The 72089-nt window shown below is 40.0% G+C and overlaps 1 pseudogene; it reads left to right on the top strand.

Moving 5' to 3' along the window:
* The first annotated feature begins 33966 nt into the window (after window positions 1–33966).
* LOC103719801 lies at window positions 33967–64751 on the top strand (annotated as a pseudogene).
* The last annotated feature ends 7338 nt before the right edge of the window (window positions 64752–72089 follow it).

Raw genomic sequence — 72089 nt, 5'->3', positions numbered from 1 at the left:
CTTAATAACACTTTTAAAAGATATAAAATCAACAATGTTTATACTTTTAAATATACGTCATATATATATATATATATATATATATATATATATATATATATATATATATATATATATATATATATATATATATGTATGTATGTATATATGTATGTATGTATGTATGCATGCATGTATATGTATATGTATATGTATATGTATATATGTTTGATGCATATCACTATGCAAGTGACCTTTGAAGGGCCTATGGTGCTGGATTAGGGTATTGACAATATGGACATTTCTTTTTCCTTAATAAAGTAACAAAAATGGGGTCCTTACAACTTGTGATTTGGATTTATGAACTATATATTCAATAATATAATTGTTATTGTTCCTTTGGTAATTGATCAATGCACGATCAAGAGACCTTCAAAACAAATGATTTGGTCTCTAGATATTTATACATCATAAAACATAATCAATAATGCAAATTTTAGTCTTGAGATGACCATCATTGATTCCATTGGGAAACATTTAGGCTAATGCATTCAAAAGCTTTCTAGCCTAATAAATAATAAAACTTATTGAAATCTATCTAAATCTAGTCGCAAGTGTTATCCTTTCTTAAGTGTTGAGTGTTAGCTTCCCTTTAAATACTCTAGTTATCGAGAGAGGTTATTTTTCCTTCAAATCTTTCACCTAATACAACTAGTAGCAACCCCAACTAGGGTTGGAATTGAGTCGAGCCAAACTAGACCACATGCTTGCCGAAGCTTAGCCTAAAAATTCTTTTTGAACATCAGAATGGGCTTAAGCCTAAAATTTCTTTTCAAATCCGAGCCCGACATAAGCCTAGCTTAAGCTTGAGCCGAAGCCCAACTCGAATAAGCTTGCTTGGCTGAAAAGGTTGGACTTACTAAATTTGTCTCGATTGACCTAAAACTCTTGGCCCAATTGGTATAAGCATACATGTACATAGCATGGCATACATGAGGCTCCCTATTGCTGATGCATAGGGGATCTTGCTCATGCGTTGAATCTCTTCAGATGTGTTGGGTCACATCTTCTTGGAGAGATTAATTCCATGCCTTAGGGGTAAGAGATTCTTTTAGAGTTTTCCATGCTGAACCTTTTCAGCACTTCCTCTATGTACATCTTCTGTGATAGGCCAAGCATCCTTTTAGATCTATCTCTATAGACCTTTATTCCCAAAATATAGGATGCTTCCCCAAGGTCTTTCATGAAGAACCTTTTTGACAACCTGACCTTTACCGAGGTTAGCATGGAAATATCATTCCCTATCAGGAGGATGTCATCTACGTACAGTACGAGAAAAACGACAGTACTCCCACTAACCCTTTTGTAAACACACGGTTCCTCTTCGTTTTTGATGAAATCAAACGTTTTGATTGCGTCATCGAAACGAGTGTTCCAACTTCGAGATGCTTGCTTTAGTCCATAGATGGACCTTTGCAGCTTGCAGACCTTGTGATCTCCATCACTGAAAGTGAAACCCAAAGGCTGTTCCATATAGATGTCTTCATCAAGATATCCATTCAGGAAAGTTGTTTTCACATCCATCTGCCAGATTTCATAATCATGAAATACTGCAATGGCAAGCAATGTTCGGATGGATTTCAGCATGGCTACAGGTGAAAAGGTCTCCTGATAGTCAATGCCCTCGCGCTGACTATACCCTTTCGCCACAAGCTTTGCCTTATAGGTCTCTACCTCTCCATCCGAACCTATCTTCCTTTTGTAGATCCATTTGCATCTAATAGGTACAATACCTTCTGGTGGATCTACTAAGGTCCAGACTTGGTTGGAATGCATGGAGTCTAACTCTGATTTAATAGCTTCCAACCATTTCTTGGAATCGATATCAGATATTGCCTCGTCGTAGGTTTTGGGATCCTGCGTGTGATCCCTATCTTCCACTAGGAACATTTTCTCGGTATCCTCTTCTAGTATACCTAAGTATCTATCGGGAGGATGGGAGACCCTACTTGATCTGCAAGGTGGTTGAGGGACATCGTGTACTGGCTCTGTATTAATGGGTTCGATAGGATCCATGACTCGTTGCTTTTCAGAGACTTTTTCTTCAAGCTCAATTTTCCTCCCATTGCCTCTATCAAGGATAAATTGTTTTTCCAAGAAGATGGCGTGACGGCTCCCAAACACATTGTGATCCTCTGAGACGTAAAAATTGTATCCTAATGACTCTTTAGGATATACTATAAAACGAGCACTTATGGTCCTAGCCTCTAACTTGTCTGCCTGTAGTCTCTTGACGTGGGCCGGACATCCCCAAATCTTGAGATGACCAAGACTTGGTTTCTTACCATGTCATATCTCATATGGTGCGGTAGGAATGGACTTTAGAGGGAACTCTATTCAACAAGTAAATAGCTGAAAATAGGGCATCTATCTAAAGAAACAAGGGTAAATCAGTAAAGCTCATCATGGACTGGACCATATCAATAGAGTCCGATTCCTCCTCTCTGACACTTCATTGAGCTGAGGTGTACCAGGAGGAGTCCATTATGAAACTATACCATTCTCCTTGAAATAATTACGGAACTCTCCATTAAGGTATTCACTTCCTCAATCTGATCGAAGAACCTTAATGAGTTTTTGTGCTTATTTTTCTACTTCATATCTAAGCTTTTTGAACCTTTCAAAAGTTTCATATTTGTGTCTCATACACATATCCATACCGTGAGTAATCATCGGTAAAATGAAGTAAAAAATTACAACCCCTAGCCTGCACATCGAATGGGCCACACACATCAGTGTGTACTAGGGTAAGTATTTCAGTGGACCTCCCTGTGTCCTACAAAGGATAATTTGGCCATCTTTCCTTGAAGGCAGAATTCACAAATCAAATATGACTCGAAAGTCAATGAGCCCAAAAGCTCATGTTTCTCCAATTTGTTTATTTTGTCTTCTCCTATATGGCCAAGCCTGAGGTGCCATAAATACTTTAGATTTATCTCATTTTTGGATCTATTAGATCCTATGGTATTCACTGTTTGCTCAAATATATTCACAGATACATCCATATGTATGTGATAGAGACTGTCAATCATAAAACCATTTTGAATCAATTTAATTTAAAAATCTTTCTGTGTTAAATAAAATACAGAAATTAAATTTCTGCTAGCAATAGGTAACAATCCCTAAGTATCCTGAGCATATCTGACAAACTTTCTGAAGGTCTGTCACCCTTCATGTTCTTTATGCTTCCCATCTATGTAGGACAGTTCCTCTTCCAATGGCCGCCCATTATGCAATGGAAACACTTTTTCTTGCAATTGGCATTTTTCTTGGAACTTCCTTACTTGGTGTTTCTTAGTCTTCTACTTCTTCGCAGGCTTCTTCTTCTTCCAAATAGACTCTCTCTTGAAAGTAGAAACCAACTTGACAGCGAAAACGATGCCCCTTGAACTTCTTCAAGGTCCCTAAGGTAGTTGCCAATTTATTTAATAATTCTATTTTAGTGCATACAACCTTGTTCATATGGTAGTTTACTATAAACTATTCATATGAAGCTGGAAGGGATTGCGGGATCAAATCCGTTTGCAATTCCTTGTGCATGGTCATGCCAAGCTTCTCAAGCTTCTCTAAGTCCTTTATCATGGTCAAACCATGATCATGGACAGACTGCCCATCGTGCATCTTGGCTTTGAAGAGCCTCTTGGACACTTCAAACCAAGCTGCGTGACTCTGATCACCATACAACTCTTGCAGGTGATTTAATATGTCCCAGGCAGTCTTCATGTTCTCATGCTGGCATTGTAATGCATTGGACATGGATGCCATTGTGCAGCACCTAACTTTATTATCATTGTTCGTCCACTTAACAAGCGTCTTACGCTGATCAGTGATCGGACGGATTGGTAACATGGGGATTCCATGGTCTAGCATATACCCGAATTTCTCACAATTCAAAATTATTTTTTGAAATTTGCTGAGCCAATCTTTATAATTGGGTTTGGTCAAATGGTTGTTCTATAGGATATGAGTTAAGAGTCTAGAAGCTGACTTTATAATCCTTAGAGAGTAAAGATTCTAGTTAGACTTTTGTACTTGATCTAATCTGTTCTAAGGTCTTTTAGAACAAATGTAACTCCCACTATTTTCTCGAATTCCTCACACTCTCCTGGTAGGAAAATGGAAATCCCACACGACTAGGATTTCTAGTGGGTACTGCGATCTCACCGATTTACATGCCACCTCACCTAACAGTTATTGGTGACACATAGATTGATGAATGTACAACTCTTGTACAATGCTTCTCAAGCATGTTGCAGTGTAACTTGGTCTCTAAGCCATGAAAACCTCACCTAACAGTTATTGGTCCCATTTCTTAGTTAAGTCAGACCCACCGTATAACCGTAGAAATAAAGTCGTCATTGGGTCCTCACCTAACAGTTATTGGTGCCCAACCCCACCTTTATCCTACAACATCTCATGTCTATAGAGAGGTCCAGCCCCCCGATGCAACTTGACCACTGTATCCAGCCGAGACAAATCAACATCAGAAAGGCCTTAGCAGCTCTACTACAGTGGAAGACCTATTGACTTAATATTGGTTAATCAGGTCTTAGTGTTTGCAACTTGAGCTCTTCATAAGAGGTAATCGAACAATTGGCCAGGTAAGCAGGTGGGAGGCTCCCCTTACTCAGAGAGTAAGGTCCTAATTAAGTAACCACCTTTCATGCTTTCCTAGACACCAATTAGATCAATTAATCTAATATGACTTGCTCATGTTGGTTCACTCTCGACTTGATTGAGGAGGTTTTAATTTAGGTCTCAATTGGGTTTGCTACATCACATGTAAACCTATCTATCCGACTCTTATTCACATCACATGCAAACGGCACATTGCAGGCAGTTATAATCGCAGCAATAATTAAAGCTAAATTTTAAATGGGTGATGATCTTGGATTCTAATTAGGTCGTGTTACAAGCACATGCACGTCAATCGATCAATTGGTCTTCAACTCTTGAATTGGTTCCAAGCCTCCTTGATTCGATCCTTGACCAACTCTTGATCCAATCGCCATCAACCGCTTAGACCCCTGTTCATCTCATGCCTTGTTTTCAACTTGATCGTTGACGTACATCACATCACAGAAATACAACCAGATGTAAAATAAAAATAATAATAAATTACATCTTCTTTTAGGAGGCACGCAGGCCTCTCAAAACATCAAATAAGATGCATGTAAGCATCTGAAAAATTACATGACATTACAGATCACATCGCAGGTCATTACATTTGATACCAAAAGGGTTTGAATCCTATGATCATCACCATATGCAGCAATTATAATTTTCAGATCTGAAAACTAACTGATTATCTCATGACATAGGTTGCTGATCATGCTAATCATGATTCTAAACTTTGTAATCCCATTAACAATGCAATTAGAATCATCTTTTTATCACATAAAAATCAGCATGTAAAAATCAGCACCCTAGAAAAAATCTGCATGCAGAAAATTTTCAGCATGCATGATCATTCAATTTTGAGATCTATTAAGCCTATTAATAATTAATCCTTACCTTAATCTACGAAGCCTAGGCTCTGATACCACTGTTAGAAACCCGCCCATGCCGCTGATATTTCAAAACAAAAATCAGATGGCAGCGGAAGGGGCATGCGCGGGATCGACGTTCATCGCATGAACGTCGTTTGATAACCATTCGTAGATAGATAAGGATTAAAAAGTTTTAAAAACTTTTAGAAGATCAGATCTTCACCTTGTGCGGGTAGATGATCACCGCAAACTGAAGTTCGTGGTTTAGGATGAAGGTTCGCTTGAAGCCGTTCAAGTTTCCGGCCTCTACAGGTATCCACATGAAGCAGAAACCGATCAAAGCTTCCTTGTCTCCCCGGGGTGCTAGCTCCCTTACAGAGACAACTTTGGATGGCTGATTTCCTCTCTTTCAATCAACCCTTGATTGTGTTTGAGAGGAGGAAGAAGAAGGATGAAGAAGAGGAAGAAGCAAAGCCCCTGCAGCCTACTTTCTTTTCCCTGCGTTGGAAGGAGGAAAAGAGGAAGAGGAGGACGCCATGGCTTCTTCTTTTCTTCTTCTTGCTGGCGGCTGAACCAAGGGAGGGAGAGGGTGGCCACGGCTCCAAGGGAAGAGGAAAAGCTCTCTCTAGGGCGCCGGCCCTAGCTCCCTTTTAATAAGTATGAAGGGCTCCTAACAATTAGGAGCCCTTGAGTTATTTCCAAGAGGGGGCGCCGGCCCCCTCTCTTCATGTCGCCCTAACAAAGTGGAGAGGGGCTGATGCCCCTCTACTTGGTTAACCTAATCCTCTTCAAAAGAGGATTAGGTGCCCCTCTCATGGTTTAGTCCTAATCTAATTAGGGTTTAACCAAATCATGAATCAATCGGGTTCAATCTATGCTAGTTCTAATCCAATTAGAACTTGAATGAACCATGACTCAATTGAACTCTTCAATCCTAACCCAATTAGGAGTCATGTTGATTCATGAGATTAATAATTAATTAGGACTTAAGAAACCCTAATCCAATTAGGACTTATTTAATTTTAGTCCTAATCCAATTAGGACTCTAATTTGAATCCGAAGTCCTAATCCGATTAGGACTCTAGGAATCCTACTCCAAGTAGGAATCCAATTTTAATTCAAAACTCCTAATCTAATTAGGATTGTAGGAATCCTACTCCAAGTAGGAATTCTAGTCCTACTCCAACTAGGATTTCCAGTCCTAATCCAATTAGGACTCTAGGAATCCTACTCGAAGTAGGATTTGTGTTTAAGTCCAATTAATTAATTCCATTGTTCCTTCTTCAACTGAATATCAATCGAATTGATTACTTGTGATTCCTAATCACGATTCAACCATCGGATCGGTCAATACTTCTAGTGTGTGTGACCCCATAGGTTCTACTCTGACTGGTAGTGAGATATATTATGATCTCTATCACAATATCATTGAAAACTCCTTTCAATGGATTGGAACGATTCCAACTCTACTCATTAGGATTTATCGATCATCGAGATAATCCCTGTGAGTCCCACCATCCACCAGTGACACCTAGCAGCATATAGTGGCTACCCAGTAGAATAGAATGATGAACCTCTAGGTGCAGTTATCATGTGATACAGTCCTACTATTGTGGATCCCTACAGGACGGAGGTCATGGATAACTCGTCAAACCCCTTCGTCTATCATATGTCAAGATTTATTCGACTCGAGTTCGTTAGTGGAAAACTCTTTCTCCACTTTATATTACTGCCCTGGCCAAGGTCTTAGAACTCAGTCTAACAAATCACATAGGATCACTCCTCTTCTATTAAGGTCGATAGATTCCATGTAAGTGCATACCCTACTCCTACAGTGAACTTAATGCAGCCAATCTACACTACAAGGACCCATATGACTAGAGACCATGTATACGTATAGTCAAACTACAATAACCTCACTGTAAGTAGCTGAAGCACCGCAGGTCAAAGGACCAGTCATACTACTGCAACATCAAGCAAGTCACTGACAAGTGGATAGACATCCAAGTGACTTCTTGTCTTGGTCACGCTCAGTACCCTTGTTCTCTAACAAGCACCTGCACTATTACTTCAGTGTCCCTACACTGTGGACTCAAGTCTCGTCCATCCAAAAGGAAAGTGATCTGTGCACTGATCGGATCGATCACCGTTCCCGTGATGATCCATTGATCAGGAGCATTTAGAAATTAATCACCAATGATACATGACTCAAATTCTCAACTCTTGAGAATATGCATCATCATCTTATTAATTTCTCGGACGATTCATAGACACATAAACAATATGAATGAAAAGAATGCCCATTTATTAATCAATAATAATAAAGTCAAGTACCAAATTATGTCCTAGAATTAATAATGTGTCAGCCAGATTGGCTTCTAGGGCATACTTCTAACACCTTCGTGGTCCCCTTTAACAACTAACCCACTATTCTGGCTTTTACGGCGGTTGTCACGTTCGATGGTATGGAATCGGACGCCATTACAAAAGCACCCTGAATATATGTTGACTATCGAACGAGGACTGTTGGCCAATGACCATAATTCATCAGTAGCTTCCGGTGATCGCTGGTTTCGAAGTTGAGTCATCTATAACAAAAAAGTAACATAATATGTTACTTCACTTTCAAATACAAGGATAACTCAAGGTGCCTACATGTTAATTAATTTTGCTTACGCGATCTTTGAACCACTTGGAAAATTCTTTGCATTGTCTGTTTGTGATGTCAACTTCACTCTCACCTTGCATGTAGTTCTTGTGTTCCCTATTTGACATTCCGTAATGTATAAGTAACATATAAGTCTAAAACAACTAAATATGCAATAGCTGAACCTTAATAAGCAAGTTAAAAAAATATACTCTCGATATTGATTCACTTCTGAACTATTGTATAAGACAAACCATCAGCCATCTCGAGTTCATTGACCGGCACATCAGGTCCCCTTCGGATTAACCCAAATGATCGGGCACTTTGAGTGAAGACTGCTAACCCCGTGCCACGATCACCACCGTCATCATTCCTTTCTTCTCTGTTAAACACTTTTTCGATTCCATCGAGGTACATTGAGCAAAATGTTGTACTCTCTTTAAAAATATAAGCCTCAGCGATAGAACCTTCTGGGTGAGCTCGATTGGCAACAAATCCTTTTAGAACTCCGAGTAACCTATGATAAATAATTGCTCAAAGCTAATAGAAAAATTCTTACATGTACAATAATATACGTGATTACTAATCCTACTATACGATTGCAAACAATTACCTTTCAATTGGATATATCCATCGATATTGCACTGGCCCTCCAAGAATAGCTTCGCGAGGCAAGTGAATAGCTAGATGAACCATGACATCAAACAAGGCAGGAGAGAAAATCTTCTCAAGCTTGTAAAGAATAAGAACAATTTGGCCCTCTAATTTTTTCAAATCAGCTATTTTTAATGCCTTGGAGCACAATTGCTTAAAGAAATTGCCTAACTGAAATAATGTAGTATTAAGTTCTTTGTTGAGGTACCCACGCATTCCAACTGGAAGAAGGCGTTGCAAAAGAATATGATAGTCATGACTTTTCAGACCCGATAATTTACCACCTTGAGTACTTACACAGCTAGAGATGTTTGCCGCATAGCCATCTGGAAACTTAATCGATTTCAAAAAATCACAAAACCCTTATCTCTCTTGCGGGGACAATTTGTACAATGCTGGAGGCTTCTCATAAGATCCGTTCGTCCGCTTTTTTAGGTGTAACTCCTTCCGTATACCCATATCTGCCAAATCCATGCGTGCTTTTTCTGTATCCTTGCATTTTCCATCTATGTCCAGTAATGTCCCAACAATATTTTCTGCAATGTTCTTTTCTATGAGCATGACATCCAAGTTGCGACGCAGCTTGAGTGTTTTCCAATAAGGGAGATCGAACAAAATACTTTTCTTGGCCCAAATCGTGTCATCATCTTTGCCCCTTTTTCTTTTCTTATTAATGCTTGGATGCTTGCCCAACGGCTTGTATGTTCCTGAATTAATTTGCTCCAAGATCTCTTCTTCCCTGAACTCTCGTGGCCTTGACCTGTCCTCACTTTTACCATTAAAGAGCTTGCTCTTTCGCCATATGTGATTCTCAGGCAAGAAACGCCTCGCACCCATATAGCCAATCTTACTCCTCAAACGTTATGATGAAGCATCTTCGTTACAAATGGGACAAGCCAAATAACCTTTTGTTGGCCATCCAGACATGTTACCATATGCAGAAAAGTCATTAATGGTCCACATGAGAGCAGCACTCATTCTAAATATACTTCCACTAGAGGCATCATAAGTTTGTACGCCATCCTTCCAAAGCTCTTTCAACTCATCAATTAATGGCCTCAAGTACAAAATTCAGTGAATGAGACCTTTTCTTTTTTTTATTATAATAATAATAATAAATTTTAATAAGTACAAAATAGTTTAAAAAAATGATATGAAAATAGATAGCTGTCAAGTAATACTATTTCAACAAAGATGCATGAATCTAACAAAGATAGACAAGAAGCCTCTTCAGTTTAATATAATCCTTAAATAGAAGCATGGAAAAATATTTATTTTAAAAGAAGTCCCATCCCACCATCTCCCATCTCCCCTTCGATACCCAAGCTACATCACAGCACGACAACCATTCAACCCAAACAGAAAGGAGAAGAAAAAATTAAAAGAATCTCCACCCTCTAAGAAGTCCATCTCCAATCCCCCTATCTTTCTTCCCGATGGCCCAGCTGGATCCAGAGTAACATGAGGGAAGGAAAACCAAGACCAAAACCAAAAAAGTGAAGTCCATCTCCAATACCCCTATCTTTCTCCCCTCTGTTTTTCTCCACCCAAAACAAAGCTACTGTCCCCAAATCCCTCCTCGCTCTCTCTCCCTATCGGCCCAAGAAAAGGCCCTCACCCCAAATCCCCTTTGCCTCCTCGCTCTCTCCCCTTCACCTCCTCGCTCTCTCTCCCTGCTGCCCTGACAAGAAGCCCTCCACGGTGGCTGCGGCGGCGGCGAAGGAGGAGAAACCCTCCGGTGGCTGCGGCGGCGGCGAAGGAGGAGAAGCCCTCCTAGGTTTCTTCTTCTCCCGCCTTGCCTCCAAATTTTCCGACAACCCCCGATGACCCCCGGCCACCTCTCCCTCTCCCTTCCGGCCTCTACTAAATTCCTGGGTTTCTTCTTCTCCCGCCTCGCCTCCAAATTTTCCGACAACCCCCGACGACCCCCGGCCACCTCTCCCTCTCCCTCTCCCTCTCTCTCCCAGCCTCTGCTAAATCAAATTCCAAAGGATGCATACGTACCTTGGGACGCCGACGCCGAAGAGATGAGCGAATGGGCGAACGGGCGAAGGCGACGTGCGGGTGAAGGCAAGGAGTTAAAGCCGAATAGAGGAATAGAAAATTAAGGTTTGTTTGGTTTCTCACACGTCCCCTACATGCATACTTTTCTCGACTAAATTTTTTTTAGTCTTTGGAGGTGAACCTTTAGGGACCAAAATTTAGTCGCCAAAAATTTTACCTCCAGCCCGCGCGAAATACTAGACTCGTGCCAACTTGGTTTTGATTTTTCGCGATCAAATATGCATTTAGTTGGTGTAGGACAATCATTTAATAACTAACAAGGATGTGTGCAAATTTATTTTTAAGCGGATTTTCGATCCTGCCCGTAGGATGTCCAAGAATTTTATATATTTCTAAGCGGATTTCCATTCCGACGTCCACATGCCACGTATCCTGTCGATCCGTATATTTATTTGACAAGGAGTCAAGCACCGAGCTTGAGATTTTAAAATTATATTATAATAATAAAAATAAAAAAGAAATTAAGTATGAAGAAAAGTTGTGGGATTGAGATTCAGTCGAAGAGACGAGGATATGCCTAAGTGAATTAAGGTGTTAAATGGCACTATTTGAAAATAAGCAGTTTTTTTTTTTTTTTTGAACTTAGAAATTAGCATCTTACAGGGGCTAGTACAACATCGTTTGGTTTTACGGGAACCTTCCACTACCAAAAGTTTGGTCACTAAAAAACTCAAACTTTCTGCCCAATTTTTTCATCGAAAAAAGGCGCCATTCGTAAAAGTTTTCCTGGACTAAATTTTTTTTAGTCGCTGGAGGTGAACCTTTAAGGGCCAAAATTTAGTCGCCAAAAGTTTTACCTCCAGCCAGCGCGAAATATTGGACTCGTTCCAACTTGATATTGTTTTCCGCGACCAAATATGCATTTAGTCGGTGTAGGACAATTATTCAGTAACTAACAAGAATGTTGGTCGCAGATGGCCTTATTTGCAGCGACCAAACTTTAGTCGCCAAATGTTTTACCTCCACCCCGCCAACTTGGTTTTAATTTTCCACGACCAAATATGCATTTAGTCGGTGTAGGATAATCATTCAGTAACTAACAAGGATGTTGGTCGCAAATAGCCTTATTTGCAGCGACCACTATTCATTTAGTCACCGAAAATGGTCGTTGAAAGTGTATTTTCTTGCTGTGCAGTTATACTTCGCTCGGGCGGTGATGGCGGATGCCTGGCAGGCTACTTATATAACCTTGGTCCCGAAGCGTCAGGATGCGGCGGAGCCGGGTCATTACAGGCCCATTAGTTTGTGCACCTCTTTGTACAAGGTAGTAGCGAAGATCATGGTTGGGAGAATGAGGGCCTTGTTGCCTAGCTTGATTAGTATGGAGCAGGGGGCGTTTGTGGGGGGGAGGAGCATTTCCGATAATATATTGCTAGCCCAGGAGATGATGGGAGATCTACAGCGCGCATCGAGGAGGCGTTGTTTGATGGCTGTGAAACTGGATATGGAGCGTGCTTACGACCGGATTCGTTGGGACTTCCTCAGGTGTGCTTTGGAGAGCTTTGGTTTCCATCAGATCTGGATTGACTGGGTCCTGGGCTGTGTGCAAGGGCCTAGTTTCTCCATCTTGGTCAATGGTACGCCATCTCCCTTCTTCAGAGCTACTATGGGGCTTCGCCAGGGATGTCCTCTTTTCCCATACTTATTCATTATTTGCTCTGATGTTCTCTCTCGTTGGCTACATGCTGCTTGTGAGGACCAGGGGCTGGCCGCCTATAGTCCAGCCCCTGGCGCCCGGCCCATTTCTCATTTGTTGTTTGCAGACGATTGCCTTCTGCTTGCTAGGGCGAGACCTAGTGAGGCCTGCACCTTCCAGAGAGTGCTGTCGGAGTACTGTGAGGCGTCAGGCCAGAGGATTAATCTCCAAAAGTCAGCCATATTCTTCAGTCCGAGCACGGAGCGGAGGGTGCGACGGGAGATCAGGGTGATTTTGGGGATGCAGGAGCAGGAGGGGGCACTAGATTACCTGGGAGTTCCCATTACTGGGAGGAGGTTGCGGGTGGCGGAGTGCTCCACACTGGTGCAGAGAGTACAGAGTAGGCTTGAGGGTTGGAGGGCCTCATCCCTCTCTATGATGGGCAGGCTGACGCTGGTCAGGTCAGTGCTATGCTCCATGCCGGTTTACATTATGGCCCACACAGTTGTGCCGAAGACAGTGCTGGTAGGGATTGAGCGGCTGATGCGGAGCTTCCTGTGGGGCTCTTTGGGGAGGGGCCATGGAGTTCATCTAGTGGCCTGGGAGAGAGTCTGCACGCCTTTGAGTGAGGGTGGCCTAGAGGTACAGTCTCTCCTGGCTAGGCGTGAGGCACTGTTGGCGAGGCGTGCTGTGCAGCTTGTTCTGGAGCCACATGGACTATGGAGTCAGGTCATGTCAGCGAGATATGGTCCAGCAGGCTTAGTGGGCCAGGTGAGGGGTAGCCGGAGGAGTTCCTTTATGTGGTGGGAGATTGGGAGGTATCTGCCTATGGCTCAGGCACACTCCAGGTGGTTGACTGGCGATGGCAGGTCCATTGATGTTATGGAGGACCCATGGGTGGATGCTCTCCCGCTGAGCTTGTGGCCGACGATGATTGGAGTTGAGTTAGCTGTGGGACTCCGGGTATGTGACCTCCTCGTGCCAGGCGAGAGGGAGTGGGATGAGGACAGACTGGGTCAGTTATTTGGGGAGCACCTAGTGGAGCGCGTTCGGGCTCTTCCCATCCCGGGGTCAGCTGGTCCGGATGTCAGGGTCTGGAGTACCACTTGTAGGACCAGAGTCAGTGTTGGTGATGTTTCTCGGGTTCTTCAGCAGGGTCTGAGCTGAGTAGGGACTGTGGTTGGGTATGGAGGTTTGGCCTACACCAGAGGGTGGCACTGTTTCTCTGGAAGGTGGCCTGGGATCGCCTGCCGACTAGTTCAGAGTTGAGTCGACGGGGGGTCGGCATTTCCCCCTTGTGCACGCTCTGCGAGGTGGACGAGTCAGTGGATCATGTACTCTTCCAGTGTGGCTGGGCGAGGAGGACTTGGAGGCTGTCTGGGTTCTCGGAGGGTGTCTGGAGCCGGAGGGACAGCTTCCTGGAGGAGGTTCGGGGCTGGTCTAGATCCCCACCGATGCGATGTTTGGCCGTTAGAGCGGCATGTACAGCTTACCAGATTTGGTTGGCCAGAAATGGCCGTATTTTTGGTGATATCAGTCTGTCCCCGTGGTTTGTGATGGAGCGGGCTCGGGCGCAGGCAGCGGAGTTCCTCCATGTTGACTCAGACCTTGGACCTATGATAGCTCGGGACATCTGAGGCCCCCACTCTGCTTCGGCAGCTCCTCATGTGGTGTTTTTCACCTGGGAGCCCCCACCCCCGAGCTTCCTCAAGGTCAATTTTGATGCCTCAATCCAGGATGGCGGCAGGAGGGGAGGTGCTGGGTTTGTCATCAGGGGCCCGGATTCCCGCTTGGTGGCAGCAGGAGGCTGTCAGATCTTCGACATCTCAGTTCCAGGGGCAGAGCTGCGGGCAGCTTGGATGGGGTTGCGATATGCGCGATCCGTTTTGCGGGCGAGCTCCATCATCCTGGAGAGAGACTCGGCCACTGTGATCAGTTGGGTCCGGAAGGGCCCGTATAGCGATAGGGCAGTTCACCCACTGCTCCGGGATATATGGTTGATGGTGAGGGGGGGTGCTCTTTCGAGCAGGGCATGTATATCGGGAGGCCAATGGTGCGGCAGACTGGGTGGCGGCGTTTGTTGCGTGCCACTCAGGCGGCTCACTATGGGTCGGTGAGGGTGATTTACCTGGTGCTATCCGGGAGATTTTGTATGCTGACTCTTCTAGGTGCATTCGTACCCGAATAGTATGAATCATCGGTTTTAGCAAAAAAAAAGAAAGAGGAAAAGGTGATGAACACTCACCTCGGTTCGACGAGACGATCCGATGGCTTCTTCGGTGAAGATCCAAAGCAAGAAATCTAGACAAAAACTTGAATCTGGCGTCGATTCTCGAGGTTTTTGATTGGTTTAATAGAGGAGGAGAAGATTAAATAGGTAGAAGTCCTATCTATTGAGGTCTTTGGATTACCCTAAAACACTAGGGTTCCACTGCAATCGGGGGAGGTTGGAATCTCCTTGTCTACCATCCCACATTTGGTCGACCACGATCGGTCAACTCTTTTCGACAGGGTAGATGGGCGTTGTCTCTTCAGGCCGGCCCATTAGCCTAGAGAATTAGGCCACTACAACAATCCTCTCAGGATTTCAGCAAGTTTGAAGAATAATCAGGTAGACTTCAGTTATTAACTTTGTCACTTTCAGCAAACAGTTGTTATTTTTATCATCGGTGTTCGAAGCATAGAATGGTTATTTTAAAATATTTAAGAAAAATTTTGATTTTATTTTATCAGAAAACAAAAAATTAGATTATAATGATCCATATTTATCACCAAACTTCCATTTGGATGATACGATCGCTGCTAGCAGCCACCAGAGAGCAAAATTATATCCTGTGCCGCATGCACCTTGTGGTCGTGCACTATGCCAATCACTAAAACGTATTCCTATGGGTCTCATTCATCATGCACTCATCTCGGTGATTGGCCTATAGGATTGCATCTTGGAGATTGTTATGGCACACGATCATGTTGATGCATGCAATGTAGGATATAATTTCTCTTGGAGTGGGAGCTGAATTAGAAGAGTCTCCACTATTGACTTAGCTTTTATTATGTAGTTCTACTAGTCTGCCCAGGAATCTAGGCTTTGAAGCCAGGTGGAGAGGGGTGGGTGAGTATAGGATAAGGGGTGGGTTTAGAACTGCTCCCCAATCTTCAATTTTTTTTAAAAAAATAGGGAGCATTTTAGAAGTTAACAAAAAAATTGAAAAAGGACATCTGTCTCACGAGGAATCCAGCCGGAGGGAAGGGCAACCAGGCGAGGAAGGAGAATGCATACATTAGCATCGACAAATTCTTTTGACTTTCAAATTCGAGATCCCAGCCAAAAGAAGGAGCATTATTTGATTAGGAATAAAAATTGTGGATAAAATGTAATTGCCGCATGAATCACACGCTCTAGGAAGAATAAGATTGCTTCTGCAGGTTTTATTTTGCAATAGAAAGACGGCAAAATTTCCAATGTTCCAGTTATATTATACTCCAACCAAAAAAGAGCAATAGTTCATGATTTATAGATATGATTTGTGTTAACAAAGGAAAAACTTTCTGAAACTCATTAGATGAACAGTAAGAGATTCCCTGCTCTAATCATCTCATCTCAGATATAAAATACTGGCTGCTACAGAACAGCCAGCACAGTAAAGCAATCAGAGAATCAATAAACAATGATCATAAGCTGCCTATTTCGTTCTAAACTATAGTACCACAATAATTTTCATAATATATAATTACTGAGAGATTCTCCCCCAATGGTTGTAATCAGATCCTTCTTAATATAGAAAGGAGATGGAAGGTCATGGGAACATGGTGCCTGGGAATTTAATAAAAGGTGAGCATACCCAGAGCATCTCTTAGCAAGCAATGCTCCTTTCCAGTAGTGTATGTCGCCTCGCAATATTTTAGAAGGATTCAATTATGCAAATATAATAGAAAAAAGTTACCTTGCATCCTCATCCTCCCCCCATCCCCAATGCAAAAGGGAAAAACAATTGCAATATTGATTTGCATTAAATAAAACCAATCATGCACAATAAGCCTCGTATTCCAATGTATGTGAACATTATATCTAAGCAAACCACATTGTTCTGGACAAAGAATTTTGTTAGGAACTCAGTAATAACCTGTTAGTGCTAAATAATGCTAATGATAACATCAGCAGTAACTTATCATCTACGCTAGAGATACTTCTGTATCAGACCTCAGCGCGACAACAATGGTAGGGGTATCAATGTACCAGAAAGCTCTATGTCTATTATCTTTGTTTCTTGATTTATAAAGCTGTCTGCAACTCTCTAGTTGTCATCAAACTGGTCCCAGTTATACATGCATTATATACAAATATTGGCTTCTTAATAACTTCAACCTCATAAGCCACTTAGATAATGGTGAAGAAGGAAAGGTTACATAGCATGAACTTGTCATCCAGAACCAGTGTAACAACCATAAGCTATAGCAATTCCTAATAGCTTGGTACCTGTAAGAATTGAACAGTTCAGGTATCACCTGTCGCTGTTCAAAACCTGGCAAGATTTAGAACAACTCCTTGAATAGATACTCCATGGCTGCCGTTATCCAGAAAAGCTGATGTTCACATCAGCTCTGCAGTGGCATGTCCATGAGCCCAGTCCTTGGAGAGAGATTAGCTGCTTCCAGTAAGGGGATGAATCTGAACCGAAATTAGTTGAACTTGGGCTAGGGGTGTCATTTTCTGCTTGGACCTCACACGAACACACTTCACGAGCACTAATTTCCTGTCCATACCAATAGATGAAGCAACGTATACCAGTGGTCTACAACTACCTGGAAGAAAAGGCCGCCATCACATCGCTCTAAATCATCATACGAGACCCCTTTATCCGTATTCCAAGTTATCTACTAGAGATCTCCATGACGCAAGGCCAAAACTCCATGCGACCTTTTTCTACTCCCCGTCGCTTCTTGTTCCTTGCTGCAAGCTTCTCCAAGTAATTCCTTAGTCCACTACAATTATTGCTATTACCATTTCTTTCATCACTAACACAAGATGTTCCCAACCGTTGTTAAGCATCATGGCCGGGGGAAATCAACGAAGCATCGGCATAGCGTCCGTTGCCGCTGATACTTTTTAAAAGCATTGGCAAATAAAATTTTTACGCTCACATTGCCGACACTTTTGCAATGCTTTAGAATTTATTGCCAACGCTTATAAGCGTCGATATATGTTTTAAAAAGCATCGAAAAAGACAAGTTTTTTTGTAGTGATGCAGTTGATAACAACTTTTATAGACCACATTTAATATTGCATCCTTCGGATCACCAAATCTAAGGCATACCTTCATGCAATGTGCAGATGCTTATGGAACCAATATAGGCTTCAAGCAAATGCCAGCCAGAATTAATTGTTGATTATGGGTCACGTTCCACAATGACATCTGGCAACAGATTTAAAGTAGATAAGCTGATATCCATGCGCTGGGTAGTGCTCGTCATGTTTTCTTGTCCCAGGAAGCTTTAATGGTCACAAAAGCTCCACCTAGATGCGGCCATACCGTCCTGTTTCCTGGGGAAATTGTCATGCCTTCTACTACCTCTGCCGACAAAACATAAGCATATTTAAGTTAAGTTACTTGGTTTAAGTTCCAGAGTAATTTAACTACATTAGATCTATAGAAACTACTGAAAGAAGACAAGGCTGGAAGAAGGCATTGTAGGAACCATCCTTATCATCATTATGACATGATGGTATTTCATTGTTTATATATTTGATGAAGATTAGACAATCCCGTGATCCACCACAAACAGTCCAAAATTGGACTGCCAAGATTTATGAATATGAAAATGTAAGAAATGCTACTACTGTGGGGAAGAAAAAATCTAACATTACATGATTAGTCTCCTCAATCCTCGGATTTCATGAGTGGACAAGAGTTGAAATAGTTTAGAAGAAAGCAACTGCGTAAGTTGACAGGGATTGAATTTTATCTCTCAATCGTTAGTCTGATTTCTTTGTGGCAGGAATTGTTTGTCTAATAAATGGTTGTTCAGGTTTTTAACAGAGACTGACAATTTTCCTCAATTTGGAGAACAACCACATCTAGAAGTATTTTGATTCGACAATAAAATATATAGAGAGAAGCTACATTACACAAATTAGAAATGCATGTAAATACGTATTTGTCTATCAGGTTGCACCCTTTTTTATTTTTTATTTTTTTACTTAATGATTCAACAAGTTATGCAAATACCTCCCAGTCTCTAGATACATAGTTCAGTTCTAACTGTTATGAAAACCTGGGGATCAAAGGCACTTACAGAACAACTACTATGTAACATTAACTTCAGTTCTTATCAGAAGCAAATCGAAACTCTTCAGAAGTTCGAAGGAAACTATAAGTTCTAATGATAGATGGACTCAAACCTAGATAGACCAAATTAAATACAGAAAAAATTAGGACATGCTTAGCAAACATTATAGTTCCCTATTCATGATTCAAGGATTTTAGGTTTAAACATGAAATAAATTTTTTGTTGTAACATACGCTGAGGTCACAAGTGACAACAAGCTGAAAATGTTCAACAGAAGAATCAGCAAACACTTTAGATTATAGGTATAATGTCACTACTTCCTTTCAAAGGCCAAATACTGAAAAGATAGAAAGTATTTTCATGCGATCTCTTTATTCTGACCATCTTTGTGACATACAGAGATAAATGAGGATCAAGAGGAAAAAAAAAAAACAAGCATGAGTTACAGTTGCAGAAATGAAACAAACATAAGAAGAAAGACACAGATCTGACAAACATGCAGTGACTAATGTCAATTAGATAAGAAGATTGTGTCCTACATCCAAGATCTGAACCATAACAGATATAGCCTCACATGTTGTGACACTTACTCTATCAATAATCCAGACAACCTATCCTAATGGAATTAATGGATTCTTCTTTGTATCACTAGCTCTCAATTTTCGATTTATGAGTCTGTATTCTGAGCTGATTAGTCCACAAGGAATTCCAACATTACCAATTGACACCCCCGACACAGAATTGCGAGTCAAGGGCGTCACAGCCCACATACTCACAGGGGCCGGCCTTATAAGCATGCAAGGAATTCCTTCTCTCAATGAATTCAATATAATCTGAAAATTATACAATTCATTTACCATCAATAGTAAATATCAGAACAACTAAACTATTGAACCAAAATATCATATATATCATATGCGTGACCACAAGCCATAACATAGAGTTCTTCTAAATTTTACAATCCACAACTTCTAGTGTTTAAATTATTTACACATAATCCAGAAAACACAATATTATACATACACTGGTCAACTAGATCAAAATGGCCTTGCCTCTAGTACTTCCCCAATATGCCAATACCAGACTAGCCTTTATAGAACTGGATCAAGCTATATCGGGTAACTTAGCTCAATAAAATTATACCAAACATGATACATTAATACAAGTAAACTTTATAACATTTTCTTTCAATAATATCCACACACTAAAACAAGGTATTTCATTTCCAAAAAGAATCAACAAAATGAAATGATACATATAATTAGAGTAAAGTATCCAATCTTATAATCAACTACACTTACACTTATATACTTGTACGCAATTATACCTGGCTATCCAGTTTCCAGTTTTTGCTTTACAGTTAATGACTATAGTCGCACTTAATCCTTGCGGCTTAGGTCACTCCACATATAACCCCTATAGTCTGGGTCAAATGGCCGCATCTAATTCTTATGGTCTAGATCACGTAATCATATCCCAGATCCATACATCATGCTAAGAGCCAGGTGATACACACATATATAAAAATAAATAAATCTTCTTTTCATTTTCAATACCTCTCTTACGTCTTAGAATTGAACCTACGACGGTTTTAATTTTACATGTTTGATCCTATAACGATGTTTCAATTGTGCAGTTAACTAACAAAATTTTTGTTGATAAATCAAACTTCATATAATTGCAAAATTTCATATATAATTTTATTTCGGAATCATGGTATCAATTTGCATAATTATTCTTAAATAAATATTATAAAGTGTAAATGCTATTTATCTCGCAAATGTCACACCTAGGTAATCTAGTCAACTCTCTACGGTTTCTCGAGACCTAATAATTCAAAACCACATGTGTGTGTTAAATCAGTGTTGCAATAATATTTTTATATTGATTTCTAAAAAGTTCTAAAATTCCAAAAATTTCCTTCTAAAATTTTCAAAAATTCTAAAATCCTATTTTTTACACTAATTATTGTTATAATGGGGGAGGCAAGAGGTGGCTTGGTAAAAATCTCTCTGGGCTAGCCCAGAGATATAAAGAGACAAAAAGAAAGAAAAGAAGGGGAAGAAGAGATAAGAGAGGAAGAGCATGAGAGAGACGTAGGAGAGCTTTTGGGGAGGGAGAGCGTTGGAAATGAGAGAGAGAGAGAGAGAGCGTGTGAGAGTGAGAGAGAGTGCGTGTGACCGGGGCAAAGGAGAGTCCGCTGCCCCTCTCGCGCCCTCGTTCTCATCCGAGCGACCGCTAAGGCGGTTCCTAAAGTGAACAGGGCTTGGGCCATGGTCCAGTGAATCTGGGCCATGGTCCAGATATTACAACCAACATGTCTTTTTGCTGACAATTACCTCCAATTTGAACCAACCATTTATATATTTTCTTTCCTATCACCAAGACTCCACAAGTGATTAAACCCTCAACATTAAGCTTCTTGAAACAATGCCTGAGCAAATCCCTAACTGATGGCCCATTGAAGCTGACAGTTAAACCATAATAAGCTTAAAGCATGAGGGTATATATATTATCAAATTAATTCCAACAGTTCAATCTCCACAGCTCCCCTATATTAATGTTTTCCTCCATCAAACTTTGTTTAGTTACCTTAGGAAGGAAAACTTTGTAGACTATAGTCACCTACTCCAGTTCGGGTTATCATGTTATAGGCTGGCTTATTAAAGTCAATTCCACGAAGACAATGCGTTCTCATACTATAAAAGTTTAACAGGTCCCTGGAAGAATTATAGTTTCGGCATCTTCTTAGCATTCTCAAACAAGTACTCTAATCTATTCAAGCCACTTGTTCAGCTTTTGCTCGGGGAGGAATTTCAATAAATGCTAGATAGTTTAATGGATTTTAATGACACTGCTTTCCCAAATCCCAATCTCGTTTCATCTTCTACTATAGTGACACAACCAATTAAGTTTCTGGCATAATGCTTGTTGTAGCTAGCTTAGCTCTTTCTTCTAACTTTCTGTAGGACTCTATAATGTTTAAATTTCTTTTTATCAACTTAATGAATTCTTCAAATGATAGAAAAAGAGGTACCTTTTAATAACAAAACATTTTCCATAGAAAGCCATCACAACTTTCATAATGCACATCAGTTCTCTCAGACATGGATCTAAAGTTTACGTGTCTACTGGCTTCTGATTCAACAACCCTTCTCGCAACCGTACTTTTCTGGAAAAGAAAAGTGGATTTCATTACACCAGTCAGAATGCATCAGCAGCAATTGGTTAGATCATGGGGCTGCAGGTGTCATCTTTGGTTGGATATCACATGAACACATCCCAATGCACTGGCAAGATTGAAACAAACCAATATAAGAAAAGGGCATCATGGCCTCATGAACAGGACAAGTCATTACATGCACGTCCCTTGCCCAGATTCATGCTGGCCACACATGATGTGAGATTCGGGCTGAAGTCGGCAGCCCCAGCCGACTTCAGCCCCGTCTTCCTCTTTTGGAAGGGGCGTAGCAGGGGATCGCAGACGCGATCCCCTCCATCTTCTTCGGGCACAGAGGGGCATCCCGCGGCTGCACCGCGGTCATCCCGCGTCCACCTCGCGGCCGCACGCACGGCCGCTGATTTCGCCTCCTCCGCAATTCCCGCGGCGGAGAGCCGTTACAATGAGGCTATAAAACCCCGTTCCTCCTCCTTCGGAGATCACCCGAGCCCTCCTCCCTCTCCTCCGTCTCCTCCTCTTCCTCTCCTCCCTCTCCTCCCCCGGCTCTTGCCTCTCGAGTGGTCGGTGCCGCCCGATCGCCGTCCGAATCCCCTCCGCAAGCCTTCCCCTGTTTTGGAGATTTGCTTCCTCTCGGTTCCAAGTGCCGCCGCCGCCGCTTGACTGCCGGATCGAGCCACCGGCAGCCGAGATCTTCCTCCCACCGCCTCTGCCACCGTCGGTAAGCCCTCTCTTGCCTTGATTCCATGCCAAATAGCATGTTTTCCTCCTTTGCATCGGCCCACACCGAGACCATTCTCGGTTCTTCTTCAACGCCGGCCGTCGCAGCAGCCACCGGCTGCCACCGTGGCCGGCTGACCGTCGACTGGACGACGGCCTCCGACCACCCAGGCCGGCCACCCCGCCGATCCTCTCTCTCCTCCATCTCTCCTTCTTCCCCTGTTCGTGGAGGGGGGTTTGGGGAAGGAAGAAAGCCCATTGTGGGCCGTGGGCACTTTGTTGGGCCGTTGGGCCCAGTCCCCTGCGGGCCCAACTTGGGCCCAGTCCCCTGCATGCCCAACTTGGGCCCAGTCCAGTCCGGTTGGGCCCAGTAGGGCAGTACCCATGTGGGCCCAACTTGGGCCCAGTTCAGACCCAAGCCTAGAACCTGAACCCGAAACCCAGAACCCGAAACCCGAACCCGTTTGGCCAATAAATGGAATTTTACAGTGAAGCCCTTGACAGTATATTATTTCACAAAAGGGACTCCTGTAATTTGTATTTGATCCCTATAGGAAAGATTTATTACATAAAGGTCCCCAACTATATTTATTTAGTCCCCTCACTCAAGTTTTATTATAGAATAGTACCCTGTAATTAAGTATTAGCCCCTGCAATGCATAAATAATCCATTAGAGACCAACTTTGGGGGGCCCTATTGGGCTGGATCTATGCGGGCCAATTGGGCCGTGTCCGATATGGGCCCTATCGGGCCATGCCCATTATGGGCTAATTCTGAGCCCTGTTGGGCCATGTCCAATAGTATTACTTTTGGTTTTGCTTAGCTCTGAAATTTACAAAGAAATTAATTAAATGTTAACAGGTGAACCTGATCCGCCTACCTGAAGTAGGTATTAAGCGAGAAGAGGTAAGTAACTTAATACTTCAAGTGTGATTTCTAAATTATTTAATAAACTGATTATGTTTTGATATATGTTTTGCATTCAGTAAAATGGGTCAGACATGTTAAATTTTTTTTGAAAATCATATTATATGCTCTGAATTCCGTGAAACATGCCTGTACAGTTTATGAAATCTATTTTTATATTTATGCATTCTCAGCATGGCTATGATCTGTTCTGTTCTATTCTGGCCCCGCCAATGGGGATTATACGTTGGACCTGTCGACTTGTAATCTGTGAGGAACCGGTTTCGACACCGCGCCACCGGTGATTAGAATAGTGGTTTCTGGACACCGTTTCCACCGGTGACTAACAATAGTGGTTTCTGGCACTCTGTGCAACCCATGCCACTGGGTTACGTGGCCGTAGCCTATTATGTTGAGATTCTGGTATAAGAGTTTTTGGAAAAATGATAATAAGTTTTGAAAACAACAAAACGATGTTATTTATGATTTATTCCAGACATTATCCTGTATCTGATATGCTCTGACCCCACTCTGGGGTATTTTGTTGCTTACTGGGCTAGTGTAGCTCATTATTCTGTTTTCTTCATTTTTCAGATCCAGAGGCTTGATCGCACGGGATTGGGGAGTGCGTTAGATTTTCCGACGATTCCTTCAGTTATTAGTCCTTTAGTTTGATTGATGAAAGTATTTGACTTACGTAAGCATTTGTTATTTGAAATTTTGTAAAACCGCTTTTGAACAATTTAAATAATTATGTCATCTTTGAATAGCTGTATCTGCTTTGATATGATCTGCTGCCTTGCGCGCCCGTGCGGCCCGCCGTGCGGGCGTGCGGCGTCTGCCGCGCCTCGGGCTCGGGGCGTGACAGATTTGGTGGTATCAGAGCCAGGTTTCAGATTCCTAGGGATTGTGTTTGAAATAATTCTGATGGAGCTTAAGTTTTAGGATTTTTAGGATTCGTCGGAAAGTTTGAGAGATGGGTGGACATTAGGCCATTAGACGAAGATATTTATTTGCTTTTGCTATTGATAAATTTATATTATTTTATCAGAATTTTGAAATGCTAAAATTAAAATGCAACCTAATTATGGCTGTAACCAAAGTGTGAATAAGTTATTCTGAGAGTTTTCTTGGTAGAGCAATTTGTATTTCAATGATTAATTAGATTTTGACTAAATTAAGTGAAGGAATATTAATCATGAGATATTATCGTGCAATGTAATTATTTGGGAAGTTTAACTTGATATCAGGCACTGTGGATATTGCTTCTAGTTAAAGTTAATTATTTTGGTAGCAATTTAAGATTCATCTATAAAAAGATGTTTAAAGCTTGGACTAGAAATATTCATTGAAATCTGTATGTGGATCATGCATGGAGCTCGTATATAGAAGAAAAATATACTTGGGGATGAGACTTAAGAGTTCTTATTTGGCTCTACTTGAGACTTGAAACAATTAAGATTGATATTTTGATGGAAAGTCAATTAGTAAATCTTGAGAATATTGGTGGATTAAAATGTTTTTGGGTTGGTCGAAAATAGGACTTGTTTGATTTGAAAAAGTTCTTGATGCTTTTCCTTGTTAAAAATAATATAAAAAAAGATTATTGGAAAGTATAATACTTTTGATTTTGATCGATATGGATATCATTGTGTTATTAGTAGATTCTCTAAGTCTAGTAGATTTACAAGATCCCGAAATGTTTGCAGTACTGCAAATAAAAATATTTTACTTATTTAAGGAGTTGATCTCAATGTAAAATCATAGAGCTTATATCTTGGTGGAATTTCTTGTAAATCTTTGAACCATATTATTAGATTCTTGTAAGTTAAAAATTTATAAATCAAGGCCATAAGTTGATTGTGGATTTTGTATCACCATATGAGAAATGCAAGTGGGATTTCATGAGAGGCCAAATGAGTTTAGCCTAAAAGAAAAGATTCAGGATGATTGAGTAAGCTCCTGAGTAAGTTAATCTAGAATCTTTTAATCGAAGCTTGGAATAAATATCAACTTGTATAATGGAATTGTCAAGGGAAACTAGAATTGGCTTAGTTCAAATTTGGATCTAGAATATGATTACTTGATTGTATGATGGTACAAATACGACAACTATCTCAAGGGTTAATAATGACCTAGTGTACTTGGAAAGCAAGGATAAAATTTTGCTTGGATATTATTAAAAATAAAAATAAAAATGCTGATGATCTGGGATCATTAAGAAATTTTGGAGAATATTGATCAGAGTTGCGCAGCGAAAGTATGATGGATTGAGTCAATCTAAACTGGTCAAAAATATTGACTGTGTTTTGGTAACATGTTATTATGAAAGACTATGTTGTTCAATAATGAAAGATTTTGTTGATTCTCAGGTCAATCATGATATGATTATGTTATCCCTTGGATAGAATTTGCTATTTTTTTGGGTATGCTAAGAAAATAATAATAATAATAATAATTTGAACGTATCATGACTCGGGTTAGTTGATTGTTGATCAAATATGGTCTAACTTGTTAAGTATCTGAATAAACCATGCATTATTTGCTCCCATCTTATAATTTATAAGTTTAAGTTAAAAGCTTTGTGGCATATTGAATCATGGTATCAATACTTTGCCTTTTTAGGCCTGCTTTTGTGATTTGATGCAAATCATTTTTGAGATAAATCGTTGCTATCTAATGATCATTAGTACATATTCATTTTGTGAATCATATTCTTAGCAATATAATGATTTAACTCTAAGGTTGGTCATTATCATTTGAGGGATCAGCACACTACCTTGATAAGTGTATGAGATCCATTTCATTTCAAGTTTTATCTTAAACGCAACTAATTTTAATCAATCCTACTGTGAATCGATCCTGATCCAATTTCGAGTGAACATGCATCAAGATGATAATTTCAATCTGAGATTTTAGTTAGTCACTTATCTAGTGTTAATCTTGCAAGTTTATATGAAGGTTTTGATAATTGATTCAAAGTTATCTATCACACTGATTTTGATCGAGGAGAATGAGATCTTGGATTTATATTACTCAATAGGCTGAGCATTTCTAAATTTGAAAGACATAGTTCTCTTAAATTTCGAGGACGAAAATTTTTTAAGGGGGAGAGAATGTGAGATTCGGGCTGAAGTCGGCAGCCCCAGCCGACTTCAGCCCCGTCTTCCTCTTTTGGAAGGGGCGTAGCAGGGGATCGCAGACGCGATCCCCTCCATCTTCTTCGGGCACAGAGGGGCATCCCGCGGCTGCACCGCGGTCATCCCGCGTCCACCTCGCGGCCGCACGCACGGCCGCTGATTTCGCCTCCTCCGCAATTCCCGCGGCGGAGAGCCGTTACAATGAGGCTATAAAACCCCGTTCCTCCTCCTTCGGAGATCACCCGAGCCCTCCTCCCTCTCCTCCGTCTCCTCCTCTTCCTCTCCTCCCTCTCCTCCCCCGGCTCTTGCCTCTCGAGTGGTCGGTGCCGCCCGATCGCCGTCCGAATCCCCTCCGCAAGCCTTCCCCTGTTTTGGAGATTTGCTTCCTCTCGGTTCCAAGTGCCGCCGCCGCCGCTTGACTGCCGGATCGAGCCACCGGCAGCCGAGATCTTCCTCCCACCGCCTCTGCCACCGTCGGTAAGCCCTCTCTTGCCTTGATTCCATGCCAAATAGCATGTTTTCCTCCTTTGCATCGGCCCACACCGAGACCATTCTCGGTTCTTCTTCAACGCCGGCCGTCGCAGCAGCCACCGGCTGCCACCGTGGCCGGCTGACCGTCGACTGGACGACGGCCTCCGACCACCCAGGCCGGCCACCCCGCCGATCCTCTCTCTCCTCCATCTCTCCTTCTTCCCCTGTTCGTGGAGGAGGGTTTGGGGAAGGAAGAAAGCCCATTGTGGGCCGTGGGCACTTTGTTGGGCCGTTGGGCCCAGTCCCCTGCGGGCCCAACTTGGGCCCAGTCCCCTGCATGCCCAACTTGGGCCCAGTCCAGTCCGGTTGGGCCCAGTAGGGCAGTACCCATGTGGGCCCAACTTGGGCCCAGTTCAGACCCAAGCCTAGAACCTGAACCCGAAACCCAGAACCCGAAACCCGAACCCGTTTGGCCAATAAATGGAATTTTACAGTGAAGCCCTTGACAGTATATTATTTCACAAAAGGGACTCCTGTAATTTGTATTTGATCCCTATAGGAAAGATTTATTACATAAAGGTCCCCAACTATATTTATTTAGTCCCCTCACTCAAGTTTTATTATAGAATAGTACCCTGTAATTAAGTATTAGCCCCTGCAATGCATAAATAATCCATTAGAGACCAACTTTGGGGGGCCCTATTGGGCTGGATCTATGCGGGCCAATTGGGCCGTGTCCGATATGGGCCCTATCGGGCCATGCCCATTATGGGCTAATTCTGAGCCCTGTTGGGCCATGTCCAATAGTATTACTTTTGGTTTTGCTTAGCTCTGAAATTTACAAAGAAATTAATTAAATGTTAACAGGTGAACCTGATCCGCCTACCTGAAGTAGGTATTAAGCGAGAAGAGGTAAGTAACTTAATACTTCAAGTGTGATTTCTAAATTATTTAATAAACTGATTATGTTTTGATATATGTTTTGCATTCAGTAAAATGGGTCAGACATGTTAAATTTTTTTTGAAAATTATATTATATGCTCTGAATTCCGTGAAACATGCCTGTACAGTTTATGAAATCTATTTTTATATTTATGCATTCTCAGCATGGCTATGATCTGTTCTGTTCTATTCTGGCCCCGCCAATGGGGATTATACGTTGGACCTGTCGACTTGTAATCTGTGAGGAACCGGTTTCGACACCGCGCCACCGGTGATTAGAATAGTGGTTTCTGGACACCGTTTCCACCGGTGACTAACAATAGTGGTTTCTGGCACTCTGTGCAACCCATGCCACTGGGTTACGTGGCCGTAGCCTATTATGTTGAGATTCTGGTATAAGAGTTTTTGGAAAAATGATAATAAGTTTTGAAAACAACAAAACGATGTTATTTATGATTTATTCCAGACATTATCCTGTATCTGATATGCTCTGACCCCACTCTGGGGTATTTTGTTGCTTACTGGGCTAGTGTAGCTCATTATTCTGTTTTCTTCATTTTTCAGATCCAGAGGCTTGATCGCACGGGATTGGGGAGTGCGTTAGATTTTCCGACAATTCCTTCAGTTATTAGTCCTTTAGTTAGATTGATGAAAGTATTTGACTTACGTAAGCATTTGTTATTTGAAATTTTGTAAAACCGCTTTTGAACAATTTAAATAATTATGTCATCTTTGAATAGCTGTATCTGCTTTGATATGATCTGCTGCCTTGCGCGCCCGTGCGGCCCGCCGTGCGGGCGTGCGGCGTCTGCCGCGCCTCGGGCTCGGGGCGTGACACATGAGACCTTCGTGACCTAGTGTACTCTCTGAATGGCAGTGAAAAATTGGAATTGGCAGAAATATTAGCCACTTTGCCCAAGAATCCACATAGATATATAGGTCTTAACTCTTTTTCGTGTAAGTGCTAGTAGTATTGCTATATTAGCAGGGTGAAGCGCCCTTATGTTGATGTAATCTCGTCATCAAGAAACATTCACGTAATTGCATTCCTCCACTTTTCATTTGTTTAGTCAAGTTTTACAGTTCTCCATAGTTTAAAATTGTCTATTAAAAAACTAATACACCTCCAAAATTCATTATTTTCTTTCATTGTTAATGCCTGTTATAAGAACTAATTTGTATTCTAGACACATTGTATCAATGTTCTGATTTTGTAAATAAAAAATATAACAAAGTAGAAGTATAATGTGCTTTCCAAGCAGTTAACATTATGTTTTATGACAAAGTGCATTTTCTATAAACAAGCAGCACAAATGGATAACATTTGACATCTACTCGTTAAGAAAATACAGCTGATGAGCAAGAGTTAGTACAAGTGATTCTAAAATTCCATTTTTGTGGTCAAGAATTTGGTATAAAGCTCCTCTCACTATTGTGTAAATAACCTAAATTTTTTTCCATGCAGATCAGTTGGTTTAGCCCATCAGGTCAGCGTTAACTTGAAATTTAGGAGTGCTCAGATAAAAATCTGTGACCTATTGGATTCAGGTGCTTAAGATCCAGCTTTTCAGGCCTGGATCTTCAATGGATGGCTTAGGTCATTATCAAACCAACTTGAACATAACTCAATTGATAACTTCGAATTCTATGGGATTACAAATCTATTCCATCAAAGATGGTTTAACATCCCCGAATATTTGTAAGGGATGCATAAAGTCAGGTTGCTTGATCCAATCAAATTCACCTTATGGAAGAGGGGTTTCTGTCCACCTGGAACCTCGGTTTCTAGCAAACTTAATACACCACTATCTAATATTAAGTGTTTACTATTACTAATATTGTGTCTGAATGTGATTTATGATACAGATGCATAGTAGATTGAGATGGAAGGGCTAAGCAAGAGCAAAGAGAAAACCGAAAAAGGAAAGAAAGTTTTAATCAGCGAAGAGGCATAGTACCTATTGGCCCCAAATATATGGTCAATGGAAGGTGCTACTTCAGCCACTTTGTCGATCACCCTTGTCCACTCCATGTATCAGAAGCAAATGCAGGAGGTGATCGGCACTCCATTTGGCCATCTACTATGACTTCTATATATCAAGCAGAGCAGACCAATCTTGAATGCTTTGCTCTCATACTGGGATGATGAAGAGGAGAGTTTTTGATTTGGCAAGGTGCTGGTTCCTTTTGTTGGGACCAATTTTTTCCTCATCCTAGATTTGAGGGGCATGGGTGATGAGGTCGAATTGCAGAGGGAGGGGAAGGTTTAGTCCAACCTCATCACCCAATATTTTGATGGTCACCACAAAAAGGCTACCAGGAATTTGGTAAAGAAAAAACTAATAGATCTTGTGGGAAAGTGTAGGCGGCAAGATGTAAAGGATTTCACAAAGTTGTGGGTTCTATATGTTTTTGTAACTATCCCCTTTTCAACTTTGCAATACTATATTTCTAAGGCATTCTGTGCATATCTTGATGATTTGGACCACTTAGGATCATATGGTTGCTTTTTGCTATTTTTGCATTCCTTCGCCAGCACATACCAAGTGTAACAAAGAGTGTTAAGAGAAGGAACCTGACCAACAAGGGCTCTGCTAAGTATATATGGATGGTTGCACGGTTGCTTAGGTGGTCAGTGTCTTTATGTTTATTTGTAATTTAATTGTTGACAGACATATTCACTTCAAATGTAATGGTTACATTGGTTTTTGGCAGACATGGTCACTAGAGCATGCCAACAGCACTCTAGGAATCCACCAGCTCCCATTCATGTATCCATAGCTTCTATGTTGGAGGAACACCCCATTCCCTTACAAGGTTGAGGCGATCACTAAAGTTATAAAGAAATTAAATAGATTCAAGGTATAGTTAGGTTTTTGTTGTATCTATCATCACAATTATGTCAAGCCAATATCTAACATAATTTTTTTGTCCATATCAAGGGATTGAGAAGCTGGAGCTTCGGAAGGAGGAGTTGTACCTCCTGTAACAAGGAAGGCAATTCCATATAATGAACAAAATAGGCCCAATTTAAGTTAGAACTCCTCCACAAGAGGTGAGCGCGCATTGTAAGATATCAAGAAAATAAAAGAAACATCTCCATATCAGACCATACAGGGAGATATTCAAGTGTGCCAATAGACTAATGCCCGAGAGGGTCAATCTTAGGTAGGACAATTGCACTGTGGAAACTAGTCCAATTTAAGCCAAAGCTCTGCTATAGAGGACAAGCATGCATCCAAAACAAACTACAACGCTAAGGAAACATCTTATTAGACCATACATAAAGATATTCGTGTGTGCTAGCGGACCGATGCCTAAGAGGGCCGTTCTTAGGTAGCCCAATGCACAATGGAAACCCAATCTAAGCCAAAACTCTACTATAAAGGACGAACATGCATTCTAAATAAACTACGAAGCCCAAGAAACACCTCCATATTGGACCATATGAAGAGATATTTGAGCATACCGGCGAATCAATGCTTGAGAAGGTCGATCTTGGGTAGGGTAATACACCATGAAATCCATCAAATCTAAGCTGAAACTCCGCCACAGAGGATGAACATGCATCCTAAATAAACTATGAAGCTGAAGAAACATCTCCTCCATATCATACCATATATAGAGATATTCGAGCATGCCGATGGATCGATGCCCAAGAGGGTCAATCTTAGGTAGGGCAATGCACCATAGAAACCAATCTAATCGAAGCCCAAACTTCACCATAAAGGACGAGCACACATCCTAAATCAACTATGAAGCTGAAGAAACATCACCACATCGCACCATATGTAGAGATATTGGAGCGTGCCACTTGATATTAATTATGTACTCTAGTGTTTAACTATGTACTGTGGCAAATTAACTATGGTATGACTAATAGAAAATTAGAGATATTTTCAGCTTTTACAAGCTCATATAAATTTGTAGTTTCACACCATCTCAAAAACTTATTGTGCACTTCATGTCTAGAATCAATTTCTTACAAATAATTTCGCTCCATAATATTTATTCGATGACCTCATTACAAGTCCTTCTGTTGCGCCATACTTTCCACATTGCTCACATATAATAGGTGATGACTCCACCTACGATGGTCTTCTCTTCTTTCTTGGCTTGCTAGGATGAGTCTTCACAATAGGAGGTAGAATGTAAATCTCATCTGAGGCACTCTAGGGCTCTTCAATATCAGAAATTTGATTAATAGCTTCAGCATATACCGCTCAATACATTTTCATTTGAAAATAGTTATCAGTGAAGTAGTACAACGTTTGACCAACCTTCTCAATGCATGCACATGCATGCTTACATGGCATGTAGAAGATTCTCTATTAGCCACAAGAGTAGGTGCATTTCTAGAGATCAACCTTACATAAGTAGTTCATATCCTTTACATCCTATATCATGTTGTTTGATGTAAACATGGACAACCTCCATCTCTCTTTTACATTTCTCTACAACACTTTCCTACGATCAAGGCAAAGATGAGTTTGGATACTAGAACCTCAATTCTGTGTTCAAGCATCAAGCCTGATATGATCGACCATCTAAGGTACAGCAAGATGCCAAGCCAAAAATATTGCATTTGCCTAATGATCTAGCTTCCCATTCATGAGAAAGCTCCTTATTCCTAGGGTATCCGCAATAAATTTTCTAAATAGCATTTGAAAAATATTCAGCCTTGGAGTATATGTAGTAGCACTTAATAAATTGATTAGCCTCTTCCTCTCAGCCCTAGATTATATTCAACCTTGAACTCTTGACCGACACCATCTATGGAGCTCTTCCAAACATCTGAAGTGTTTCTTCCACTTGCATCTTCTTCAATTACTGCTCTTATTTCTTTGACAACTCGATCAAAATTACTTGAGCTGTCAAAGGAGGTAAATCAACCCAACCTACTCTCTAGACCAATTTTGCAATGCATATATGCTTAAAATTTTGGGATAGCCCACTATCCCTACAACATAAAAAGACAATTTTTCTAATATATTAGCAAACAAATTTGCACTTTTGCACTTAAAATAGATTGCATGAGTGTAACAATATAATTAGCGTACATGCAGCTACTAGATATGTACAACGGGACTAATTCAAATGCCGAATACCAAAAAAAGGCATGTATAGAATTCATACATTACCTCGTGCCAATTACCACATTAAAATCTTCACTCAAGCCTATAGAATGATTAACAACCATCTCAAATATTGCAGCATTTAAATTGACATGTATTTCATGCAAATTTCTAACATCTTTATCAAACATGAGCGCAGCAAGCATTTTGGAATTGTTTGAAATATAAATTTTTCATCTACCTTTACAGAAGATAGATGCTTCCACCTCTCCACTAATTCATTGTAAATATGATCGAGAGTTGTGTTTTGCGAGATGAAAATGAGCAGGCTTCATTACCATAAGAGCACACAACCATGAAAAACAGGCTGCTTATGTCACAACCCAGGACTTCACCCAAAATGGCTAGCCGAAAGGTTTACTTGGGTTCCGTGATCCTGTATAAGTATCCAAAATCTATCCAGTGAGTAACCAATGTGGGCCTACACATGCCCGCACGGGTCCTCACATATTTCCTCCATTTAAGCTCTGATGTCCTCGTCAAGCTAAAAGTTCAAATCCATTCAAATTTAATCATAAATACCATGATCAGCCCATAATCAACTCCAATGGACTTGTGTTGCAGTGTCCCTGACCTACATAGGTTATGGGCGAGTAGACTATATAGTTCCATTCATAGGGAGAGAATTTGGTATGATCTTTCTTGGGGATAAAATTATGGCATTGTTGGTTGTTTCCGAAGGATGGGCTAAGGTAATTAAATAATATCCAGCTTTCCTCGTCTTATTTTCTTTGTATTACTACTGTGGCTGGTACTCAACTTCTTCCTTCATTCTTGGCTAAACCAATTGACCTGACCAGGTTAGGGAGCAGGGACAACAAAAAGGTGAAGCAAGTCCTTTCTTGGCAGAACTGCTGCGTCTAGAAGAGCAAGCTAAGCTGCAAGGTTTAGGTCGTTGGAGCAAGGTCGGCATGATTTCTTCTCCTGTATGCCTATTAATGTGTTTCTCTATTGCTTTAGCTTCTGATCAAGGAAATAGGTTATAAGCATCATTTTATCTAAACTATTTCGGGCGTTCAGAGCCATCTTTTCATCTACCACAATTTGTTGTCATTTTTCTTCCCGTGGCAAAATAGATTATTGTGTAAGCATGGTTTCTATAAGAAGTACAGATTGCTAACAATTATCCATTTTCTTTGACAACTTTTCCAGGTACCTGGTGCTTCTGAGTCATCAATTAGGGATCTGCCCCCTTCAGCCATTGGGGACCCTAGTAATTTGGATGCCATGGGGCTCTTGGCTGCAAATAAAGGTAGGCCTATGCAGGGAATTGTGGAACAGGTCCGTGATGGCAGCACTGTTCGTGTTTATCTTCTCCCAGAGTTTCAGTTTGTCCAAGTTTTTGTCGCAGGAGTTCAGGTATTGCACCGCTATATGATAAACATCATCCATGTTTCTGCGAAACAGTAATTCTTTGTGTAATAATTGTCCATCTTACATAAGTTTCTTTAATGTCCTTCTATATCTAACAATGGGCACCATCCATGAGAAGAAACTTTGTGTAGTCATTGTCCATCTTACGTAAGGTTATTTGATTTCCTTATATATCTATCAATAGGCACCATCTATGGGAAGAAGGGCTGTGACAGAACCTGAGATAACTCCTGACGATGCAAATGAAGAAGTTTCAGCTGAAGCTAGAACAGCTCTAACAGCAGCTCAGAGGCTTGCTGCCTCCACAGCATCATCGACTGAAGTTGCACCGAATCCTTTTGGAAGAGAAGCAAAACACTTCACACAGATCCACGTTCTAAATAGAGATGTCAGTCAGGCTTCCTCTTTCGCTTTGAGCTCTATTGCAAATTTTGTTTTCAGTAGACTGCATAGCTTGCTTTGAATCAACAGGTCCGGATTGTTCTAGAAGGTGTAGACAAATTCAGTAATTTAATTGGTTCAGTATACTATCCTGATGGAGATACTGCAAAGGACTTGGCTCTGGAGCTTGTACAAAATGTATGTTCTTTTCTTTATTACATTTTAATATAGAAATGGTGGACCAAGAGAAAATAAGACAACTTCTGCTGTAATCTACCTTTGGTAATATTCTGCTATATCTCAAATTAAAAGAAAAGAGATTTCATTATATCCAAAAAAACAAAAAACCATATTATTTGCTGATTATAACTTCCCTCCTTATACGTTTGACACCAAAATCATGTACAACTTGAGAAGTACCTGCTGCAACTTGCAATCTTGGCTCTTGAATGAAGGGGGGCTGCTGACTAAGCACGTGGTCCCTATATTGAGTGTGGACTATTTGAGCGCAAATGGAATTACATCATGGGAATTCATCAAACGCAGTTATATGCAAATGCCATCATTCTTATTATAATGCATTTGTCATGTACCTTTGTCATGTCTGCTGATGATACAGTAAAGGTTGAGATCATTTTGAAAGTACACAATGCTTGTGCTGATATACATGTTCAGACCCTTGTGCACTTTTTCGTTTATCTTAATGATTGCGCTTAAAGTTGTTGCTTTTCATGAAAAAAGTGATGTTTCTGTTTAGTATCTTTATATACTTTTGATTTTTCACATTCCTCATTATCAATCTTCAGATACACAATGTAGTATCATTTTATTAGAAGCGCCATCCTCTGCAAGGTGCAACGGAATCTTCTTTTTATTTTTTTTCAGTAATACCATCTAAATTTGTAACCTTGAACCCTTCAGATCTCATGTTTTTGGAAGCATTAAAAATGCCAAGACTGGATACTTCAAAATGTACAAAGACGAGTTAGTTTTAGGTTTGGAAGAGTTGGGTCAATTACTTTATTTCAAGGCATAACAGATGGAACATAAAAGGGATCATATCCTTTGCCTTAAGAGGTTCCTCCTGTGAATATGTTTTGGGCATATGGCTGAAATAAGCATTGGAGATATGAAAGTTAGTTGTGAGGTGACCTATCACCTTAATAGTATAAGATTCATGAAAGCTGATAAAATCTATTTTTAGACTGTTAATGTTCTCTCTCTCCCTCTTTAAGGATCTCATATCTTCTTTGGAGAAATCATGAAAGTGTTGTTGGAAAGGCATGTGTTCATGTTTCAAATAATTTAAGGATGAGTGCAGCTTAAGAACATGAATCTTCTCATGTTGTAAAAGTGGCTTTAATTGTCGCGTTAGAGTTATCCTTCCATTGATATTTTACGCTACTAGAGGTATATCATTGATAGTTCAGAGATTGTAATGTCGATGTGTTTTAAGTTTTGGAGGTCACATATATGATCTTTGAGGGTTGCCCAATTAGTATCCATCTACTATGAAATTTGCTTCACAACAATTCATTATCCTTATGAGGTTGTCACATGAAAGATATTTGACACCCTTTTAGCAGAGATATCTTAATAATGAAAAATTTGTTGAACTTATTAACTTGCTTAAACTCCTGAAAAATTTATTCTTTCCAAAAAGTAGGAAATTTAGGCTATAATTTGGCTAGTGGTTGGAAAACTTTTGATAGCAAGATGAAATTGGTATAAAAGGTCCGGACATTATTGTAAGGTTGATGAGAGATTCTCATATCCATTTTATGGAAATGTAGGACAGTTTTTGGGCTTCTATCCCTTATCCGGTCTATTCTGCATTCTGTTTTTGATCTGTGATGGGAGGGAGAACAATCCATAAGGATCTTAGAGGAGTACATAAGACATATAGGTGGATCCAAGAAGAGTCTCAGGAAGTTTGGTTTGGAGATTTTTTGTGTGTGTGTGTGAGAGAGAGGGTTGGGGGGGGGGGGGCGGCAATGGTCCCCCTTAATCCTGTTGGTATGGATTAGAAAGGGATCCATTGATTGAATTTTTAAGAGGAAATTTCTATTTCTTGGTAGTAATTAAGATGTAAGAGGGAGGTAGGGTGGGTTTTCCTTAAGGAAAAAAGAGTGGAAAGTTGGGAGGCTAATAAATGAGCACAAAGAAAGTAACATAGGGAAAGGAAAGAAGCATGAACTGTGGGGAGGTGGAAGGATGTATTTGGTGGCTCCAAGTTTTCTCCATCTCTGTCAAGGAAAAAGTGAGAGAGACTTCTGGCATGGTTTTGGCAACAACTATAATTATGCGTACTTCTTAGTTATATTTGAATTCATTTTTTCCCCATTTTTGGGACAGTATTTTCCCTTTGAGGATTTAGATATCTCCTTTTAGTCTTTTTGGATAGAATTCCTTTTTATATAAAATTTCATGCACCTTAGAATTTCCTAATGATATGTCTAAAAATTTTATATTTTAAACAATGTTTTTCGATTCTGGGTATTCCTATTTATGCATATTACATGTTTCTTGGTGAGTATGTTTAGGTATTGCAATCCGTGTTTTTTTTCATTTATTAAGAATAATAGAAAAACTAGTTTTCATTTGACTTTTTCTCCCAACCCTTGATCTTTATTTGTTACTCTCTGAAGGATTTTTTTCCATTTTCATGGTGTCCAATAAAACATAACAGTGTTTAAAAATCTTTTAAACTAATATGGAAAGTAAAAGCAATTGAGTGATATAAACTACATTATTTAATTTGCTTTGTATACTATGTATTAAAAAAATTGTTGTTGCAGTTCCTTTTTTATGAACATTGTTTAGGATGATGTTAGGTCTGCACTTGGGGGAGCCACCTTGCTAGAGTATTGAATGTTCTCTTCCTATTCACATCCAATTCTTTATACCTGTAATTTTTTTAGCTTTTGTGAAAATCTTCTATCTCATTCAAAGATAAGGTTGCTAAAACCAAGGTTCACTATCTTGGTATTGGACTTGTACTAGTCCTAGGTTGCTACAATGTTGGTATGCTTTTTACGAGTCTCGGTCTGGCACATGCGCCGCCGTACTGAGTCTTGGTTCGGCATATACACCCTCGTATCGGGTCTCGGTTCGATCTCAATATGATATAGTATGCTCAGTATGGGGTGATATGCATTGATATAGCGAACCTTGACTAAAAATATATAGACGCATAAGCGTATACAAAATATGATAGTGCTTGTTCTGGCATCAAGAATCTCTCTTATTTATGAAGGAAAGGAGAAAAAGAGCTAAGTTTTGCCTTAGCTGTATCATTTCTTTATGAAAAAATCTATATTATGTGCATAAGTTAATGAAAAAAAGAGAAAGTTAGCTGGTAACTTTAGTATTAAGGTTTTCTAATTCTAAAAAATTGGGTGCTTGGATTTTACCTACGTAGTTTCAGTGCAAGAGATTTTATGCACTATGGTCCTCAAGGACTGTTGTGCTGGAATTGGAAGACTAGGAAGGAGGCCGGCGGATGGCGGGTGAGCCACGCAGAGGAGGCGAAGGGCCGGCGAGCCGCGCAGAGGAGGCGGAGGAGAGGCTCCACGTCTAGTTTTCTTATTTCGTTCAAAACAAGGGTCCCGGAGGGGGCCCCCTTTTAATTTTTGCAATTTTTAAGTGAAAGTCAGAAAATGTGTTGCCGACTTCATTTCATTTTTTTAAGCACTTTTTTATTTTTGCAATTTTTAAGTGAAAGTCAGCAAATCCCTTGCCGTCTTCATTTAATTTTTTTATTTAAAAAAAATAAGTGAAGTCGGCAAGGGGTTTGCTGACTTTCACTTAAAAATCGCAAAAATAAAAAGGGGCCCCTTCCGAGAATCCTGTTTCGAACGAAATAAGGGAACTGGAGGAAATAAAAAAAATTAAGTGAAGCCGACATGGGGTATGCCGACTTTCACTTAAAAATCGTAAAAATAAAAAGGGGCTCCTTAGGCCCTTTGTTTCATTCTGTTTCGAACGAAATAAGGGAACCAGAGGCGGAGCTCCTCCTTCGCCTCCTTCGTGCGGCGGCTCTCCGGCCCTCGGCCGGCCGACCTCCACCTCTCTCTCTTCCTTCCTCTCTCTCTCCCTCTCTCTCCTGCTCTCTCTCTTTTTCTCTCTTCTCCTTCTCCTCCTCCGCCGCTGGTTTATCGTTTTGGTTATCGAAACTGTCCTGGTCCGCTGCCGGTATGGCTCGATATGCCCCGAACTGCCCGGTTCTGCCGATCATGATGGTCCTTCTTATTATATCTTAAAAATGGTCTGCACTAGGAAAAAACAGATAAGCTGTGCTCCTTTATGTTTGGAAAATCATGATGATCATGTATTCTACTTATCTGTGTAGGGGTTAGCGAAATACGTGGAATGGAGTGCAAATATGATGGAAAATGAGGTGAAGCGACGGCTAAAGGCTGCTGAACTTCAAGCCAAAAAAGATCGTTTCAGAATTTGGATTAACTATGTACCACCTGCTACAAATTCGAAGGCTATCCATGACCAAAACTTCTCGGGAAAGGTAACATGCTTTCCTGACTTCTTTAAATTTTTGTTGACAGCAGCTCTCTCTCAACCAAATCTTTGATATCATTTTGCTTGTCTCCGGCTTCTCTAAGTGGTAGAGGTTGTGAAGGGGATTGCGTAATTGTTGCTGATGACTCTGTCCCATATGGCAGTCCACTGGCTGAGCGATGGGTGAATCTTTCAAGCATCGGGTCCCCTAAAATGGGAAATCCTCGTAGAGATGAAAAGCCTGCACCCTACGCTCGTGAAGATAGGGAATTCTTGCGTGCACATCTTATTGGTCGCCAAGTATGCTCTCTAATTTGTGGTTTGTAATATTAAACTTGTGGTGGTACATTTATGACATAACAACACATATGTCCTTAGGTAAAAGTATCAATGGAATATTCTAGGAAGGTAAGCTCGGCGGATGGACCCAACCCAGTAGGTGCAGCTGGCTTGGTTGATTCTAGAGTAATGGAATTCGGCTCGGTCTTCCTGGTGTTTCCTTCCAAGTCTGAGGGTGATGATACTGCTACTGCTCCACATTCTGTAAGTGGTCAACCATGTGGGATAAATGTCGCCGAGCTAGTAGTTGGACGTGGCTTTGGCACTGTCATCAGACACCGAGATTTCGAGGAACGGTCAAATTATTTTGATTCTTTGTTGGCAGCTGAGTCACGTGCTATTAATGGAAAGAAACGGCTTCATTCTTCCAAGGATCCTCCAAAAATGCACATAACAGATCTGACAACAGTGAGAAATGGATTTGTTTCTTCAAGTGTGTTGGTTGAGTTTGGTCCTTTTTTCGGGTAGTTAATCTGTAATCTAGGATTTTCTCAGGCCTTAGCAAAGAAAGCCAGAGATTTCTTGCCATTTCTACAACGCAGTAGAAAGCTCAATGCTGGTGTTGAATATGTTCTTAGTGGTCACTAATTTAAATTACAGATACCAAAAGAGACATGGAGCATTGCATTCTCGTTTTCTGGTGTTAGGTGCCCTGGTCGAGATGAGCCTTTTTCAGATGAAGTAATTGCTTTGATGAGAAGGAAGATTCTGCAAAGGGATGTGGAGGTGTGGATTTATCTGTATTTGATTTTGTGGAATTCTGTTGTTTTCTACTTTTTGAAATAAATGAACTTCTGCACAGATAGAAGTAGAGACAGTTGATAGGACTGGAACTTTCTTGGGCTTCCTGTGGGAGTCAAGGACCAACATGGCTGTGACTCTTTTGGAAGCAGGACGGGCGAAGCTCCAAACATCATTTGGTACAGACAGGATTCCAGATGCTCACCTCCTTGCACAAGCTGAGCAATCTGCAAAAAGGCAGAAATTGAAAGTAATTAATGGCTACCAAGCTATTTGTGTCATTACAGCTTTTCAAAAGTTTGTTCCTGACACTTCTTCTCTTCTTAAGATATGGGAGAACTATGTTGAAGGCCAAGAAGTAGCTAATGGTTCCATGACTGAAAGCAAACAGAAGGAAGTGCTTAAGGTACTGTGGGCGTGAAAAAGGAAAAATATTTGCTTGTTTTCACTTGCAGGTTTGGTTCATCTTCTTGTCTCTGCTTTCAGGTTTTGGTCACCGAAGTCCTAGGTGGTGGCAAATTCTATGTCCAAACAGTTGGTGATCAGATGGTGACTGCTATTCAGAACCAGCTTGCCTCACTGAATCTCCAGCAAGCTCCAGTTATTGGAACTTTCTATCCTCAAAGGGGGATATAGTCCTTGCCCAGTTCACTGTAGATAATTCTTGGAACAGAGCCATGGAAAGACAGATAGTAGTATTTGTTGGGAACCCGCCCATGCCGCAGAAAATTCAAAAAATTTTCAGATGGCAGCGGAATCGGCATAAGCGGGATCGACGTTCATCGCATGAACATCGTTCGATAACCGTTCGTAGATGGGTAAGGATTAAATACTTTTTAAAACATTAGGAAGATCAGATCTTCACCTTGTGCGGGTAGATGATCACCGCAAACTGATGATCGTGGTTTTGGATGAAGGTTCGCTTGAAGCCGTTCAAGTGCCCGGCCTCTACGGGTATCCACACGAAGCAGGAACCGATCCAAGCTTTCTATCTCCCCGGGGTGCTAGCTCCCTTGCAGAGGTAACTTTGATGGCTGATTTCCTCCCTCTTAATCAACCCTTGATTGTGCTTGGGAGGAGGAAGAAGAAGGATGAAGAGATGAAGAGGATCAAAGCCCTTGGTAGCCTTCTTCTCTTCTCATGCGTTGAAGCCAAGGAAGAAGCCCAAGAGGAGGGAGACGCCTCCTCTTCTTTTTCTTGCTGTTGGCGGCTGAAACAAAGGGGGAAAAGGGTGGCCACGGCTGGAGAGGAGAGGGCTTTCACATGCCCTAGGGCGCCTCCCTTCACCTCCTTTTAAAGGGATCTAGGGCTCCTACAAATTAGGAGCCCTTGATGCCAAATCATGAGGGCGCCGGCCCTCCTTCTTGCCGCACCCAAGAAGAGAAGGAGGAGGGGTGTGATCCCCTCCTTCTTGTGATGCCATTAGGTGTCCCTCTTATGGCTAAGTCCTAATCCAATTAGGTCTTAACCAAATCATGAATCAATTGGGTTCAATCTATGCTAGTCCTAATCCAATTAGAACTTGAATGAACCATGACTCAATTGAACTCTTCAATCCTAATCCAATTAGGAGTCATGTTGATTCATTAGATTAATAATTAATTAGGACTTAAGAAATCCTAATCCAATTAGGACTTATTTAATTTTAGTCTTAATCCAATTAGGACTCTAATTTGAATCCGAAGTCCTAATCCGATTAGGACTCTAGGAATCCTACTCCAAGTAGGAATCCAAATTTAATTCAAAACTCCTAATCTAATTAAAGGAATTCATTGACTTCGAACAACAAAAAGGAGGTCAATGAGCACTAACTCTCTTCTCTGACTTTTTTTAGAATAATTTTTTATTTGATTGATAATTTGGGGGGACGACATGAACGAGCGCTTCCTCTTCGACTTGGTCCGAAGACCAATCGAAAAATCGTCGTAGGGGGTAGTGGGGCGGCCCTGGTCAATCAAGTCACCGCCATTGACCAGGGGAATCTTTTGCCTCCTTCTAAGGTGTCTGTCAGGTTGCTCATCAGTCGCCCCCTTTCCTATTCAGCTTTGCTTGCCGCCTATTAAGAGAATAGGCCCCGGTTCAAGCGGCCTGCCTTACAAAATCGAAATGAATGGAAGATGCCTCTGGAACGTCGTTTTTTATCGGCTTTTCGGAAAGGGCGGGGCGCAAGAACAAGTCTTTCAATCGTTCCACGGCTTCAGATCAGGTAGAGGCATCTGTAGGAATCCTACTCCAAGTAGGAATCCTAGTCCTACTCCAAATAGGATTTTCAGTCCAAGTAGGAATCCCAGTCCTAATCCAATTAGGACTCTAGGAATCCTACTCCAAGTAGGACTCTTGTTTTAAGTCCAATTAATTAATTTCCTTTGTTCCTTCTTCAACTTATTATCAATCGAATTGATTACTTGTGATTCCTAATCACGATTCAACCATCGGATCAGTCAATGCCTCTAGTGTGTGTGACCCCATAGGTTCTACTCTGACTGGTAGTGAGATATATTGTGATCTCTATCACAATATCATTGAAAACTCCTTTCAATGGATTGGAACGATTCCAACTCTACTTATTAGGGTTTATCGATCATCGAGATAATCCCTGTGAGTCCCACCATCCACCAGTGACACCTAGCAGCATGTAGTGGCTACCCAGTAGAATAGAATGATGAACCTCTAGGTGCAGTTATCATGTGATACAGTCCTTCTATCGTGGATCCCTACAAGACGGAGGTCATGGATAACTCGTCAAACCCCTTCGTCTGTCATATGTCAAGATTTATTCGACTTAAGTTCGAGAGCGGAGAACTCTTTCTCTACTGTGTAATCTGCCCCGGCCGAGGTCTTACGAACTCAGTCTTATAAATCACATAGGATCTCTCCTTATCTATCAAGGTCGATAGATTCCTTATAGGTGCATACCCTACTCCTACAGTGAACCTACTGCAGCCAATCTACACTGCATGGACCCATATGGCTAGAGACCATGTATGTGTGCAGTCAAACTACAATAACTTCACTGTGAGTAGCCGAAGCATTGTAGGTCAAAGGACCAGTCACACTACTGCAATATCAAGCAAGTCACTGACGAGTGGATAGACATCCAAGTGACTTCTTGTATTGGTCACGCTCAGTACCCTTGTTCTCTAACAAGCACCTGCACTATTACTTCAGTGTCCCTACACCGTGGACTCGAGTCTCGTCCATCCATAGGGAAAGTAATGTGTGCACTGATCTCATCGGATCGATCATCGTCCTCGTGATGATCTATCGATCAGGAGCGTTTAGAAATTAATCACTAATAATACATGGCTCAAATTCTCAACTCTTGAGAATATGCACCATCATCTTATTAATTCCTTGGACGATTTATAGACACAATAATAATATGAATGAAAAAGATGCCTTTCATTTATTCAATAATAATAAAGTCAAGTACAAATTATGTCCTAGAATTAATAATGTGTCAGCCAAAATTGGCTTCTAGGGCATACATCTAACAGTATTGAACCTGGATTAGTCATCTCATCATAATCTTTTGCTTCTCTTTCCTTACTCTGAGACTTTCATGTGCATGTAAAGATTGTTAATGGGCCACGAGGGGCTGTGGAATCACAGCAGGACAAGTTTGAGGTCTTTTATATTGGTTATGGAAACCAAGAAATGGTTCCCTACAGTCGCTTACGACCTCTGAATCCCTCAGTCTCATCTTCACCTGGTTTGGTGCAACTGTGAAGCCTTGCATAGATTAAAGTCCCAAATTTAGAGGATGATTTTGGGCAAGAAGCTCTGGAGTATCTGAGTGAATACACTCTGAACAGTTCTAGGGAGTTCAGCGCTGTGGTTGAAGAAAGAGATACCTCAGGAGGAAAAGTAAAAGGGCAGGGAACTGGAACAGTTCTAATTGTAACATTGGTCGATGTGGAAGCTGGTACCAGTGTCAATGCTTCCATGCTGCAGGTTTGAACACATTCCCATTCTTAATTTTTATTTGATCGAACTTGGTAAGGTTTCAGATCAGGCCTGGAATATCATGGATTTAAAAGACTGGTAAAGAGAAGTATGTACACAAAATATTTTTACAGAAATTTGCTGGAATCTAGATTTAAATTTATTTTTATTTCTTGGCATTTAATAAATGAAAGAGCTGGTATTCTAATATATTCATTTCTACTTTACAGGTCTGGTCATTGCTAACTTGTGGAGTGAAATTAAATTTTAAAGCTGAGATATAAGAAATTGTACTTAAACCACACTTGTTTAAGTCAGTCATTATCTTTCTTTGTTTAGGTGCGCAATCGAGCTGAGCTTGATTTAGCCTAGGCGAGCTCTAGCTTGGTGCAGTGTTAATCTTGATCTTGGACACTTGGACTAGGATTGCCTATTTCCTAATTGAGCTGAAAATAAGCCTGTTTCAATTGGATCGATTTCCTTTGGACTGAGGTACGCTGTCTTGGTACCGGGCCCCATACGGGTGCCACCCTGTCGCTATATCAGTATTGCCTGGTACAAGGCCGGTTCGGCATACCAAGTGTCAGTATGCCTTTTGGACTATGTACCAGTACAGTATGGTACGCCCCATACTGCTTGGTTCGGTACGGTAGGGTGTACCATGCTTTGAACTAAATCTAATCAAGATCAAAATCAACCTTGATTCAAGCTTGAGCTAAAACTGTGATCTAAGCTGGTTTCAGCTTGAAATAAATCTTGCTTCAATCTTCACGAAACCCAAAAGATAGGACAACAAATTATTGAAATAATTAGGAAAAATCGTATATTTTAGTAAGTAGCAAACTGTTGTCAAAAAATTCTAAAGCCTATATTGGAACTATGAATTTTGGTGAGTATTAACATAAAAGGCGAAACAAATTTCTTAGGCTATGTGGGGGCTTGGGTGGGGGGCAGAAGGGTGTGGTTCGTTGTCACTGGGGAAAATGGGACAGAAACATTATTAGAGTAGACTGCCATGACTGATGAAGGAAATCTTGGTGGAGTAAAGCTAAGTGTTGTAGTGAAGCTTGCTGTTGGTAGAGGGTTGAAGGCCCAATTCTAGAGAGAGATGGGCTCAAGCTTGAGTCATTTATTCCGTGTTGCCATGCTAGTGAAGAACAAAGATGAGGTAGGGCACAATGGTGTTAAAGATCAAAAGAGCACAGAGGAATGGAGTGATGAGCAGATAGGCCTTCAATTGTCACACCCCTCCCATCTCCAACCCAATACTATTTTAGCCAGACCAAAAATCAAGCCCTTGTACTGATTCCTGCAAATATATGATTATCTGTTTTATCATAAATCATATATGATATATCTAATAATTTCAAGGCTTATAATTCATGCTTGAACTAATTTTGATCCAAAAAATTTGAACATGTTTGTTTGTTTACAAGTGGCTCGAGCCTAGATTTGAGTCTTCTGCTCAAGCAGCTTGAGTCAAATCCAACCCTATCCATGTCATATGGTCCTTGTTGCTTGATGGGTGTTTCCAAGCTTTTGAGAATATTTTTCTTTGACATTAGAATTTTATTTTTAGTTTTGCATCAGTGGAGTTGATTAATCTGTTGGCTTACTTGACAAACCACCTCTGATTCAATTGGCTTCGAATGGGTTAGGACTTTCCATGGATGGTGGCTCAGTATCTTCCTTTTTATTTCTATCTTTGCACACTATTTGCTGTAAAGTTATATATTCTAGCATTGATCTTTTTATCCTATTCTCTGCAGCAGTATTCTAATTTTAAAATATTTGGCTTTCAACTTACCTACTTTGCTGCAATACAAACGGTGAAGGGCGCAACAGTATTTGGCCATAAGACATTCACGTAATCAGTCGATTCATATTAGATGAAACATGAGAAGCAAATGTTAGGAGTTAGTGCTTGATCTCTTTGAGGCTGTCAAATGAGCAAGCTATTAGTGAGCAGCTTGTTCATCCCAAAATTTAGCTCAAAATGAGTTTGCTTGATCAGGAAATGTGGGCTAGAAATACAAACAACCCAAACTTGGGCAGAGCTCATTCATGTTCAGCTCGATATAGCTTGAAATATTTTTAACTGTAAATGTGCTTATTCTAAATATTATTATTATTTATTATATCATGTTATGCTTTTTTTTTATTACAAAAAAATAATTATAGACAATGTCACCTGGACATGTGACATGGTATCAAGTGTGCAAGTGTCCCAGAAAAGTCGGATAATTATCTCTCAAAATATCAGATATAAGCCATGTCTCAAAATTATGTAGGTATGTTTGTAAATAAAGATGTAAGGATGAACAATTTGGTAGAGCAGTTCGTTTGTGATTTGATAAAATTCTTAAGACCTTTTCTTAATGTTATTTTAGGCTTAAAATTTTCTAGGGACAGATGACAAAACCTGATATGAGCAGTGATTTTTTTTGCCATAGGTGTCCAATTGTTTGGACATGACAAAAAAAAATTTTCAGATCTTGAAGTGTCCAAGCAACATCGTGTATGCTTAGCTGCATTATATCATCTCATCTTGCGCCCTTTGATTCAGTCTCTAGCTTAACATCTCCTTGCCATCTAGTCAATCACTACCTAGTCACTCTTTCATCCTTTGCCATTTATTCTTGTATATATAAATATATATATATCTTCCTCCCATCACTTGTCATGCCACTTTTGCATCATCCCTCCTGACACCTCCCATCATCTTTTGCTTATCGCATAAATGTGTTATAAAAACTTAAGTTATTCTAACTTTTAGATTTTGATCTAATGGTTGGAACAAATATTAGAAAGGCATCTCAGCGGGCAATCTCAAGTTTGACCCTTAACAAATAACCTCCTGTTGCGATTTTTCTCAATACCTCCACCCCCCCCCCCCCCCCCCCCCCCCCCCTCTCTCTCTCTCTCTCTCTCTCTCTCTCACTCATAATCTGATGATGGTGAATAATAACCTCTAAATGTAGTGCTCAGTCTATCCTATTTTACCACCTTCTATGCTCCAGCTATTGATGCTGTTGCTGCCCAAATTTCCTTGCCCCTTTTGCCTCTGCCTATGCCACCTTCCCTTCTCTACCTTGAGCCTCTCATCATGATGGTCGACCTCGGTGCTCCAGCCTCTACACTAGCTAACCGATGTTTCCCACTTCATCCACATCACAATTAACTACTGCACCTCACTTGCTCAATTTTTTGTCTCCCATCAATTTGATTTTTTGGTCTCTTCAAGACGAAATCATGCTATCTTGGTATTTTCAATACACATCAGTCAACTTTTGAGCCAAGCTGAGCTAGATCTTCTGGAGTTCAGCTAATTTGCACCCCTAGCTGAATGCGATATATAAATTTTGGACTCGTTATTGTAGACAATAACATCACAGTAGGAGTGCATTTATGTTCCATATCATTACATAAAATCTATGTGAAAACTGCTACATGAAGTAAGCAATTTACATGGGAGCATATTAAGCAAGTTACATGGGACCATATTAGGAAAATACATGTTGCAATCTGTTTGCAGCACACTAGGCCTCTATATTGCTATATCACAATGCATTGTTACTATAATGGGCTGCTATAGTATTATATCAGAATGTTTTTATGCTCAAGTGGACTGGCAAACTTCCATTTCCCTTCTCTTATCTAAAAGTCAAGGTTGACCATGCACCAAGACTAAGCCATGAGAATGGTGATCCATGTAAGCAAGTACACATTCATGGACAGGAAGTTTCAATGAAAGGGAGAATAGAATCAGCCCTACAACATGAGTAGGATTACATTTAAAGTAGCTAAGATGTAAAGTTGGCAAGTTGTGTCGAGATGATATTTAGAGATACATGACTGCCATGAGCACTGTTGTCGCAATTCCTGTTTACCTAAAAATACGCTAAACAGATCATTATTAGAACCGACAAATAAAGTTTAAATTAATTTTACTCTTACCTTTTCTACTCGAAGAATAGTGGTCGTAAGAGGTCGATCCACAGGGAGGCGATTGGAGTTGCATAAAAATTAAAATGTTCGCTCGGATTCAAAATCGATTTTTGAATAATAGAAGAAAAATATTACTTCGGGGATATTGAATGATTCTCTAGTCTACCAGAGAATATTTTCTATTTGAAAATAAACAAAGGAAAGAAAGAAAATTTTACAATTGAAATATGATGCAGAGTAGGGGTCGATTTCTAGAGACAAAATATAAATTAAAATCGCCAATCGAACAGCAAAGATTAATTCCAGGGTTATCTTAAAACTAAGAATTCTAGAATGCATACAATAAATTGTAGAATATTAAATTAAAACTTAGACATGGATTGCATAAAAGAAAAATTATTGCATAAAAAGTAGAAATTAAACTGAACCTAGAACATGGATTGCATGAAAGAAAAATTGCTTGATTTCATAAAAAGAAAACTAATTACAAAAATAAAAAGGAAGATTGGAAGCCTAATGCTTCTTTTCTTCTGCAAAGAAAGCAAGAAATAACAAGAAACTCCCTCTTCTTTTCTTCTGCAAATAACAAGAAAATAAGAAAAGAAAACAGAGCATGGCTCCCCCTCGGTGGAACTCCCAAAACAAATAAAATAAAATACTCTTTTTTTTATTTTCTTCTTCTCGAAAAACAGAGGTTCCCCTATTTTTCTATTGAACCAGAGCTTCGCTTCCTCCTTTCAATCGATGGCCACCCTCCTTCCTTTTGAAATAGAGCTCCTTTCTTCTCCCCCCCCCTTTCCTCCTTTCCCAGCTGAGCGTCTCCCCTTTTTATAGATCGCCCAAGACCTTGAAGCCAGCGATGGATCCCTGAGAGGATCGTCCGGGATGCTCATTCGGGAAGGGAGAATGGATCACAGGCTGCTGATTTCGGGGCGTGATGCTAGAGGGCATATCGCGGACGGATGGGGCGCGCAATGGGGAAGGAAGCTAGGATTTTGATGCGGCTCGGACACTGGAAAATTCTGGGAGCACGTTGGGATTGAAGGCTGAAGAAGTTGCTGCGGGAGGCTGAAGAACGTTGATGACGGAAAAGATCCAGTTGCATCGTGGGGCCAAGGATGCGGAGATCACTCGGAAAGGGAGGAGATGCGGACGGTTGGGACGTTGAAACAGAGAAGGAAATGAGCCTGCTTTGACGCGAAAGAGGCGGACGGGTGGATTGCGCCGAAGAAAACAATTGCGGAAGGAAATCATCTCGGGGCCTTGATGCAGGATAATCACGGGATGCCTCGTCGCTGATCTGGGAGCTCGAACAGTTGAAGATGAAGCATGCAGCCAGAATACTTTCCTAGCCACACATGATCTTCCTTTATTTTGAATTCTAATGCACTCTAGACTGTGACGTGTCGACATGTGCTGCTCGGGTGCAAATGTGCTTTGACCAGGTTCAATTATGCTCCAGCGTGATCAGGCTTGAGGTCATATATCATCCCAATCTGTACCAAATACGTATTTAAATGATAACCTATGCCAAACAAAAAATATAATATTTTATCAGCAATTTTATCGTTATCTGTTGGCAATAATACTAATTAAAGTAGTAAGTAAATCACACTTTTGTGCTCTCATCACACCCCCCAACTAGCTTATTGCTAGTCTTTAGTAATTAACAAGCAAACGATAAAATGAGAGTGCAAAAGATATAGTTTAACTTATGACTTTTTATTGAAGCTAAGTACACAAAACTGAGATATGTATCCATTTTCGTAGGGAATCACGATTGCACTTAGCACGTGCAACAAGCCTTTAAACCCCTAGGTTATCCTAGTGGACGAGTGTTGTCTCGTGAGGATTTGCAGTGAAGTTATCCTCAAACTTCATCAGTCAGGGATTTTCATTGTTTAACTCAAAATTTGAACAAGTATTATTGTATGAACCTAGAATTGTAAGGACAATAGACTTATTGCTATCATATTTAAGCAGACTCTAACTCAAGTTCCATTATTCCCATCTATCTGCTAACAAGTTAAGAATGGAGTGAGGTGCAAGATAGTATCATATAAATGAGTGGCTTTCACTTCCAACGTGATCACTCTAATTTTCAAGACTTTCTAGAGTTAAATGGTAATGAACACCCAAGATTTAACTTTTAATCAGACTGAATGCTAAGAAGAATGACTTGTACAATATCTAGCTTTATTAAGCTTTCTAGCTAACCCATGTAGCGAGTGTTAGGCCAATGACTCCCGATCCAGATGGCTCAGAGCACTAGGTGTAAAGACACCCTAACAGGCTTAATAACTCAAGTCAACTAGGCTCCAAGGCCGAATTAGTCACTCAGAGTTTAATCTTAGCCATCCTCACCTTTTTACGCGGACACTCGTTGCTTGCCAAGCAAGAGGCCCGGTTACTCAGTGAGAAGACATACGATAAAATCATTTATATTTTTTTATCAATATTTTTTTTTTGATTAGGGTGTTCATCACACATATAACTTTAAATTATCTAGAAGATTAAAAGTATTCATATTAGTTGCAAGTTTACATACCCCACTATTTATGTGCTTACGTGTAGGTGCTAAATCATCTTCTATCATGTTAGTAGGAGACAGGTGGGACAAAAACTCAAGCTAGAACCGCTATTATATTCCTTAACTCAAAACTATTGTCAAGGCAATTCCTAGTTTATACAGCTAAAAAGATTAGAATTTGAGTTAGAAATTTGAAGTCCCCTCTATTTTTATTTTTTTTATTTTTTTAATCTTTTTAAGCAGAAAAATCAGAAATATTCTCACCCCCATATCCAAATTCAGCATTATTCTCAATGTTGAGAAAATTAAAACAATAATAGGATTGAGGAGACATTACCTGATTTTGGACCTTGATATGGCAGGATAACTTGAAGATTGGGAAAAATACCCCAAACGTGCATGTTAGTAATTTATTGAATTTTTTTAATTATTATTTTATTTTTATTATATATATATATATTATATATTATATATATATAATAATATTTACATGTTGGGTTGCCTCCAAACAGTGCTAAGTTTTATGTCTTTAGCCAGACAATTCTAACTTAATTAGTATAAACAAGATCTACCAGAAGTGTTTCTTCAACTTCTGGACTCAGATAATCGAGGTATGGTTTGAGGCGATGTCCATTAACTTTAAAAGATCTGCCATCCTTGGTACTGCCTATAATTATCGCACCATGCGGATGCACTTTCTCCACAATGTATGGGCCAGTCCAGCGGTATTTAAGTTTTTCAGGGAACAGATGTAATCGAGAGTCGTATAAAAGAACTTTCTGTCCTGGGTGAAATTCCTTACGAATGATGCATGATCTTCATGCGATCTTTGTACTTCTTGGCACACTTGTAAGCATCGTTTCTAATTTCTTCAAGCTCATCGAGCTGAAGCTTTCTATGTTCTTCCGCTTTGTTAAGATCGAAATTTAATAGGCTTTGTGCTCTAACTCGACAGGTAAATGGCAGGCCTTGCCGTAGACAGTTTTATATGGAGACATTCCAATTGGTGTTTTGTAAGCCGTCCGATATGCCCACAGTGCATCTGTTAGCCTAAGAGACCAATCCTTCCGAGATGTATTAACAGTTTTTTCAAGGATGGTCTTGATTTTCCGATTGGAAATTTCAACTTGTCCACTTGTTTGTGGATGATATGGTGTACTGACCTTGTGATTAATGTTGTACTTTCTCATAAGGGCTTTAAAGATTTTATTACAAAAATGTTTCCCCCCATCACTAATGATAGCACGAGGGGTGCCAAAACAAGCAAAGATAGATTCTTTAAGGAACTTGATCACCACTTTGTGATCATTGGTCTTACACACGATAGCCTCAATCCATTTTGATACATAGTCAACTGCCACAAGAATGTACTGGTGCCCAAACGACATAGGAAAAGGACCCATAAAATCAATACCCCAAACATCGAAGATTTCTATAATCAAGATAGGGTTCAGGGGCATCTCATTCTTTCTCGAAAGTTTTTCTAATCGTTGACATCGATCGCAAGATTTACAATAGTCATGCGCATCTCGAAAAAGTGTGGGCCAATAAAATCCGCACTGCAAAACTTTTGCAGCAGTTTTCTTCCCACTAAAATGACCACCACAAGCATGGTATGACAAAAGAAAAGGACATTCCTTTGATCGTGTTCAGGGATGCATCGTCTGATGATTTGATCAGGACAATATTTGAACAAGTATGGTTCACCCAAAAATACCATTTTATGAGTTAAGAAGCGGAATTTCTCTTGTTTGATCCATGAACTGGGCATTTGTTCAGTAACTAGATAGTTGACTACATTAGCATACCATGGAACATTGGCATGGGAAATCATCATTATTTGTTCATCAGGGAAGGTCTCGGATACAGGCATGGATTCTCCAGATGATTCAACAATTAATCTAGACAAGTGGTCAGCTACAACATTTTCAGATCCCTTTTTATCTCGTATTTCAAGATCAAATTCCTGGAGCAATAGGATCCAACGAATGAGTCTTGCCTTGGCATCCTTCTTTATGAGAAGGTACTTAAGGGCGGCATGATCAGAATAAATCAGGACCTTGCTTCCTATCAGATAGGGACGAAATTTGTCAAGAGCAAAGACAACAGCCAACAACTCTTTTTCAGTGGTAGAATAGTTAAGTTGGACGTCATTCAGAGTTTTGCTCGCATAATGAATCACATGGGGAAGCTTCCCCACTCGCTGACCTAGGACGGCACCTATTGCATAATCAGATGCATCATACATGATTTTAAATGGCAGATTCCTATCAGGGATCTTTATGATGGGTGCTGAGGTTAGTTCAGACTTCAGTCTTTCGAAAGCAGTTATACAAATTGGCGAAAAATTAAAAATAGCATCTTTCGCCAACAGATTGCATAAGGGTTTCGATAATTTACTGAAATTCTTGATAAAGCGGCGGTAAAAATCCGCATGCCCTAAAAAGGATCTGACTTTCCTAACAGTTTTGGGAGGTGGTAACTTAGCAATTAATTCTACTTTGGCTTTATCCACCTCAATTTTCCTTTGTGATACAATGTGTCCCAAAACAATATCTGATTGAACCATAAAATGACATTTTTTCCAGTTAAGAACTAAATTTTTCTTTTTACATCGTTCTACAACAAGGTCAAGTGATGCAGACATTTATTAAAATTAGATTCGAATACAGAAAAGTCATCCATAAAAACTTCTAAAAATTTTTCCACCATGTCGGAGAAAATACTCATCATACACCACTGGAATGTAGCCGGTGCATTGTATAACCCAAAAGGCATGCGACAATAGGCAAAAGTGCCATAAAGATAGGTGAATGTGGTTTTCTCTTGATCCTTACGTGCAATTGGAACTTGGTTATATCCAGAATAACCATCAAGGAAACAGTAATGAGAGTGGCCAGCTAGACGTTCTAACATTTGGTCAATGAAGGGTAGTGGGAAATGGTCTTTCCTAGTCATGGCGTTCAGCTTTCTGTAGTCGATGCATACTCGCCATCTAGTTTGAATTCGAGTTGAAACTAACTCATTGTGGTCATTCTTAATTACAGTGATTCCAGATTTCTTTGGTACGACTTGAACTAGGCTCACCCACTGACTATCAGAAATAGGATATATAATCCCTGCATCTAAGAGTTTAATAATTTCAGCTCGAACCACATCCTTCATAACTGGGTTAAGTCGCCTTTGTGGTTCTCTAGAGGTTTTTGCATCCTCTTCTCTATGAATTTTATGTTGGACCATAGAAGGGCTAATCCCCTTAATATCAGCTATAGACCAGCCGATCGCTTCTTGATTTTTCTGAAGGATATTTAACTTCTCTTCCTGTTCTTCAGTTAAATTTGATGCAATAATAACAGATAAGGTGTTGTTGTCCCCGAGAAATGCATATTTTAAGTTTTCAGGCAGATCTTTAAGTTCAAGCTGGGGAGGTTTGACACTTGAAGGTACTAGCTGGGATTCAGGTATAGGTAATGATTCAAATTTAGTAGCCCATCTGTTAGTATCCATTACAAGAATAACAATGCATTAACCTCCTGATTTGACTCTCCATCCTCACAATCTTGATTGAATTGGGCTAAACATCTTTCTAGTGGATCAGAATAACTTGATTCCTCGAAGAACTTGCTGATTATGTTCTCAATTATGTGAATTTTTTCTAAATCGTCCATCTCAGATGGTTGATTACTACTGTGAAAGACATTGAGTTGGACGGTCAAGTTTCCAAATATTAAGGTCATTATCCCATTTCGGTAACTGATCACAGCATTTGAAGTGGCCAAAAATAGTCTGCCAAGGATTATCGGGATGTGACTACCTGAATTTTTCACTGGTTCAGTTTCGAGGACTACAAAATCCATAGGATAGTAAAACTCATTCACCTTTACAATTACATCCTCAACAATTCCCTTAGGATACTTCACAATTCTATCTGCTAATGACAAAGTAATCTTTGTGGGCCTTAATTTCCCCAAACCTAGTTCGGTGTAGACAGAATAGGGTAACAGGTTTACACTTGCTCCTAAGTCTAATAGGGCCCTTTGGATGATCGTTTCTCCTATTTTTATTTCAATGGTAGGGCAACCAGGATCTTTGTATTTTGGGGCAATCTGTTGTTGAATGCGAGATGAAGCCTGTGCAGCCATATCAGCTTGCCTAAGAATGCTGGTTTTTCTTTTGACCGTGGTGAGGTCTTTCAAGAATTTTGTATAGGAGGAAATTTATCGTATGGCATCGAGGAAAGGTATATTTATTTGAACATTTTTAAAGACTTCCATTATTTCATCAAAGTAGATTGTTTCTTGGAGTCCTGAAGTCTACTGGGAAAGGGAACCTTAGGTTTGTATGTTTCTGTGGGTTCTTCCTTTTTTTCTGGTTTATCCTTTTCTTGACTCCTCTTTTGAATAGGGCTCTTATTGGGTTCATGTTTATTTTCTTTTACGTGTTCAGAAAGTTGGACTTTATTGTCCACTTGTTTGCCAAACCTTAAAGTGGTAATTGCCTGGACTTCATGGGTCAGATTTTCATTAGAATCGATTTGATACTGACTTCTCTGACCTTGTTGTCTACTAGGGTTAGGCACTGGTTGACTAGGTAGTTCACCTTTCTTCCTATCCCCTAGAGAGTTTGCTATTTGGCTCAGACTAACTTCAAGTTTTGCAATTGCTTGCGCGTGGAATTGGTTAGTCTGGGTTTAGGTCATGTTGGTTTGTTGTTGTTGTTGGATAAAATCTTGTTGTTGTTTCATCATATTAGCCATCATGGTTTCTAATGGTGAAGGTTGCTGTGGGATAGGGGCATTATAAGGAGGTAAAGATGGAACCAAAGGTTGGTTCATTTGTGATGGACCTATCCTGGGGAAGTTCTTCTGAAAACCTGGTGGACCACCTTGATGTTGAATAGGTTCATTTTGCTTGTATGAGAAATTTGGGTGGAACCTATTATCAGAGTGGTAGACTGGACTGAATGAATTGGGAGTGGGCTTCTTGAAGGCACTATATGGATTTGGAGCATTTGCTTGCTCAGTCTTAATGTTGGGTAGACTAGGACAACACTCCACTAGATGCTCAGAACTGTTACACAAGATGCATAAGCCTTGTGGCTCATGTTCCACTTTCATGATGGGATTTGACTCTTTTTGTGAGTTTGAGTTAGTGGAAACCGTAAAAGCATCCAACTTTTTGCTTAGATTATTCACTCCATTCACCAGATTGGACATGACATTTTTGAGTTCTGGATCTGTTTTTATTCCGTAGGTACTTGGTTCTCTAGACCCATAATCATCTCTATCTATCTCCTTACCGTAGCTACTCCAATTTTGGGCATTTTCAGCTAAGTCCACAAGGAACTCATAGGCTTGATCAGGGGTTTGGTTCATGAACCTACCCTTATGCATGAATTCAATCATGTTCCTATGTGCTGGAGGTAATCTTTTGTAAAAGAAATGTACTAGATCAGCCTTGTCAAGCCCATGGTGCGGGCATTTGATCAAAAGATCATGGAATCTTTTCCAAAGTTGGAAAAATTCCTCCTTAGATTTTTCTCTAAAAGTTCTGATGGCATCCTTAATTTTTTCAGTCTTTACCATGGGATAGAACTTAGCCATGAACTTCCTAGATAGTTGTTCCCATGGGATGGAATTTGAAGCAAGAGAATACAGCCATGCAGCAGCACGATCCTCTAAAGTCATGGAAAACAACCTTAATTTAATACCCTCTTCATCTAAGTTTTGATTTCTAAACGTTTGACAGATTGTCAAAAATTTGTTTAGATGAATATACGGTTGTGCACTCTCAAACCCATGAAATTTGGATAACATGTTTATTGTTGCAGCCCGAATCTCGAATTGGGCTGCATTATTAATTGGTAATACTATGCAAGTAGGGGGACTAGCGGATGTGGGTGCGAACAACTCATTCAAAGTTCTAATATGTTCACCCATTGTAGAGATTGATGGTTGGCTTACAATTCGCTGATTGTGATGAAAAGTTCTGTCAATCTCAGGATCAAATGGTGTTAACTTACCCCTTAATGACCTTCTACCATGCATACATTATCAATAGTTCATTAGATTTGACTCCTAAAATGAACGAAATCCTAAGAAAAAAGGAGGGCTAGACACAGATGACCACAACCAACACAACACAACAATTTGACTCTATTAGTCTTAGAATTAAGTGAGGTTTAGTAGCTTCTTAAATCTAGTTGCGTGGATAATTATTAGGTAAAAATTTCTAAAATTCTCTCCTAGATTAGATAGCTCCTAATCTTCCTTTCAGATTAAGATGAGCTTACCAGTTAAGCGATCCAGTAACCAGTGACCAGAAAAGTTCCGAGGTGTGTGGTGGTGCCAAAAGGGATATACCAGTACCACAATACCCGTAACAGTTCTCACTGTTGTAAAACTTTTCTAGACATCACCAATTACTAAATTCTCACTGGAGGGGCTTTCAGCCGCTTCTTTCCAAGAGTCTAATTGAGCTTGAAAGCCCTAAGGCCAATGCCTAATTGATTTTAATTTAATTTGGCTTAGGATATGTATGCAAGGTGGTGATTTTTTAGGCTAAGGACAGGTAATGACTTTCCGACCTTATCTTTTTAATGGTTTTGCCCTTAAATTATTTTATGCAAATGCTTAATACTAAATGTAGCAAATATTCAATGATTTTTTAAAGTTTATGGAATGTCATTAGGTTGTACTATTTAACTGAGCAAGCAAAATTTTTTTCTTTTAAAATTTCAAATTTCGAATTTCAGAATTCAAATTTTGAATTTAAATTTTTAAATTTTAGAATTTTGGATTTTTTTTAATTTTCTTTAAATTTTAAAATCTTTTTTTTCAAAATTTTAAATTTCGAATTTCAAATTTCAGAATTTAATAACTATGAAATTATTAGCTAAAAATAATCAAAACAAGAAAAATTAATAAAAATTAAAAAAAATTTACTACCGGAGTGCGTTCACTCCGGGCATCCAAAATTTGATTTGATCTTCGTGATCGTTCTTGCTTCTCGATTTGCCTCTCCGGCAACGACGCCAACATTTTGTTGTCGCAATTCCTGTTTACCTAAAAATACGCTAAACAGATCGTTGTTAAAACCAACAAATAAAGTTTAAATTAATTTTACTCTTACCTTTTCTACTCGAAGAATAGTGGTCGTAAGAGGTCGATCCACAGGAAGGTGATTGGAGTTGCATAAAAATTAAAATATTCACTCGGATTCAAAATCGATTTTTGAATAATAGAAGAAAAATATTACTTCAGGGACATTGAATGATTCTCTAGTCTATCAGAGAATGTTTTTTATTTGAAAATAAATAAAAAAAAGAAAGAAAACTTTGCAATTGAAATCTGATGCAGAGTAGGGGTCGATTTCTAGAGACAAAATATAAATTAAAATCGCCAATCGAACAGCAAAGATTAATTCCAGGGTTATCTTAAAACTAAGAATTCTAGAATGCATACAATAAATTGTAGAATATTAAATTAAAACTTAGACATGGATTGCATAAAAGAAAAATTATTGCATAAAAAGTAGAAATTAAACTGAACCTAGAACATGGATTGCATGAAAGAAAATTGCTTGATTTCATAAAAAGAAAACTAATTACAAAAATAAAAAGGAAGATTGGAAGCCTAATGCTTCTTTTCTTCTGCAAAGAAAGCAAGAAATAACAAGAAACTCCCTCTTCTTTTCTTCTGCAAATAACAAGAAAATAAGAAAAGAAAACAGAGCATGGCTCCCCCTCGGTGGAACTCCCAAAACAAATAAAATAAAATACTCTTTTTTTTATTTTCTTCTTCTCGAAAAACAGAGGTTCCCCTATTTTTCTATTGAACCAGAGCTTCGCTTCCTCCTTTCAATCGATGGCCACCCTCCTTCCTTTTGAAATAGAGCTCCTTTCTTCTCCCCCCCCCTTCCTCCTTTCCCAGCTGAGCGTCTCCCCTTCTTATAGATCGCCCAAGACCTTGAAGCCAGCGATGGATCCCTGAGAGGATCGTCCGGGATGCTCATTCGGGAAGGGAGAATGGATCACGGGCTGCTGATTTCGGGGCGTGATGCTAGAGGGCAGATCGCGGACGGATGGGGCGGAGGGCGTCAATCCGCGAGAATGGCTGTATCTTGTGCTCCTTGATGGCTAGAAATGGAAGGGGATGGCTCCGGATGAGGGGCGCCGCGGGATCGCTGGGAGGAAGAGGTCAGACGTGATCAGCGGGGCTTCAGGAGCGGCTGGGTTGCGGATGGAATCCGGAAGGCTGGATGCTGGGGACGTTGATCATGGAAGAGGGCGCTGGAGCTGGGGTGGAATGGAGCTGGGGTCTCCCGTGATCGATGGGAGGAACGCACGGACCGGCTGGACTTGAATGCTTGGGCTCACGCGATGGGGAAGGAAGCTAGGATTTTGATGCGGCTTGGACGCTGGAAAATTCTGGGAGCACGTTGGGATTGAAGGCTGAAGAAGTTGCTGCGGGAGGCTGAAGAACGTTGATGACGGAAGAGATCCGGTTGCATCGTGGGGCCAAGGACGCGGAGATCACTCGGAAAGGGAGGAGATGCGGATGGTAGGGACGTTGAAACGGAGAAGGAAATGAGCCTGCTTTGACGCGGAAGAGGCGGACGGGTGGATTGCGATGAAGAAAACAATTGCGGAAGGAAATCATCTCGGGGCCTTGATGCGAGAGAATCACGGGATGCCTCGTCGCTGATCTGGGAGCTCGAACAGTTGAAGATGAAGCATGCAGCCAGAATACTTCCCTAGCCACACATGATCTTCCTTTATTTTGAATTTTAATGCGCTCTATAGACTGTGACGTGTCGACATGTGCTGCTCGGGTGCAAATGTGCTTTGACCAGGTTCAATTATGCTCCAGCGTGATCAGACTGGAGGTCATATATCATCCCAATCTATACCAAATACGTATTTAAATGATAACCTATGCCAAACAAAAAATATAATATTTAATCAGCAATTTTATCGTTATCTGTTGGCAATAATACTAATTTAAGTAGTATGTAAATCACACTTTTGTGCTCTCATCAAGCACGATGATGCACTGATATAGCTAATAAATCAAAGAGGTGAAATCACAATATGCTTATAGTGAGTATGATAGTGCTGAGTGAAGTTAAATGAAGTGGAATAGGTAAGTATTGATGTCACAGTTATGAAAGTTGATTGCATATATGCTGCAAGTTGCAAAATTTAACCACCACAAGGAGCCTACCTTGCAATGGAGGGTTGCAAACCGAGGACCAGGGGCGGCCCAATATATTTGGAGGCCTAAGGCGGATTCAGTGAATGAGGCCTTGTTTTTTGAATAATAAAAAAATTAATAAGTATAAAATATTTAGAAAAAAGATATAAAAATAGATAGCCATCAAGTACATCATTTCAACAAAACTGCATGTATGCAACAAAGACAGATAAAATTTTTTTCAGCTTAATATAATTTTTGAATGGAAGCACGGAAAAGTAATTATGCTTAAGGAAGGGCCCATAAAACTGATTAAATAACTGAGATAATTAATGCTTGACAGTTCTGTTTACCATGTCAAGCAAGAGTAGAGCAGGAAAAGGTTATCCCATGGCACTTCATGGTCAAGGTAGAGGAAAGAATTTGTCCAGAAAGGAACCTCTCTATAAGAGAAAGTAGGGGCAGGGAAATTCACTCCATCTAATTAATAAAAGTCCCATCCCACCATCTCCCCTTCAAGTGAGTACCCAAGCAGCCACTACAACATCACGGCACAGCAGCCATTCAACCCCCCCTCCCTCCTTTTCTTTCTCTACCCTCCAAGAAGTCGATCTCCAATCCCCCTATCTTTCTTGCTGATGGCCCAGCTGGATCAGAAGTAATGTGAGGGAAGGAAAACCAAGACCAAAACCAAAAAAGAGAAGGGATGAAAGATAAGAGTGGCTTCAGACGTGTATCAAGCTAACCAAATCCCTCCTCTCTCTTTCTCTCCACCCAAAACAAAACTACTGTCCCCAACTTCCCAAATTGCCCCTCTGCAGGCCAGGAAACTCTCCACCTCCCTTCCATCAAGGGGGAAGACTCGTAGCCAGCTCCTGTTCCCATTTTATATGGGGCCTTTGCTTCCTTTTGGTCAGCCTCCCGGGGGCCTTCCATTGGCCCGGGGCCTTAGGCGACCGAGGCGGTCGCCTAGGGCTCGGGCCGGCCTTGTCGAGGACATACAAGTTGGTGGTGGGTTGAGCTGGCTGTTCTAGCCAACTAGCATCAAACAAGGACAAACATAAGCAAACTTGTGATAAAATTAGTAGATTTTTTGGATTTGCAAACATGCATAACATGGCACATATTAGCCACCAATGGAATTTACACCAATGAAATTTTTTTTTGAGAGGTCTTAGGATAGGTGGAAGAGAGGTACAACTGCCATCTAAGAAAGCACAATCCTAACATATGTACATTGAGATGATTGTGATAGTTTAAAAATGACATTATTGCTAGAGGATTATGAAGTTGATCTGGAAACCACAAGCCAAGGCAACGAAAACAAGGTGGTGGTTTTAGATAATCTGCCACCATGTAAGAGTGGAAGCAAATGGGTTCATGAAGTATCACTGTGGATGAAGATTGAAGAATTCATGATCGGCTATAGAGTTGCTTATTGGGCAGGCTAGGCTCAGCCTAGGTGACTGCATGGGCCTTACTTGGCCTTCGGGCCTCCTTCTCAGTTCCAAGCCCGCTACATACTGGGTTTTGGGCTTCTAGGTCGGGCCTTGGGGTGTTGGGTTTTCAGTTGAGGCAAGGAGGCATGGAGAAACCCTATAGAAACGGGATGGTTTAGGGATCTAAGTGGTGGGATAGGGAAGTAATAATGGGAAATATTGAGGTTACTTAAGGTAGTAAATATATTATACTATATAATATATTATATATTTATTAATTAAAAATTTATATAATCAGGTTCGGGCTGGGCCTAGGTTGGGTTAATGTAAACCCAAGATCGGCCCATTTAAAATATGGGCTTGAGTTTTAGGCTTGGTCCGACCCACTGTGCTGCAAAATAAGGCCCGAGCCCATTCTAAACATGCTGGGCTCAGGCAACCCAGCCCGCTCAGGATTTGACTAGGTTTAATTGTCTCCATTATGGACTTTAGACCTAGAATGGATAAAGCATCATGGCTTATGCAAATTCCAATCAAAGAAGGATCACCAAGAAGCAAACATTTGTGTGCACTTCAAATAAGAAGACCAATGAAATTCAAAGAAAAAAGAGAGGTAAATAACTAGCAAACATGTTGCCCCCTCATGCAATTAAGGAGAGGATATCAGAAACCAAAAAACTGGCATAGCAGGAGGTGGATATTGCAAGCTGGAGAAGATGGTGAGTATTTGAGTGGCACAAAGTGGTTGGCTCTTTTAAAGCCTAATGTTGGACCACAAAGTTGTAGACCAAGGGACCAACAATGTAGTACCCTTGCTTGGGCCCTATGCAAGAAACTATTGAAGGGGGAACAAAACTATATAGGACCACTAAATTGTAGTACTCATTATGGGTCTAATGGATTGAACAAGATGAATAATGATACTATTGTTCATCCACTGAAGCAAAATATAATTATTATTCATGGATGGGGAGCCAGGTTTGTCGTACTGACTGTACCGATCAGTACTAGTGCATACTGAGCATACCGTACCGATACTAAACCCATACGTGGTACGGGAGTTTGCACCGACATTTGGTACGCCAAATCGGGTACTGTACCGGGCATACCAATACTATAATAGGATGGTATCAGTATGAGGTTCGGTACTGAGACGGTGAACCTTGGTGGGGAGTCTTGCTAGTAATTAGAGAACTATTCACCTAAAAAGTAAAGAAAGTTCCAAAATACTGATAAGAGAAGCAGCAGAAAGGTTCAACAGGTGCTTACCAAAATACTTGAATGAAGAGTTAGAACATTTGAAGTGAATTACATTGGATTGGGATCAGTGCTTATGAAGAGAATAGCAGCAAGGCAAACATTAACGAAGGGTTTCAAGGTTGTCAGGACCATGAAAAGAAAAGGATGACCTGAGCATATCTTGCAGTCTAATTGGCTTCAATGTAGCGGCAATAGTCTGCTAGTCCAAAATGAGTTCCTCTCGAGGATTAGGAGCCCCGAGGTTCGAGAGCAGCCTGGGAAGGCTGCCTCAAGTCCATCAGCAGCAGACTGATAAATTCTGGCAATGACTTGGCCAATTTCTGCTAGCCACGACAGGTTATATTCAACTTGCCATAATGATTTAATCTAGAGGCAGTATTGGTTCAATGATGGAACTTCATTAGCAAGCTTGAAGTTTCAAGATGGTCGCAAGCAGGTAAGAACTTAAAGCTTGAGGAGTGAGTCTTGGAGTTAATACTTCTATCTTTTGAAATGAAGGCAAATATAAAACAGTTAGAAATGCCATCCCCAGCAGGTATGGCACCACATTGTTATGGTTCTTTTATATGGAATTTCTATGCTAAGTCAATGTAGGGTAATAGAAAGATTAAAAGAAATGCCAGTCACAACAGGCTATGTTCAAGCTGCCATACGGATTTAATCCAGGGGCAGTATTGGTTCAATGATGGTTAGAACTTCATTAACAGGGTTGAAGTTTCAAGATGTTTTCAAGCAGATGATAACATTAAAGCTTGAGGAGTGAGTCTTGGAGTTAATACTTCTATCTTTTTGAAAAGAAGGCAAATATACTGCAGTTAGAAGTGCCCTGCCCGGCAGGCATGACACCACATTGTTATGGTGCATGTAAATGGAATTTCTATGCTCAATCCATGGAGAGTAATAGAGAGACTAAAAGAAACTGACAGCATACAAAACATGCATTTCTAATGTTTGTGCAATATAGCAGACCTCTATACTATCTCTGACATTGATCAGTCGATTTATTAAGTCAGATAACTTGGTGGTGTGTAGGTTATGTTAGAAGCTGTTTCTTTATTTGCAGCTCATTTTCTAAAGTAGATGGAGACATAAACGTCGCTTTGTTTTCGGACACCTATGAAATCAACCTTCCTCGTGCTACTAAATTATGTTGAAGTGCATGATGTTATTGCTATTGGATGTGATATTACTAGATCCTTTGTATTACACTGACCTGAATGTATCATGAGCAAGTATGTCCAGAATTATTACTAAAAGCTCTAAACAATGATATCATTGAGTCTTTGCGAAATAGCATATGCAATGAGCATTTTGGATTGAACTCTTAGTTGCTTTTGATGATCTTTTCTGTGCTGAGAGTTGTCTTTTTGTACTGCAGGAAGGACTTGCTAGGCTAGAAAGAAGGAAGAGCTGGGACGCTAAGGAAAGAAAGGAAGCAGTCGACAACCTGCAAGAGTTCCATGAAAAAGCAAAACGGAATATGTTGAAGATATGGCAGTACGGGGATGTCCAATCCGATAATGAAGATTCAGCTCCAGTGGCAAGAAAAGCTGGTGGTCGTCGGTAAATAGAGGTTTTTTTAACTGATTGTGAGGTAAAATTATCTAGAATCATGGAATATAGCAGGTTAAAGAGGCAAAATTATCTAGGAGAGTTATTTTTATATTTATGTGCTTCCATTTTGTTGTTTCGTTCTCTTTACGGTTCCTTTTAAAGTTTGAAGGGACATTGATTTTGACAGCTCTCAATAAGGTAGTTCCCGGCATGCTTAACTCCTATGCTGGCCGCAGAGCAAGCTCCATAACTTGCCAGGGTAGTTCTGTACTGGTATTAGCCCTTAAGTTCAATTTTGGCACTTATTCATTATACGTAAGAAAGTTGCATCATGAACATTTAATGGATAATGAATCTCCTAAGGTTGTTTCTTAGTAAACAGTGTCCTCTTATTTCATGCTTCTGTTTGTGTGGATAAACATATTATATCTCTTTAAATTTTTCTATCAGTCATTCACTTAAACAAATTGATTGATACAATTGAATAAGTTGATTTTATGGTGAAGCATCTTTTATCTGAGAAGTCTCCTGAGACAATGACTTTTACTGTCATTTGGTTCGTTCCCCCTGTTTTTAATGATTCAGTCTCTTACTGTTGCTAATAAGTATCTGATCTTACATGCGATTTTATTTCTTTTTGTTGCGTGGACTTCCCTGCTTCTAGTGATGCTGAAACCTTTCTTATGCAGCCGTAGCGTTATGCATCATTTGTAATAGCACTTCTGAAGGAATTCTCATTATTATTTATTGCACTTATTTGTCTTAGAGCCTTTCATAACAGGCTTGATTGACTTGAAACCATGGAATGCCGTACCGGTCCGTACCGGCCGGTACGGGCCGGTACGTACCGGTCCGGCCGTGGACCGGTACCGGAACGGATAAAAAACCGGTATTTCCGGTTTTTTATCCGAACCGGCCGGTACGGGTGCGTACCGGCCGGTTCGGGCCCGTACCGGCCGGTTCGGAGCCCGTACCGGCCGGTACGCACCTCGTACCGGTGCGAACCGGCCGGTTCGCACCGGTACAATTTTTTTTTTTTTTTTTTAGAACCACAGCGCCGCGCGCTGTGGTTTTTGAAACCACCGCGTACCGGCCGGTACGGGACCGGTACCAGCCGGTACGTACCGGACCGGACCGGTACCGTACCGGTCCGGCCGGCCACCGGTACGCCGACCGGTACCGGTACGGCGGACCTTGCTTGAAACCTTGTGTGTACGGAGTTAACATGATGACCTTGTTGAGTTGTATGTAACTTGATGTCACCACTTCTTTTTTTTAATTTAAATACACCTATAACAAAGATGAGGAGATCTTTCAAAGAAGAATAAATGAATCGATGTTACTGAGAGAGAACCCGAAGCAGATGTTACTACAACTTATCAAGTTATTCCAATGTGGTAAGTAATCCAGACTAAATTGAAATAAAAAGTATTAAAAAGAAAAAGAAAGGCACAATGCAAGCAGACCTTTTCACCACCTTCTACAATTTATCCGGATCTCAGCCACCAAATATGTTGAGGTGGGGAAATCTAAACCAGCACGGTTGAAATCATTTTGATGAATTTGTATCTGCAATGGTTTATGGGAAGGCTATTACTATGGTTGTTAGAGATTCTTGATAGGGCTTTGGCTCAAGCAACAATTTTTGTACATTTAAAAAAAGAGCATTGATGAATACATGTGCATATCGTAAATTGATCTATATTTATATAAAACTATATCTGTATACAACTTTATATGATAAAATTTATATGATCATACTATTTAATGATCATACTATTTATATGATAATAAAATTTATATGATAAAAATATACAATACTATCTAGTGCCATGTTATCGTAGGTACTTATAAATTCAGCCAAATTATTTTATTTAAAACTTATTCTAGTTTGATTTCGCTTCCAGCAAGGACGTTTCTGTTGGATTGGGCCCTTGATCACAGGATGCGGCTGGAGTAAGTAGCAGGCTATACTTAATAGCACAGAACTCCCTAACCAATGGTGATTGGTGAACTCTTTGTACCTTGTTGTCGTTTTCCTCTTAGAGAGAACGGGAACTTTGTGTACCTTCTTCACTTAGGTTTCTAGAGCATTTCCACTGCCATTGCCCATATTTAAAAAATATCAGTCTTTGCTCTTGCTGTGTAATGGAGGGAAACAATTGGTAAGTACACTGCATATGATTATATAAACCAAGTTATAAAAACAAAAAGAGTGTCTAATCAGTTGGAAATCATAATTTTTCTGACACGCATCTTACGTGGGCGAAGCCAGTCTTCCACGAGCTTAACCAGTAATCTAATGGTTGGCTACGGGATAAAGAAAAGTTATCCTGTGACTTTATCTGTATGCACCGTTGCCTCAAAAAAATCTGCAGCTACCCTCATGAGCTTTGTACTTTTCTCTCGAGACATAAAGGCGGTTGCTATCACATCAGAAATTTTTAGTTGACCGATACTTTCTTTTTTTTGTTATAATATGCCTTAATGTCAACTTCAAGATATGCAAAATTGGAATCTCTCCTTGGCGGTCCTACATAATTATTGCAAGGCATTTCAAGATATGCAATATACTGATACGTATATTATTAGCTCCCAATATTTAAATTTATAATTAATTTTTTATTCATTAATTTGATATAAGGATGCCTAATTTTGAGAGGCACACGTTTCTTGTTTCTCTCTTTAAAATGTATATGTATGTATGTATGTATATATATATATATATATATATATATATATATATATATATATATATATATATATGTATGTATATATAATTGTATATGTATGTAAGTATACATATGTATGTATGTATGTGTGTATATATATAAATGTAATTAATAATGACGCAAGGCAGAAGGAGAGAAGAAGAAGAAAAAGAGGAGGGCACGGACTCAATAATTCGATGTGTATTCTTCATTAGCATAACAATGGACATATATAGACAACCCAAAACGCTAATAGTAGTCCATATTAAAGTAGAATACTAAAGTCTATATAAAATTCTAATGCTAAAATTCACAAAATTTTAATTATAAATAAAAATAATTTTTTCTAATTTTTAAATAAAATAAAATCTTCTAATTTTTAAATTTGAGTCTAATACAAGTGTGCCTATGATGGACGGTCCTCCGTCAATGTCATGCAATGGACTGGGGCTTGTTCCAATAGACACACTTTTGCTTAGCACTCGACTTTTCAAACTCTAGCCTACTTCTTTTCCCTTTTCAGCGAGCGATCTCCAAGTAAATATCTAAGAAAGTAGTGAGACATGCGACATACTTCAAACTCTAGCCTACTTTTTTCCCTTTTCAGCGAGCAATCTCCCAATAAATATCTAAAAAAGTAGTGAGACATGCGACATACTTCAAACTCTAGCCTACTTCAGGTCTCTCTTGAGACTAATCTCCTAAACAATAACTCGCTTCTTTTCAAACTAGGTAATGTCATTTGCCTAGCCAATATGGATCCCACCTTCCCCTTCAACAGTACACTTTAATTGCTCCCTGTCGCATCACCGTTCCTAACTTGTGCAATGCATGGTAAAGTCATGGAGAGTTTAAATCCTTGCAAACAAACCCTATCAAAAACTTAAAACGGTAGAAGTGAGAGGGCATTTAAAGTCTTCAAAACCAAGCCCCATCTTGTCTTCTTCCTTCCTGCCACCACAGGATAAAGCAGCTCCCATTGAACGTTCAAACAGACAAGGAGAACACGTCAATTTATAATAGAGAGCTCCCACAGGCTCTCATTGCTTTTGCGGTCAAAAAACAACAAAGAAGCCTCCGCACGCTTAATACTGATATACTGTAAAGGTGTGCGCATTTACTTTGGAAAAAATGGACAAAAAGGAGAGGACAAATAGAGAACACACCTGCACCTTGGAAGTACCACTTGGAAAAGGGTTGCAACTTGCAGAGATGGGTCCAGAGCAAAGTGTTACATGAGAGTCGGTCAGTCCAAGCCAACATTGTTTTTCCTGCTGTACCTTCATTTGAGTACTGAAGTCCACAAGACGCCTATGTTGACATTTGTTGAACTCCAGATAGACATGGAGTTTGGGAATCCACCTTCTGGACAATGAAGCAAAATAGGGCTTTGATTTTGCAAAGGGGGGCTTTTGGGAGGAATTATATATAAAATCTTCCTCCATTTTATCTTTTCGTAGAATGACATCTTCCTCCTTTAGAATCCAAAAATTACAAGAAAAAAGAGGAGGAAGTCTTGCCTCGGAGCAGGAAGAAAGGAGTCAGGATTCAGAAGGATGATGGGAGGTGGGAATCCACTAGAGCAGTGGGCGTCAGAAGGCTGCAGTTTAGAATAGGAAGCTAAGCAGATCTTGGCACTTTTTCCTACAGTAGTGGGGTCGATGTTAAAGATTTGCAGGCAGCATGATGATGTTCCAAGGTCTGTCTGTGCCTAGTGTTCAATTGGATTTGTCTAGAGCGAGTTACTTGTTGTCTACCACTAACCTACAGACTAAATCTACCAAAGTAATTATGATGGAGATGATGATGTTGATGATGATTAAATAAAAAAAGAAAACCATAAAAAAATCAAAGCAAAGCAATGAATCTTAATTAATTCCATCTATATATGTAGGTTTTCTTGATACAAGTGACAGTGAGAAATTAGTTGGGGAATAAGAGATGGGATCTGCCTCAATTAAAAGCTTACACATGTTAGTCTCTATTCATATTTAAAACTGTTCAAGTTGTACTTTTTGTTGAAATACTGCAGTAATAAGTCATCACTAATGATTCTGATGCCTTCCTGATGCCATATTTGCTCTTGTAAATCATCACTATCCAGGCTAAATTGGTGGGTGTAAAGCGGAGGCGGCGGCGGAACAGATGTTTGATGGCAGTTGCTTCTCCTTTTGGATCAAGTGTTCTCCAAACAGAATTAATCTTGGTTGCCAATCTCAAATTTAGGCTAGAAAATGAATCCACTATTCAGATTTGGATCGGTGGAGCTTCTTGCTCTGATCCATTCCCAGGCTTGTTTAGAATTGCTCAGGATACAACTATGTTATCATTGATTAATTGGAGATGCTGTTAATCATGGGAGATAAAACATTGGATTCTGAGGTTGGATCCCTCAAAACATGAATGATGAGTTTTTGCAGTTACCTACAGTATTACAGGAGTGTCCTTTTCTTGGACAAAGAGTTAGGCATGCCTAACCCGCACTTGTTGTTACAGCATTGTCAACCCTCACTTTCATTAGATCGGATTGGAAATGGGATACATTCTTCCATCCTCTATCTAGTTTCCGAGGCTGTGTGGGAATTGGATTCCCTCTCCAATTAATATTGTCCATCTTGGCTTGGCTGGCAACGAACAAAAGAACCCGACTGCTAAAAGTTTGCCAAAGGAACTTGGGTTGGTTCTTTGCCTTGTGCCATCTGCAGTCAACATGATGAGACAATTAACTGATCATCTACTACATATCTGTAGATTCGTCAGAGGAATTTGAAGGGATTTCAGTCACTCTATTGATCTTAGAGAACTCTTTCTGATGCAGCTGTTGTTATGGTCCTCACTAGAGTCTTAATCATGTTACAGTACAGTGGAGGAGAGGCTGAGATCTCATTGTTGTAGTCATTTCTTTCCAGTCTCCTGGATTACAACAAAAAAAAAAAAGAAGAGCTTCTAATCCTCCAACAGAAATAAGGTTTGCTTTTGGCAGCAATATTAATGGGATTTCCCTTTCACTCACAAAAAAGAAAAAAGGAAAAAAAAAGAGTTCCCTTATCTTTCAAGCGCTTAAATATCAAATTAGAGTAACCCAGACTCCAGTTATTTTGTTTAGATGGCTCGAAATTAATGAAGTTATCTTGCTTTCTCTTTCATACTACCTTTCATCATTTACCCAAATTTTTTAGCTGCAAAAGAAAGAAATAAAGAAACAAAGAAAAAGAAGAATAGGTGAGTATAAATTGTGACAATCATTTGGATTCTTAAGTGACGCTATTTGACTAGTCTGGAGTTATATCACTTCTTGATACATGAAAACATAGTTCTTAATTCACCACGAAGATCAAACTTAGATCTCTCGTGGAGGAAATCTTAACTAAAATCTGAAGCTTAAAGGAGCTGTTAGAAGCCTAATATCAAATGCAACTTATCCCAACTTTCAAAAAAGTATTTGGATGCATTGTGGCTTGCTGAACAATGGCAATACAAAATGTAATGCGTTTTTTAAGGGTGTCGGTGGGGCTTTAGACTCGCATATAAATTTAGATGCTTTTCCCTTTCCTTGTCATGATATATGATGTCTCATCGTTCCCTTTGAAGTTAAACGATAGTAGGGATGGCGAAAGAGCAGGTATAAACCAGGGCAGGCCATTGCCGGTACCCATCACCACATGCTATACCCACCCCGTATCCATCTCGGGATGGGGTGGGTTGAGTAGAGTCAGTGGGGTAGGTTAATCGAGCTAGGTAAAGCTATAATTTTTTTTATTACATACAAATCAAAAAAATATATAAAATATATAAATTTTTTTTTGATGATATTGAGCATAACAAACCAAAATTTTAATAATTATAGAAATACAACAAATAGAAATATTACTATTTAGAAAGTTAAAGATTTCTTAAATTAATAAAAACTATCTATTAACAAAATGAACAACTAAGCGTGTACCCTATAGCCCTCATATCATTAATCATTCTTACAAAAGTTCTTCCATCGTCATGATAATCATTAAGGATAATTTAAATTGTGCTACCCTGTGGTGGTATAGATGAACCTAAAAATAATACGAAGAAAAATAAATGCCATAAGTCAATAATGTATAGAATTATATTGATAATTAGGGGTAGAAAGTGGGTGTAGCACTGCGGCTAGGTTTGAGGAGTGGAAAGAGATGGAACGATTGGATGAGCAACTCGAGAGAAGGGCGGGTGGGCAGGGAAATGTAGCAAAGGGTGTAAGATTATATAGATCAAGTTGGGTTCGGGGTGGGAATTACCATTCCCTGCACCTATCCCAGGTCCGCTGGTTTCTTGAATCAAAATCCATCTCCCCTCTCCCTCGGCCAACTCTAAATGGAACAGAACCATCATAGCAATGTGATGCATGTGGTAAATTGTTGCTTGAGTGGTTTTCATCTAAATGTTTCCGTATATGTAGAACCAATAGAAAGGTCATGCTGAGTTGACAGCAACAGAACTATCGTTGACAACCTCATAAAGGAACTTGACACCTAATCCTTTGTTTGATTGCCCCCAGCTCTTATATACTTAATATTTTATATGCTCATGCAAACAATTAGGCCAACGTTACTCCACAAATTTATGCTTGTTCTGCCAATACTTCTTTTTCTATCTATGTAAATATTAGGGACTACACATAATATAGCCATCAGTATCAAAGGGCATGAGTAACATATAGTGTAAAACAAGAATTAAAAATAAAATGGCGGTCAATCCCAATTTCCCAAACCTTATATTCATTTATAGTTTATAGATAGTGGCAATGATAGATAGATGAGTATGTTGGTTACTTGTTAAGCAACAAATTTATCAACATGTGGGATGCTCGTGCAGT

The sequence above is a fragment of the Phoenix dactylifera genome, unplaced genomic scaffold (genome assembly GCF_009389715.1).
Source record: "Phoenix dactylifera cultivar Barhee BC4 unplaced genomic scaffold, palm_55x_up_171113_PBpolish2nd_filt_p 000608F, whole genome shotgun sequence".
Taxonomy (NCBI): domain Eukaryota; kingdom Viridiplantae; phylum Streptophyta; class Magnoliopsida; order Arecales; family Arecaceae; genus Phoenix; species Phoenix dactylifera.
The sequence above is the reverse complement of the archived record's forward strand: the minus strand, read 5'-3'. Positions and strand labels throughout refer to the sequence as shown.